The sequence below is a fragment of the Pelobates fuscus genome, chromosome 5, assembly GCF_036172605.1.
Source record: "Pelobates fuscus isolate aPelFus1 chromosome 5, aPelFus1.pri, whole genome shotgun sequence".
NCBI lineage: Eukaryota > Metazoa > Chordata > Amphibia > Anura > Pelobatidae > Pelobates > Pelobates fuscus.
In genome coordinates, this window is record NC_086321.1 from 77935032 (window position 1) to 78007120 (window position 72089).

Genomic DNA, 72089 nt, shown 5'->3' on the forward strand with positions numbered 1-72089 from the left:
TTTTAAAGAGAAAGAGAAATACTATTTATAATTGTTCACATAACCAACTACTTCCCTCATACTCACTACTATAACCTCGGTCACAAAATAATATACTGGCAAAAGCTACAAAGTTCACTTCTTTCCAGGCAAACTAATCAACTGCTTTTGTAAAAAACAAAAAAAATATATACACTTAATACAAAAACTACCTTTCTACAAATCACATTTCTGGTAAACTAATTCATTGGCCAACATGCATTTCACTAATCCTCTGTAAGATCATCCCCCTGAGATGAAGTGTGGAAGCGGAAGTATGTGTTTGAGATTATAGCGATTGACTCGCTATGCTTTAAGCCAATTTGAGTAGCCGGGAACTATGTGTGTCTGTGTATCTATCCTTGTGCCTGTATGTTTAACTGTGTATCTATCTGTCCGTGTGTCTGTATGTATAGCTATCCGTGTGTCGATATGTATATCTGTGTGTCTGCGTATCTATCTGATTGTCTGTATGTGTATATCTGTGTATATGTATGTGTAATTGAATGCGTGTCTGTATGTGTATCTGTGTGTCTGTGTATCTGAATGTGTGAGTAGCGGATGGCATTGGGCTGTCCTCAAAGGTTATGTTACAAATGCAATTTGTGTGTTTATTCTCATGTATAACTGAAATTGTATGCAGCATTCGTATGATTTTTCGGTAGTTTCCAGCCGTATTACATACGAATGAAAACTACCGAACCATTAGACCACCCCAGAGAGAAGTGTGTACCTTATTAGGCTTTCACACTTCTCTAACCGCAAGTTAATTGGTGCAATCGGTACTTTGTATCTGTATCTAGGTGGCCGCCGTTCGGCATACGAACAAGTGGCGGCGGCCATCTTACGCACGAAAACCTCAGCGGTGTTTGGTCGTCGAGTGTCTGAAACTCAAACCGGATACTCAATTACCCGAACACCGCTGAGACCTCCAGAGCGCCGTAACTCCCGAACGGAGGGGCTAGCCAGCCCCTCGTTCGGTGAATTAAAAGTACCAAACAAGGGTATTCATACGAATACCGAGTTAATAGTGGATGGCAAGGATTTGTGTGTATTTTACCTCCCGAATGGAGACCGACCGCAGGGCCAAAACACATGGAACCCTTTTCGGCTATCACCGTCATCACCTCACCTCAAAATGTCTCTTCCACCTAACTCCCGAACCCCTGGTCCGATCTGGGTGAATTTTTAATATGTTGGTCACCCAGATCAGGGCTACCAGGGGGTGCCACTTAGAGAATTGTACCTGACTGTTTTGGGGTACATCCAGAAACCGGGTAAAACTGTATAATGTATAAGTGGATTATGTGTCACACTGAGGGAAGGAGATGTATGGGAGATAACTATTGTACCATTGGCTACTGTACCAATTACTGTAAATCCCTCCCTTGCATGAGAGAACCCTTTATAAGGAATCTGTGTGATTAAAAGTTGAGTTCTGCTCCTGGTGCTGTGTGTCGTCCAGTCATTGGGATTGATGTTGGGATATTGTTGGATTGTCTTGCCTGCTGGAATTATTGCCTTAAGGATTTCTAATACTTGTTCCTGAGCCTTACTGGGATCTTAAGTGGAGATAACCTGTGTATTAGCATCTCTCCGCTACAGTGTGTCTTTATGTGTCATTGTATCTCTGTGTGTGTGAGCGTTTGTATCTATGTGAGTGTCATTCTGTGAATCTGGATGTGAGTCATTCTATGTATCTGTGTTTTTTAAATGTGTGTCAGTGTGTGTATCTCTGTGTCTGTCTGTGTATCTGTGTTTCTGTGTATCTGTAAGTTTGTTAGTGTGTCTGTGTATCTGTATGTGTGTTAGTGTGTGTCTGTGTATATACACCCCTGCATTTAAATGTCAACAATAAACACAGAAACTCCCCTACATTCAAAGGCAAACAGAACACACAAGCAAACCACTGCTTTCAAATGGCAACAGTACATAAAACACACAATACCGCACACAAGTATACCCCTACATTCACATATACTCCACACAAAAACATACTTACTTTCAGTGGCATTTGTGTGTTGTGTGGTATTTGAATGCAGTGGTATGGTTATATATAATGGTGGGGTTTGTATGTAGTGTTGACGTTAAAATGCATGAGTGTATTTGTGTGTAGTGTTGGCGAGATTTTGAGATGTCTGCACATATACATATACACGGACATTCACACATGCAGATACATATACACACATGCAAATACACAGAAACACAGTCACACACAGATACACATTGACACACATGCAGACATCGTGGCGACTCTAGGAACAATATATATGGGGAGGGCACATAAGATACCACAGTCAAAACAGGAGGGGGAGGGGGAGCAGCAGGGGCGGACTGAGAACCCTCAGGGCCCCCGGGCAAAATAAATCAAGGGCCCCCTTACATGCCCCACCCACGTTGCCGCAAGCCCCACCCTTGCCCCGCCTCCAGCCACACAATCTTTAGACACAAGGAACAAAAGTGCAATATGTTCTAAACAAGTGTCATTTAATTAACGAATGCAAAAACCAAACTGTGCAAAATAAATAACAAATGCACAAACAAAGACAATTGCATAGTTCTACAACATCTGGGTATCTACCTTTTGGGCACCCCTGCTATAAACTATACAAAATCCAGTACACTCACCCAGAAGCTTAAAAGTTTTTAAAAATATAATAGTTTTTAAAAAAAACACAGGAATGAAGCAAAAATAGAGGTACTCTAGCTACAGTATATGATCATCTGCCTCAGCTTGTCACAAAGTCAATGTGTCCCATAATGTAAGCTCATTTAAGAGACTGCAGATTCCAGGTTTCATATATATGTGCTCCGTGAATGTTATAGGTGATTTTATATTTTTTTTATTTTATATTTTTCTAACAAAGGTTACTGTAATGCATGGCTTTATAAATTTGTTTGGAATCTAGGAGTCAACTAAAAAGTTAGGAGCCAGTCTTTTTTAAACGAAGAAAGCTTCATTTTGAACATGAAAAACACAATTCTTAAGGGGACCCTATAGTCATCAGAACCACTACAACTTAATGTAGTTGTTCTGGTATCTGTAGCATGTCCTTGCAGGATTTTTAATGTAAAGACTACCTTTTCAGAGAAAAGACCGTGTTTACATTGCTGTCTTGGGACGCCTCTTGTGGCAGTCACTCACGCTTAGTTTCAGCCTCTGCATGGAGGCGCTGAATGTTCCCAATAGAGATGCATTGATGCTGATTGGCGCAGAACAGCCTTTTCTGCACATGCGCAATATCCTCCTAAAGCCTATGGGAAAGCATTGACTTAAAGATTGATGATATCCGCCATGGAGGAAGGACCAGCCATAGGGTCGGGACCAGCTGCGGCAAAACAGGCAAAGCGTAAGAAAAAAGGTGAGTAAAAACACATGGCGACCTGGGATTTGTCGAGCCCTGCTCTAATAGAAAAATACATTAAGTGTATAAATGCACTGAAGCACAGAGAAGCTCCCCACGGAGATTCTTATCCCTGAAATTCCTTGATCCCACAACAATGGACAAACAGCAGGAAGTGAAGTAGACTGATCTACAGGGACCTGGAGAGGGGTATATCTAACAGAGACCCTCTCAGTGTCCTTTAGAGAGTGTGTTAGAAAGAATCTCCTCCAGGCCCCATTAGAGACTACAATGGAGTCTAATAGGCTTGGAAGGGGGTCTTTCTAGCAGATGCTATCTCAGTGTCCTTCAGAGAGTGTGTTCGAAAGAATCCCCTCCAGGCCCCATTAGAGACTACAATGGAGTCTAATGGAGCCTTGGGGGGGTGTCTCTCCAACACTCTGGTTCCTATTCACAATATAGCAACACAACATAGCTCGCTGATACCTAGGCCAAGTTGGCTCCTCTTACCTCAATTACGGTTGCTGGTTGGCAGGGTGTGGGCTTGCTGGCTCCGGCTGGCAGGCTGTGGGCTTGCTGGCTCCGGCTGGCAGGCTGTGGGCTTGCTGGCTCCGGCTGGCAGGCTGTGGGCTTGCTGGCTCCGGCTGGCAGGCTGTGGGCTTGCTGGCAGGCTGTGGGCTTGCTGGCAGGCTGTGGGCTTGCTGGCTCCGGCTGTGGGCTTGCTGGCTCCGGCTGGCAGGCTGTGGCTTGCTGGCTCCGGCTGGCAGGCTGCACCTGGCAGGCTGTGTGCCTACTGGCTTTGGCTGGCAGGCTGTGTTGTTGCTGGCTGTAGGCCTGTGGCTTGCTGGCAGGCTGTGGGCTTGCTATAGGCAGGCTGGCTGGCAGCCTGTAGTGGCCGGCTGCTGGGCTGTGGGTGCCTGTGGCCGGCTGCTGGGCCGACCTGTCGCCGGCTGCTGGCCTGTCGGTGGCTGGGTAGTTGGCCTGGGGCCTGTGGCTGGCTGGCTAGTTGGCCTGGGGCCTGTGGCTGGCTGGCTAGTTGGCCTGGGGCCTGTGGCTGGCTGGCTAGTTGGCCTGGGGCCTGTGGCTGGCTGGCTAGGTGGCCTGGGGCCTGTGGCTGGCTGGCTAGGTGGCCTGGGGCCTGTGGCTGGCTGGCTAGGTGGCCTGGGGCCGGCTGGCCTGGGGCCTGTGGCTGGCCGGCTAGTTGGCCTGGGGTCTGGGGCTGGCTGGCCTGGGGCCTGTGGCTTGCTGGCTGGCCTGGGGCCTGTGGCTTGCTGGCTGGCCTGGGGCCTGTGGCTTGCTGGCTGGCCTGGGGCCTGTGGCTTGCTGGCTGGCCTGGGGCCTGTGGCTGGCCTGGGGCCTGTGGCTTGCTGGCTGGCCTGGGGCCTGTGGCCTGTTGGCTGGCCTGGGGCCTGTGGCCTGTTGGCTGGCCTGTGGCTGGGGCCCTGTGGCTGGGGCCCTGTGGCTGGGGCCTGGGGCCCTGTGGCTGGGGCTGGCCTGGGGCCCTGTGGCTGGGGCCCTGTGGCTGGGGCCTGGGGCCCTGTGGCTGGGGCTGGCCTGGGGCCCTGTGGCTGGGGCCTGGGGCCCTGTGGCTGGGGCCTGGGGCCCTGTGGCTGGGGCTGTCCTGGGGCCCTGTGGCTGGGGCCCTGTGGCTGGGGCCTGGGGCCCTGTGGCTGGGGCCCTGTGGCTGGCCTGGGGCCCTGTGGCTGGGGCCCTGTGGCTGTGGCTGGCCTGTGGCTCTGTGGCTGGGGCTGGCCTGGGGCCCTGTGGCTGGGGCCTGGGGCCCTGTGGCTGGCCTTGGGCCCTGTGGCTGGGGCCCTGTGGCTGGGGCCTGGGGCCCTGTGGCTGGGGCTGGCCTGGGGCCCTGTGGCTGGGGCCTTGTGCCTGGGGCTGGGGCCTGGGGCCCTGTGGCTGGGGCCTGGGGGCCTGGGGTCCTGGGGCCCTGTGGCTGGGGGTCTGTGGCTGGGGCCAGGGGGTCTGTGGCTGACCTGGCTGGTTGCTGGTTGCTGGGCCTGGGATGTGAAGAAGATGGCCGACCCCTCTTTTTTGTAGTGTGGATTCCGGTCCCGTGCAGGCGGCGCCCGTCGACGTCATCGCGTCACGTAGTGACGTCGACGTGCCTCCGCGCACAGGACCGGGACCCTTCTCCTCCTCCTCCTCCTGATACAGCGCCGGGCCCGGGCCCCGATCTCCCCGATCTCCACACACTGAATAACTTTGCAGCCGTGCACATTATGTGCACGGCTGCGGCGGGCCCCCCTGTCTGGCTGTCTGATGCCAACATGCTGTGTTCTGCATGCTGGCATCTGACTACACATTTGCATATAATTCATATTAGCCACCCAGATTTCTTGTTGTGGGCTGGCTGACACCTCTTAATTTCAATCTTTGTTTAGCAGATAACTCATACTATCCTTATGTGGGAATGCCATATTTAAGGACACCAAATAAGGGAGCTATCTGCTAAACAGCACCCTCATTTGGTATCTTTAAATATGGAAATCTCACATACGGGCACCAATTCTGGGCATGATCTACTAAACAGCTAAAGGATCAAGATTAAAAAAAGCCCCTTTCTTATTTTCAGTTGTTTAGTAGATAAATCCCTTATTTGTTATCCTTATGCGGGATTGCAATATTTAAGGACAGGAAATAAGATCACACACACAAACATTACATACATACACACATTTAATAATTTCACCCAGCCTCCCTACCTTGCTCTAGAAGGGCTGGAGTGGATCCTCAGTCCCTGGTGGTCAGTGGTTGCTGCTGGGATCTCTGTGCTCTTCCTGAACAGGTCCATCGCATGCCCTGTAATGACACCGAGGCCGCGATGACATCATATCCTGGCTGCCGGCTCACTGCAGGGCGAAGACCGTCAGATACAGTCAGATGCACACAATCACTCAGACACAATCACTCACACACAATCACAGGCAGACAGTCACACATACACACAACACAGTTAGACAGTCACACACACACACACCACACACACACAATCACAGGCAGACAGTCACACACACAATCACAGTCAGACAGTCACACACACAGTCACAGACAGTCACTCACACACACACCCACCCACAATCCCAGGCAGACAGTCACACACACACACACGCAGACAGTCACACACACACAGAGAGTGACACAGACAATCACAGGCAGACAGTCACACACACACACACACAGTGACACACACACACAGTCACAGACAGTCACACACACAATCACAGGCAGACAGTCACACATACACACAACACAATGACAGACAGTCTCACACACACACACACACACACACAATCAGAGGCAGACAGTCACACATACACACACACACACAGTCAGACAGTCACACACACACAGTCACAGACAGTCACTCACACACGCACCCACAATCAAAGGCAGACAGTCACACACACACAGGCAGACAATCACACACACAGTCACACAGACAATCACAGGCAGACAATCACAGTCACACAGTCACACAGTCACACACACAGTCAAAGACAGTCACAATCACAGTTACACACAGCACACACTATCTCACTTACAGTCCGCTTGGGCTGGAGGAGGAGTGGATTCAGTCCATGCTATGTTGTAGTTGGGGAAGCAGGGACTCCTTCCTGCTTCCCCTCTGTGTGCAGCAGTATGAGGCTGCATTTAGCTCCGCCCCCACATCCGGTTTTGCTCCGCCCCCACGGCTGATCTGGCTCCGCCCTCAAATCTCCATGAAGGTTTCCTGCTCCTATTCCCAGCCCCTGCGTGTGTGAGCTGTGTCGGCTGCCCAGCGCCCCTGCTGCTATGGCAACCTGTGGAGCCACACAGCTCACAGAACCACATGCCTGGCCAGCCCTGGTGGCACCCCCCTACTTGATGGCACGAGGGGCGGACCGCCCCCCTCCCCTCCTTAGTACGCCACTGCTTACATTCAAACAACAAACACTGCTCAGTTCTAAACACATCTCTAGAAGCATGGGCAAATGGTAGATCCTCAGCTGGAAAACCATTGTGGAAGTTGTAGGACAGATGTGGATCTACCTTTTGGCCATCCTTGCGATAGGTGGGGACCCCAACAATTCTTGGACCAGAGTCCTCTCCCTCCACCACTGACTCAAGGCTTTTACTTATTCACAATATCTCTTGGTTTATTTTGTAAGCTCATCAGTACAGCCTGCAGAATTCATTAACATCTTGGAGCTACATATATACAGAGAGTGTTTGGCAATTTAACAGCAGGAAACTGGACCAGATAGCCATTTTAACAAGAACAGCAAGTTAGTTTGTCTGGAAAAGAAAAAGTAAACTTTGTAGCTTTTGCCAGTATATTACAGTGAGGTAAAAAAACATTTAATCCCCTGCTAATTTTGAAGGTTTGCCCACTGACAAAGAAATGATCAGTCTATAATTTTAATGGTAGGTGTAATTTAACAGTGAGAGACAGAACAAACAAAAAAATCCAGAAAAATCCATGTCAAAAAAGTTATAAATTGATTTGCATGTCAATGAGTGAAATAAGTATTTGACACCTTCGACTACTTGACACCTTCGACTTCGAGTACTTGACAATTACAGAGGTCAGACGTTTCTTGTAGTTGGCCACCAGGTTTGCACACATCTCATGAGGGATTTTGTCCCACTCCTCTTTGCAGATCCTCTCTAAGTCATTAATGTTTCAAGGCTGATGTTTGGCAACTCGAACCTTCAGCTACCTCCACAGATGTTCTATGAGATTAAGGTCTGGAGACTGGCTAGGCCACTCCAGGACCTTAATGTGCTTCTTCTTGAGTCACCCCATTTTGTTGCTTTGGCTGTGTGTTTTGGATCATTGTCATGCTGGAATACCCATCCACAACCCATTTTTAATGCCCTGGCTGAGGGAAGGAGGTTCTTACCCAATATTTGATCGTACATGTCTCCGTCCATCATCCTTTTGATGCATTTGTCCTGTCCCCTTAGCAGAAAAACACTCCCAAAACATAATGTTTCCACCTCCATGTTTGACGGTGGGGATGGTGTTCTTGGGAACATGGGCAGCATTGCAGTCCTTCACGGCATAGTGTGTTACCAATTGTTTTCTTGGTGACTATGGTTCCAGCTGCCTTGAGATCATTAACAAGATCCTCCTGTGTATTTCTGGGCTGATTCCTCACTGTTCTGATGATCATTGAAACTCCACAAGGTGAGATCTTGCATGGAGCACCAGACCGAGGGATACTGACCGTTATTTTGGAAATCCAGAGTGGCAGGGCACTCACTGCAAAACATAGAGAGCTGGGAGCAGCTATACAAAGAGCTCTGATGGGCCTGCAGCACGTAACAGTAATACTCAGAGCTCTGCAGGACCTGCAAAACATAAACAGGAATACTCAGAGCTCTGCAGGACCTGCAAAACATAAACAGGAATACACACAGGTCTGCAGGATCTGCAACTTAATTTGACAGCAATCTGCAGCGCTGCAAGAATTGCGGCACCTTTGAAGCCAGTTCTGCAACCCTGGTTGCCTGAGAGCACAAATGCAGTAGCCCAGGACCTTCTGTAGTAGCCCTTTAGCAGAGTGAGTGCACAGTGAGTGAATTTATAGAAAACTAGATTATTTGCTTACTGAAAGGTAGAGGACAAATAGTTACAAAACCCTGGGCAGCGCAAGTGTTACGTTATGTGGATCCTGGGCAACGCTTGTCCTTTAATATTTTAAGCATGTGGGTCCTAATTTCTGAAGTCTGGCAGTGTTTTGGACAGGCACAATATTGCTAAATCTGGACATTAATACATTGTGTTTCTTTATAAAAAATGATTTAGGTGTTGTGGTGTAGAGGATCCTGGTGGTATAGGAACACTACAGTGTTAGTAATACAAACCTGCATTCTAAACACTATAGTGGCCCTGCCCCTAGCTCTTAATAGGTACCCATCCCCAGTGTACTATAAAAATTTATAAAATAAAGGATTTACTTAGCTTTTAACATCACTCAGGATCCCTCGTTGCTGCTCACCTCTCGCAATGTCATGGAGGAGGCATGGCCTCCTATGCAATGGCTCAGTTCAGTGCTCTTCAAAAAGGAGAATTGGGGACCTGTTGCACATGAGTGGCAAGCTTGCTTATGGGTTTTTGCGTCAAGTGACAGTAATGTTTTACAGGACAGGACCACTGCACCCAACACATTTCAGTGAGATGATGTTGTCTGGGTGACTATAGTGTCTCTTTAAATCCTTTTTAGATTGCACTGGATAACATAAGGCTATACTGCACATAATATACTTGAGTTTATTTAGTAAACAGAAACGTGTGGAGAAAAAAGCCAAAATACCTGATCTGCAAAAATAATGGTTTTGGAGAATTTGTCCAGTTTTGCTACCTTTCCCTATTATGTATTAATTTGTAAGTAAGATTAAAAAGTAAGATTTAAAAGGTGTATTAAAATGTAAAAAATTAAATCTATTATTTGCAATTACAGAGAAAATACACCAGAGGGAGTCAAAGTGTTTACTGACAATTTTGGCCCATGAAATCTACTATTCGTTTCCCCTGTAGGCCATAAAAGTTTTTATCATTTTTACAATGGCAAGCCTTTTTCGCAACATATAACATTTCAGAGCAGCTAACCACAACTGAGCCAAATTAAACTTTTACTTTATCTGTGCTTCCAAGTATAGGGTTATGATAGATAACCTTAAGATATGTAGATCACCGTACTTATTTTAATGTAATGTTATTTTGGTTCTGAATTTTTAGAGAATTGGTGTTTAGTAAATCCTGGGGGATAAGTGAAAATAAATATACATATCTCCAATGGAGTATATTCGAAGCTTGGGCTTGTCACCAGTGGGGTACCTCAGGGATCTGTACTTGGACCCATTCTCTTTAATATTTTTATTAGTGATATTGCAGAAGGTCTTGATGGTAAGGTATGTCTTTTTGCAGATGATACTAAGATATGTAACAGGGTTGATGTTCCAGGAGGGATAAGCCAAATGGCAAATGATTTAGGTAAACTAGAAAAATGGTCAGAGTTGTGGCAACTGACATTTAATGTGGATAAGTGCAAGATTATGCATCTTGGACGTAAAAACCCAAGGGCAGAGTACAGAATATTTGATAGAGTCCTAACCTCAACATCTGAGGAAAGGGATTTAGGGGTGATTATTTCTGATGACTTAAAGGTAGGCAGACAATGTAATAGAGCAGCAGGAAATGCTAGCAGAATGCTTGGTTGTATAGGGAGAGGTATTAGCAGTAGAAAAAAGGAAGTGCTCATGCCATTGTACAGAACACTGGTGAGACCTCACTTGAAGTATTGTACGCAGTACTGGAGACCGTATCTTCATAAGGATATTGATACCTTAGAAAGAGTTCAGAGAAGGGCTACTAAACTGGTTCACGCATTACAGGATAAAACTTACCAGGAAAGGTTAAAGGAACTTAACATGTATAGCTTGGAGGAAAGACGAGACAGGGGGGATATGATAGAAACATTTAAATACATAAAGGGAATCAACACAGTAAAGGAGGAGACTATATTTAAAAGAAGAAAAACTACCACAACAAGAAGACATAGTCTTGAATTAGAGGGGCAAAGGTTTAAAAATAATATCCGGAAATATTACTTTACTAAGAGGGTAGTGGATGCATGGAATAGCCTTCCAGCTGAAGTAGTAGAGGTTAACACAGTAAAGGAGTTTAAAGGAACACTATAGTCACCTAAATTACTTTAGCTAAATAAAGCAGTTTTAGTGTATAGATCATTCCCCTGCAATTTCACTGCTCAATTCACTGTCATTTAGGAGTTAAATCACTTTGTTTCTGTTTATGCAGCCCTAGCCACACTTCCCCTGGCTATGATTGACAGAGCCTGCATGAAAAAAAACTGGTGTCACTTTCAAACAGATGTAATTTACCTTAAATAATTGTATCTCAATCTCTAAATTGAACTTCAATCACATACAGGAGGCTCTTGCAGGGTCTAGCAAGCTATTAACATAGCAGGGGATAAGAACATCTTAATTAAACAGAACTTGCAATAAAGAAAGCCTAAATAGGGCTCTCTGTACAGGAAGTGTTTATGGAAGGCTGTGCAAGTCACATGCAGGGAGGTGTGACTAGGGTTCATAAACAAAGGGATTTAACTCCTAAATGGCAGAGGATTGAGCCAGGGCCGCCACCAGAAATTTTGGGGCCCCTGACAAAGCACAAGGTCTGGGCCCCCCCGCCCCATCCCCCCCCGGCCCGCCCCATCCCCCCAGGCCGCCCACGAGTCCGCCCACAGGACTCTTACCTAGTCCGCAGACAATGATGCAGGACTGAATGTGGTGTGTATAGTGGAAGTGAATTAGAATGTGTGTAATGGATGTAGTGTTTGTGTGTATTAGATACTGTTTGTGCAGTGAATGCAGAGTGTGTGTTTGTGTAGCGGATGCAGTGTGTGTAGTGGATGTAGTGTGTTTGTGTAGTGGATGTAGTTTTTGTGTGTACTAGATGCAATGTGTTTAGTGGATGTAGTGTGTGTATTAGACGCAGTGTCTGTGTATAGTGAATGTGGGATGTTTAAATGTGTGGTGGATGTAGTGCGTGTACTGTGAATACAGGATGTTTGTGTAGTGGATGCTGTGTGTATAGTTAATGCAGAGTGTGTGTCAGTGTAGTGAATGCAGAGTGTGTGTCAGTGTAGTGAATGCAGAGTGTGTGTCAGTGTAGTGAATGCAGTGTGTGTGTTAGTGCAGTGGATGCAGTGTGTGTGTTAGTGCAGTGGATGCAGTGTGTGTGTTAGTGTAGTGGATGCAGTGTGTGTGTGTTAGTGCAGTGGATGCAGTGTGTGTGTTAGTGCAGTGGATGCAGTGTGTGTTAGTGTAGTGGATGCAGTGTGTGTGTTAGTGCAGTGGATGCAGTGTGTGTGTTAGTGCAGTGGATGCAGTGTGTGTGTTAGTGCAGTGGGTGCAGTGTGTGTGTGTTAGTGCAGTGGATGCAGTGTGTGTGTTAGTGCAGTGGATGCAGTGTGTGTGTTAGTGTAGTGGATGCAGTGTGTGTGTGTTAGTGCAGTGGATGCAGTGTGTGTGTTAGTGCAGTGGATGCAGTGTGTGTGTGTTAGTGCAGTGGATGCAGTGTGTGTGTGTTAGTGTAGTGGATGCAGTGTGTGTTAGTGTGTTTAGTAGTGCATGTATGAATGTAATGAAAGTTATTCCCACCTCCCTGTTTCTTACCTGGTTCAGGGAGGGGGGAAGATCCTTTGATCCCTGGTGGTCCGATGGCATTCTGGGGCCCCCCGGCTCCCTGTATTTGCAGAGGGGGCCCAGCGGACTGCAGGAGCACTTTCCAGCATTTGCCTGTCTCTAACTCCCGCGAGACGTGGTTTGCGCGTCGCGCGGAGCGTTGCCATGGTAACCCATGGCAACGCTCTACCGACCGCACATCTCGCGGGAGTTAGAGACAGGCAAATGCTGGAAAGTGCTCCTGCAGTCCGCTGGGCCCCCTCTGCAAATACAGGGAGCCGGGGGGCCCGCGGCTGCACATATATATAGCGATGATCGCTATATATATGTGCAGAGTGTAATTGTGGGGCCCTGGACTGCCAAAGCAATCCGGGCCCCCCAGGACCGCCAGGCCCGTGACAACCGTCACGGTTGTCACCCCCTGATGGCGGCCCTGGATTGAGCAGTGAGGCTGCAGGGGCATGTTCTATACATCAAAACTGCTTCATTAAGCTAAAGTTGTTCAGGTGACTATAGTGTCCCTTTAAGCATGTGTGGGATATGCATAAGGCTATCCTAACTATAAGATAAGGCCAGAGACTATTGAAAGTATTTAGAAAATTGGCCAGACTAGATGGGACGAATGGTCCGTATCTGCCGTCACATTCTGTGTTTCTATGTTTCTGACAGTCCCTGGTTCGGCAGGATAGTCACAAATTAAAGTTCCTGTCCTGCTGTTCTGGATTTTGCTCTCATGCATCTAGAGACACCAGGGAGCTAATTGCCATAAGGCACAGCATGAGTACTTCATTAAACATGCCCAAACTGTGCAGCCTGCACTGGAGATATTCAATTCAATAAAGGGATCAGTTTTGATAGTGACAGACTCAGCATATCTCGCAAGATCCACTGTACAAGATCCCTCAGTCTGACGCTCAAATGGTTTTCGTACCATACAACGTAAACCACTGAAAAATATCTCTCTGTGGAAACAGATTGGTGTATATTTGCAAAAGAAACATGACATTGAAATTGTGTATGAACCTGCACATAGGAAGTTAGATTCTTCACCTCATACAGTTGGTAATCAGCTAGCAGACACTATGACGCAAAGTGTCAGTAACAGCTATTCTGTTAACGTGGTCACTAGATCACAGAAACATACCCTTTCTCTCAAATTCGATACAGAGTTAAATGCTTGCCTGGATAAGACCAGACCTAATTCACCTGGCTATCCAAACAAATACTGCTATCATATAGAAGGGGTTAATTGTATAATCACCATTGATGGTAATGACTTGATTTTTCCTCCTGTAAACGAAAGGGAAATATGAGAAAGACTGTTGTTCATGTTATTGGTAATTGTAAACAATGCTTATTGGTAAATAGACTCAATCATTCAGTCGTATAATTTATTGAAAAATCAATACCCAATGTACCTTTTGAATTGCTATATATTGATCATATTGGACCATTGCCACCATCTCAAGGTTATACATATGTTTTAGTATGTGTTGATGCATGTACCAGGTTTACTTGGTTATACCCTGTGTGAAGTGCGACCTCTAATACCACAATTGCTAGTCTCACCTCCTTAGTATGCATTGATAAACCTTGGACTATCAACTCAGATGGTAGTGGGGTTGTGGAATGGAAAAATGTTGAGGTAAAAAGACTATTAACCAAGTTGCTAGTTGCTCGTCCCACACAGTGGTATCCACTTATTCCTATAGTACAATTGGGTGTTAACAACATACCGAATAATACTAATGATAAAACCCCATATGAAATGTTATATGATGTCCCTTGTAACACAACGTTCACTGAACATATATCTGCACCAGGGATATTAGGACAGCTGGGTCTGTTAGAGGAAATTAGAGAATTGTTTTCCCGACCCACTACGCACCACACTCCACCACCTGCTGCTTGGGTTGCTACTGTTGGCCAGTTTGTCTTGGAGAGGGTGCATACAGTGCTCCCTCTGTGACCACGCTGGGAAAAGCCTGTGAAAATTGTGAAGATTTTAAATCCAAGAACTTTTATTACAGAGAACTAACAGGGCCAACAGAGAACAGTAAGCATTGATCATTTAAAACCAGCAAAATATTTCCAAGATGTCCACAGAGCCATGGACCCTGACACAATGGATGCTGTTGAAGGAAGCAAGAAAAACCCAGAAGAGGACAGAAAAGCCACCCATCTCACAGCCTCATGATCAGACATTTATAATTGTTTGATAGAAAAAATGTAGAAAGGTCCAGGCACTCTAGAACTCAAGACAAGGCAATTTATTAAACACACAGCCCAGTCACAACAATTCAACCTATACTGTCTTTATCAAGCTATCAAATACACGCACAAACTACTATTTATAGACATACAAATGATTAATCAATTAATCAATAGACAATCAATCAAAAATTAATATAATCAAGTGGGGCTTACCCAAACATAAGGGGTGTCAGCTGTATTAGAAGGCATATGTCAAAAAAAGTGAAAATCAAAATTGGGAAAAAGACCGGGAAAATACCCGTCGGGACTTCCATTTCAACAAAGTGTGTGGCATCGGCGTAATGCCGTCTAACGCACATAAGAGGATTTCTACGTAATGACGTCTCGATATCCAAAGAGACTGTACATGCGTATCCAGCCGCCCATCCACACATGTGCAAGCCCAAACATCCGTGTCACCACATCAGTGCGCAGGCGCTGAGCCACAGGCCCAAGCGCAGGCGCACCTACGCGACGGCACAAACGGGCTGTGGGTTTAATAAATTGCCCTTTTTCTTAAATTCTGGAGTGCCTGGACCTTTCCACATTTTTTTTCTATAAACTAATTGGTTTCCTGGTACTGAGACCAGTCTGGTTGCAACCAGATTCATATTACTGAGGGGATTGAGTGCAGTTCCACATCCCTATCTTCAGACATTTACAATTGATATGGAAGAAATGGAAAATGAATCATCATTATCAGAAAAACAGACTGTAAAAAAATTATGGAATACAGTAAGAAAGAAATGCAAAGATGGAAGTAAATGGATACTAAAGAATTGGTTATGGTGTCTCATTATTACTATTTGCAGCATTAACATGATAACATATACCTTAGTAGTCGTTTTAAAACTGCATTGGGATTTTGTTAACAACCAAGAAGCTCCTGTACTGAATTGGACTGCACATAATACAAGTTCTGTGATCATGAGGACAACCTCCAGGAACCATCTCATGAAAAGAGACACAATTCATAGTGAAGTAATTGACAATGTGACTTACTCTGGTATTCCACAAGGAACCTACTGGAGACCATAGTCAAAACCGATTATACATAAGAAACAAGTGATTGGACTATCTCAAATCCTAAAACTGGAATCTGCAGTGATGGCTAAAGATGCTGGAAGTGAGGTGGGACAGATGCTCGTGAAAGAAACTTTGGATGCACATATGAAGGTGATTCAAGAAAAGACGTTGCCATATAGTTTACCATTGGATGACTATTGCAAACAGCCATCTTATGCTGAAAATATGTGCTATGCTACTTTTGGACATTGCTATTACTGTATATACTCTAGTACAGGGGTAGGCAACCTTTTAGCAGCACTGTGCCGATATAGGATTGTGATGTCCCGTAGCGTGCCGGTCCTCTTTTTTAAAATTGAGGTCTGTATGCTGCAGTATTTTGCTTTTGTTATTTATACTGTAATTGCTTTGTATATTTGTATTTGTGCGGATATGAGCTATTATATTGTATATGTTCAGGAGTAGTTTGTGGTATCGTGTATGATACATATGAATGTGGGCTGTGTATTGGGGCTGCTTGTGGAATTGTGTGTGTGGATGGATGTCACATTGTGTGTTTGGTGGTGTGTGTATGTGTGGGGTATTGCATGTGAGAGGCTGCATGTGGGGTTGTGTGCATGTATGTGGATTGTTAGCGGGTTACGTTTGTGCGGATTGTGTGTATGTTTGTTTGTGGGCTGTTCGTATTATTTATATGAGGGGAGGGTTATTGTGCTTTTCTGTGTATATCTAGTAGTATGGGGTGGCTTCCCTAGGTTCCAGTGGAGACCAGGCTGGCCAGGTACAGGTGAAGGGCAGGAGCTGCAATATTCGCTGTGGGCTGCTCTACCACAGTGTGTATTTCTATTCACAAGTGCTGGGAGGAAGAACCTGAGTTCACTTACTCTATGTGCTGCAATGCATAAATTGAGGATTGTCCTTTTCGTATTAGCAGATATTTGAAGTTTCCTGGGACTCCTGATAGGCCAGAGCAGCCTTGAGTGTCGTGCAAAGACACCTTAAGTGCCGTGCTTGGCACTAGTGCCGTAGGTTGCCTACCCCTGCTCTAGTATAAGTCGACCCGAATATAAGTCGAGGCCCCTAATTTTACCCCCAAAAACTGGGAAAACTTATTGACTCGAGTATAAGACTAGGGTGGGAAATGCAGCAGCTACTGGTAAATTTCTAAATAAAATTAGATCCTTAGAATTGGATTCTTTAATAATGAACTTTATAATGACTCATGGTGGCATGCTATTCTAAATTTAGACGAAATACATCAATTAATAAAAAAAAGCCTTGCAGCAATTAATGAATAACGACAAGATAGGCCTACTAAAAGCAGAAGCCCTGCCAAGAGAATGGAATATAAATGGTCATCTATTTTTTTTAGAGACTTGGCACCATGGGACACTTGTACTAAACCACAATTTGCAGCATTTTAATAACTCTACATATTATGTACATACCTGCAAAGCAAGGAACTCCTGTAATATAACGCCAGAGACATTGATACAAAAAGGAATCTGTAATGCTTCTAATCCAGATATAATCTACTGTTGTGCCCCATGCTCTCTTTGGTATCATTATACCAATCAAGACTTTAAATGGCTCCCTAAAAGCATAGATCAAGGATTTTTACTATATTCTGGACTTCCAGGAATGTGGTGCAGTACAGAGACAGGGACTAGTAAACCCCATCTGACGCATGTGTTTTTTCATTAAGCCATAATGCTATTTCCTTAGCAGATGTTTGTACTGTGCCAATAGTAGCTTTAATATTAGTCATAGGAATACCCTGTATTCCTGTCCCTACTGTGTGAACGATAGGACTACTAACAATTGGTGCTATTAACGCTTGTCGTAACAAGTCTCTCATGATAAAAATTTCTAACATTAACCTCTCTCTTTCTGCTCGTGTGCAGCTGCCGGTAATTCATGGCTGTGTACAGGAACATATAGTAATCCTCTACCCACACCCCACTGTCCTGGGACTAATGGACCATGTATTGCTGGTGTATTAGGTATATTAGGGCGTTTACCGAATAGTTGTATATATGCCTCTCTTGTCATATTATTAAGGTCTGTGTACTTAAATTTGGTAAAGTATTTATTAGGTAGTTCCATAAATGTTGGCTGATCTAGATCCACATTTTCAGCATCAGTTAAGTGAATGCTGATTACAGCATATCTGGCTCCTGTACAAGTCCTGTACGGGCCTTGTACAAGTTCACATAGTACCATTTCTCCATGATGAAGATCTCTCTGTGTCTGAGCTACATATAGTTCAGTAAATTCTCGATATCTCAAGAATAATTGTCCCATGACAGAGATTTGTGTCTTCTCTTACGTATAAGAGGTTACCTAGGTATACATTTTTGTTTAAAAACAAGTAGAATTAGTGCTTCCAGCCCCACATTGGGTGCCAATTGTAACCACTAGTATCACTAGTATTACCACTATAACGTCTTAAAACATAGAATTTAGCAGGGCTAGCCATACAGATATCTTAGCTGAAATATTATATAGTCGGTATAGAGTTTCTCTATTTAAATATATAAATAATTGAGAATACAATGAAATAGGAAGTTGGAAGCAATAACTTTTGTCTTAAAGGGACACTATAGTCACCCAGGCTCAATGAAGTGGTCTGGGTGCCAGGTCCCTCAGGTTTTAACCCTGCAGATGCAAACAGCAGTTTCAGAGACAGCCACTAGAGGTGCATCTGCGACGCTGGAGGCGTCTTATGCCTCCATCACGCAGAGCGTCCATAGGAAAGCATTGAAAAATGTCCTATTGACAGCTTGAATGCGCGCGCGGCACTTGCCGCACATGCGCATTCGGCTCTGCTGACGTTGGCAGAGGGAGCTGATGTCGGCGGGGGAGGAGAGATCACCAGCGCCCAGCGCTGGAAAAAAATAAGTTGCTGAAGGGGTTTTAACCCCTTCAGCGCCACGGGAGGGGGACCCTGAGGGTGGGGGCACCCTCAGGGCACTATAGTGTCAGGAAAACCGCTTAGTTTTCCTGACACTATAGTGATCCTTTAATAAAATAGTTTATTGAATATAAATGAATACAGATATACGGAAACTTAATAATCCATTAATATATCATAAGCAGAGTATATAGAATTAGATGAATAAATGCTTGCAATACATATAAAGTATTAGTATAACATCAGGGCCGGATTAAGAGCCCAGTGGGCCTGGTGCTGACAATTATGATGGGCCTATTTACAGAATCTTATCGACCAAAAACACTAAAACAGTCATACCTCCCAAGCGTCATGTATCTGATGGAGATGGTGTTAGAGGGAAACTCATAGGATGCAGCTATAAGAAAAACACATACTCTATGCTAATCTCTCTCTAATTTATGCTTTCATCTTTCAAGTAAATCCATACCCCCTAACAGCAGTGTCCAGTGAAGCAGGAAGTCAATGGGCAGGGTAAAAGGGTGGGCCACTGGTGCGAATCACGTAACCAGACCTGCCAAGGGGAGAACATGCCCAAAAAGGGTGCATGTCTGTCCAAAGAATTTGAAGGACAGCCTGGCATGAATGCATGTCAGGCTGCCCGCCAATCCTGCAGGCTGGCCAACTAAGGGCATACTATGCAGGCAGCATTCTGAGCTTGACATAAATGCGTCTAATGATGCGCTCACTCCATGCTTTCTAAGGACTGTCCCCTAGCACTCGCTGGTCCACTTGTCTCCTTATCTTCTTACTAGCAGGCAGAAGTTCCTGGTATATAGTCTGAGACAGAGAAAAGGTGTATGTAGTGAGTGTAGAAGAAAGGAGGGGACATACCACAGTGTTAGAGAGACCAACAGCATTACCTAAACTTATTTTATTGTCAGCCAGTCCACACAGGTTTTGTTCCCATACATCCCTCTTAAGCTTCCAAACTTAAAGGGACACTATAGTCACCAGAACAACTACAGCTTATTGTATTTGTTCTGGTAAATAGAATCATTCCATTCAGGCCTTTTGCAGTAAACACTGTATTTTCAGAGAAAATAACTCCACTGGCCACTCCTTAGATGGCTGCTAGAGGTGCTTCCTGTGGCAGTACTGCCTAGTGTGCAGCACTGCCATTCAGTGTCTCCACCCTCTGCATGCAGACACTGAACTTTCCTCATAGAGATGCATTGATTCAATTTATCTTTATGAGGAGATGCTGATTGGCCAGGGCTATGTTGGACTTGTGCTGGCTCTGCCCCTGATCTGCCTAGTTAACAGTCTCAGCCAATCCTATGGGCAAGTATTGTAATTTGCTCAGACCACCACTTCTGATGATGTCAGCAGACAGTCAGTTCAGAGGCAGAGCCAGCTGCTGCAGACTTGAATACAAGTTATATTTTACTATACTTAGGGAGGCAAGAAGGGGCCAGGGTGGTGGTTTTAACATAATGGGGTCAGAAATACATGATTGTGTTCCTGACCCTGTAGTGCTCCTTTAAGCAAGAGTATGTGAAGAGTGGTTAGGGTTGCCACCTTTCTTGGGAAAAAAATACCAGCCTTAATCATTTGTATAATCACAAGGAGTGACATCAGAGAAAATTCTGTAAAATCACTAACAAACTACTCACAGTTTGATTCTGCTGTATAGATGGATTGCTCCCAATGTCTCCCTGTCTCCCAGTGTCTCAGTCTCGCAAGTCACCCAGTGTCCCTATGTATCAGTGTCAGTGTCCCCATGTCGCCCAGTCCCCTAGTCTCCCAGTGTCTCAGTGTCCCCATTTCTCCCAGTGTCCCAATGTCTCAGTGTGTCCCCATGTCACTAGGATACTGGGGACACAGTGAGACCCGGGGACACAGAGACATGGGGACACTGAGAGACCCGGGAACACACAGACATGGGGACACTGGGAGACATGGGGACACTGAGACATTTAGGGAAACTGGGAGAAATGGGGACACTGAGACACTAGGGACATAGACACTGAGCCATGGGGCCACTGAAACATTTGGGGACACTAAGACACTAGGGACACAGAGACATGGGAACACAGACACTGGGAGACAAGGGGACACTGGGAGACTAGGGGACACTGGCTGGGAGACAGACACTTGAGGACACTGAGAGACATGGGGACACTGAAACATTTGGGGACACTAAGACACTAGGGACACAGAGACATGGGAACACAGACACTGGGAGACAAGGGGACACTGGGAGACTAGGGGACACTGGCTGGGAGACAGATACTTGGGACACTGGGAGATATGGGGACAGTTGTGGACATAGACATGGGGACACAGACATGGGGACACTGGGACACATGGGGACACTAGGCACACTGAGAGACATGGGACACAGACACTGGGAGACTTGGGGACACTGAGACACTAGGGACACTGGCTGGGGGACATGGGGACACTGGGAGAAATGGGGACATAGTGTCTCCGTGTCCCAATTTCTCAGTGTATCCCAATGTCCCTATGTCTCACAGCGTCCCCATGTGTCTCAGCATCCCCATGTGTCCCCAGTGTCCCCTAGTGTCTCAGCATCCCCATGTGTCCCCAGTGTCCCCTAGTGTCTCAGTGTCCCCATGTTTTCCAGTGTCCCCAAGTGTCTGTGTTCCCAGGTCTCCCAGTGTCTGTGTCCCCATATGTCCTAGTGTCTCAGTGTCCCCTAGTGTCTCAGTGTCCCCATGTGTCCCCTAGTGTCTCAGTGTCCCCATGTGTCCCTACTATCTTTCCCCCCATCCCTCACTTAGAGCTGTTGTCTGGACTCTGTGCTGTGTTGCTGCTCCCTCATGGATCAGTGAGTAGTAGAGAGAGGCAGGGATATGCTGTAACTTCCCATACCTGCCTCTCTCACACACAGTGACCCCTACTGGCTGGTGCTGGTATTGCAGAGTAATCTCCATTTATTCTGAGAAAAATACCTGCATTTGTATTGCTGGTATTACTGCAATACCGACACGGCCAGACAGCCTCAAATACCGGCTGTGCCAGTAAAATACCAGACAGGTGGCAAACCTAAGAGCAGTGTGTAAAAAAAAAAAAACAATTTTTTTTTTTTTAAATGGGCCTATTCCATGGGCCTGGGCCTGGAGCTGCAGCTCCATCAGCCCCTATGTTAATCCGGCCCTGTATAACATACCCTTCCTGATTACAGGTAATGTCTCAGTAAATGTCACCTTCAAAGTCGGTCAGTAAGTGTCTGTTCAGCATTGGTCATCGTGTATATATATATATATAAATAGCGAGGGCTTGCACTCCTGGTGTAATCCTGTGGTACCCGGTGCTGGTCTGGCAAGGATCATGTAGACATAGCAGAAATGACCGCACTCCAAGGACTTTATAGAGATTTTCAAATAAAATGTAACTTTTATTCAATCCATTTAAAAAGTCCTATATATATATATATATATATATATATATATATATATATAGTGTAATATACTTTATTTACTACTGGTAAGGTATAGGGGTGGGGAACCTTCGGCTCTCCAGATGTTTTGGACTACACCTCCCATGATGCTTTGCCAGCATTATGTGTGTAAGAGCATTATGGGGGATGTAGTCCACAACATCTGGAGAGCCGAAGGTTGCCTAATTCATTTTAAGGTTAATGCAGTTCATAAATGAAAAAGGAAAAGTTCATCAAAAGTCAGTATGACGTAGCATAGCTTGGAAGATGTCTATGCATTCCTGTATTAAGCTAAAACAAAATGGCGTAAGTTCTAACTACGCAGCATGTTATGTACTGAAAGTAGGTGAGAGGATATTAATTAAAGAAACATGGTACAGTTTAGGAATTACAAGTTGTATATTATCATACAATTGCCCATCACAATCTCCTAAGCAGCCATTTGCAGATGTGCAGCCCTGAATGGGACTGGCCAGTGCTATGTCCAGTCCAGATTAAAACACATATGCCCAAGGCGGAGGTTACCAAATCACTAGGACTCCCCTTAGGCCCACCTCCATGTTTGTTTCTATACAGTACGAATCTATTATATGATCATATCCTAACAATTATATTATTAGTTTTGAAGAACCAACATACTCTGCAGCTCTGTACAATAGGTGGAAAAACAAACACGTAGTTGCAGCACTAAAAGACGTACGTACAGGAACAAACGCTTTTAGTGCCCTGCTCAAAAGAGCTTTCAATTCAAGAGATATATCATTGTAATGACGTCAAATGTGAGATGTCACGGATTGTTCTATTTAAAGGGATACTGTAGTGCCAGGGATACAAAGCTGAATTCCTGGCACTACTGCTCCCCCAGTCTCCCTTTAATTATTATTTTAATAAATGACATGAGATGAAATGTTTTGGTTTTTCCTAACAATGGCTGCATTGAATTTCTTAATACTTTTCCTTCTCTGTTCTGAGAACATTGTGTTATTTTGATTACATGGACTTGGAAACCACACCAAACATCAACTCCGTATTAAAACAGCAATAAAATAACTTCCTATTTATCTTTCTCATTGTAAAAGAAACAGACGCTATTATACCCCACTAATAGTAAGGTGTAACGTGTTGGAAATTAATATTATACTGTGGTTATAATAATAAACAGGTTAATTATTAGTTCTGTTAACTACATAAGATGGTGTAACTATTATTATTATTATTATGATATTTATATAGCGCCATCAAATTCCACAGCGCTTTACAATGGGTGGACGAACAGACATGTAGTTGTAACCAGACAAGTTGGACACACAGGAACAGAGGGGTTGAGGGCCCTGCTCAATGAGCTTACATGCTAGAGGGAGTGGGGTATAATGACACAAAAAGGTAAGGATAGTATTAGACTAGTGACAGTTGCAGAAGAGGAATCAGTTGGGAGCTATTAACAGTTTAATTGATACGCTTTTATGAAGAAGTGGGTCTTTAACGATTTTTTGAAGGAGTGGAGACTGGGTGAGCATCTAACGGAGGAGGGAAGCGAGTTCCACAGGAACGATGCAGCCCTCGAGAATTCTTGATGGCGAGCATCAGAGGTGGGAGTATGGACAGAAGATAGACGTAAGTCTTCTGCATATCGTAAGGGCCTAGACCAGTGATGGCGAACCTTTTTGAGCCCGAGTGCCCAAACCGCAATACATGCCAACTTTTTTTTCCTTAAAGTGCCAATTGTGTGTGTGTGTGGGGGGGGGGGGGGGGGGTGTGGGGGTTGTATGTGAGGGGTGCTGTGTGTGTATGAGGGGTGCTGTGTGTGTGTATGAGGGGTGCTGTGTAAGTGTGTGTGGGGTGCTATGTAAGTGTGTGTGGGGTGCTGTGTAAGTGTGTGTGGGGTGCTGTGTGTGTGGGGGGGGTGCTGTGTGTGTGTGGGGGGGTGCTGTGTGTGTGTGGGGGGTGCTGTGTTTGTGTGTGTGGGGGGGTGCTGTGTGTGTGTGGGGGGGGTGCTGTGTGTGTGCGTGTGGGAGGGGGTGCTGTGTGTGTTTGGGGGGGTGCTGTGTGTGTGGGGGGGTGCAGTGTGTGTGTGAGGGGGGTGCTGTGTGTGTGTGAGGGGGGGTGCTGTGTGTGTGTGTGTGAGGGGGGTGCTGTGTGTGTGTGTGAGAGGGGTGCTGTATGTGTGTGTGAGACGGTTGCTGTGCGTGGGGTAGGGGTGCTGTATGTGTGTGTGAGAGGGGTGCTGTGCTATGTGGGGGTAGGGGTACTGTGTGGGGGGTAGGGATACTGCTGGCTGGGTATGGGTACTGCTGTGGGGGGTAGGGATACTGTGTGTGGGGGGTAGGGGTGCTGTGGGGGGGGTAGGGGTACTGTGTGTGGGGGGTAGGGGTACTGCTGAGGGGCAGGGGTACTGTGTGGGGGGTAGGGGTACTGCGTGGGGGGTAGGGGTACTGCTGAGGGGTAGGGGTACTGCGTGGGGGGTAGGGGTACTGCTGAGGGGTAGGGGTACTGCGTGGGGGGTAGGGGTAGTGCTGAAGGGTAGGGGTACTGCATGGGGGGTAGGGGTACTGCTGAGGGGTAGGGGTACTGCGTGGGGGGTAGGGGTACTGCTGAGGGGTAGGGGTACTGCGTGGGGGGTAGGGATACTGCTGGGGGTGTAGGGGTGCTGTGGGGGGTAGGGGTACTGTGTGTGGGTAGGGGTGTTGTGGGGGGTAGGGGTACTGTGTGTGTGTGGGTAGGGGTACTGTGTGTGGGGGGTAGGGGTGCTGTGTGTGGGGGGGTAGGGGTACTGCTGGGAGTGGTAGGGGTACTGCTGGGGGTGGTAGGGGTACTGCTGGGGGGGTAGGGGTGCTGGGGGTAGGGGTGGTGCGAGATAGGGGTGGTGCTGTGGGGGTAAGGGTACTTCTGGGGGGGTAGGGTGCTGCTGGGTGGGTGGGGTGGTGCTGTGGGGGGTAGGGGTGGTGCTGGGGAGATGGGGTGGTGCTGTGGGGGGTAAGGGTACTTCTGGGGGGGTAGGGTGGTGCTGTGGGGGGTAGGGGTGGTGCTGGGAAGATAGGGGTGGTGCTGTGGGGGGTAAGGGTACTTCTGGGGGGGTAGGGTGGTGCTGTGGGGGATAGGGGTGGTGCTGTGGGGGGGTAAGGGTACTTCTGGGGGGTAGGGTGCTGGTGTGGGGTAGGGGTGGTGCCGGGGAGATAGGGGTGGTGCTGGGGAGATAGGGGTGGTGCTGTGGGGGGTAAGGGTACTTCTGGGGGGTAGGGGTGGTGCTGGGGAGATAGGGGTGGTGCTGGGGAGATAGGGGTGGTGCTGTGGGGGGTAAGGGTACTTCTGGGGGGGTAGGGTGCTGCTGGGGGGTGGGGTGGTGCTGTGGGAGATGGGGTGGTGCTGTGGGGGGTAAGGGTACTTCTGGGGGGGTAGGGTGGTGCTGTGGGGGGTAGGGGTGGTGCTGGGGAGATAGGGGTGGTGCTGTGGGGGGTAAGGGTACTTCTGGGGGGGGTAGGGGTGGTGCTGGGGAGATAGGGGTGGTGCTGCTGGGGGGTGGGGTGGTGCTGTGGGGGGTAGGGGTGGTGCTGGGGAGATAGGGGTGGTGCTGTGGGGGGTAAGGGTACTTCTGGGGGGTAGGGTGCTGGTGGGGGGTAGGGGTTGTGCCGGGGAGATAGGGGTGGTGCTGGGGAGATAGGGGTGGTGCTGTGGGGGGTAAGGGTACTTCTGGGGGGGTAGGGTGCTGGTGGGGGGTAGGGGTGGTGCTGGTGAGATAGGGGTGGTGCTGGGGAGATAGGGGTGGTGCTGTGGGGGGTAAGGGTACTTATGGGGGGGTAGGGTGCTGCTGGGGGGTGGGGTGGTGCTGTGGGAGATAGGGGTGGTGCTGGGGGGGTAAGGGTACTACTGGAGGGGTAGGGGTGCTGTGTGTCAGTACCCCCCCCCTCCCTCCTTCTTACCTTTAATGAAGTGGGGGGGGGGGGGACACAGCCATCCCTGGTGGTCCGGTGGTGGCAGGCAGTGCTTCCGTGTCGGGAGGCAGGGGGAGGGATCTGTGATGCTGATCCCCTGTCCTCCCGCGCGATGCTGTGTGGAGCGTTGCCATGGTAACGCTCGACAACGCTCCACACAGCATCGCGCGGGAGGACAGGGGATCAGCATCACAGATCCCTCCCCCTGCCTCCCGACACGGAAGCAGAGTAGGCGCCTGCCGTTTCGGGCAGGCAGGTGCCTACTCTGCAGTGATGGCGGACCTGTGGCCGCGTGCCCACAGAGAGGGCCCGGCGTGCCACCTGTGGCACGCGTGCCATAGGTTCGCCATCACTGGCCTAGACGGGACATACTTGTGTACAAGGGAGGATAGATAGGTGGGAGCAGCATTATGTAGACATTTGAAAGCAAGAACCAGAATTTTAAATTGAATTTTAAATTGAACTATGGGGTGAATGCCAGATTTCTAATAATTCGCTGTTTCGCTTAAGCTTAAAAGACTGAATAAGCAATCATAACAGGTATTTATTATCGTGATGAAAGTAACATTGTTTTATATTTATCACTATGAGTATATCTCCACATTTTACACTTGGCAGACCTTAAAGGAGAGCTCTCACTTCTCTGGAATTAAAGACAGTCTTCACTTCCCAAATACAAAAATAGTAATTACTGTTTAGTGGATATGCCCTCAACAAAAACCTGCATGCATTTAGTTATAGATGCAAACACAAAATTGAGAATGCAGCTGCAGATCTACAACATAAAGGACAAATGTTCTTTACTTGTTCTTTCTATTGTAGATCTGCAGCTGTATTCTCCATTCTTTGTTTGCATCTATACGGTATTTAAAAGGGATACTTGCTGGGATATCCTTGAAGTAAGCTGTCACCCCTATTCACTGAGATAATTTTTTCACTACCCTTATAATTTTAGGTGTGGGTGATTGTATTTTTTTCTGTGTACATATGCATTTAGTTATGCATTATTTAAATGTGTGTGTGTGTGTGTGTGTGTGTGTGTGTGTGTGTGGGGGGGAGGGGGGGGGGTTAAAACTATTTGCAAAACCTGTAGATATCTTGTCTGCTGCCTTTGCAAGCCCTCCCCTTCTTCGCCAGCCCAGACTTTCTGTTGCTGTCCAATCACAGACTTCCCAATACAGCTCAATGAAAAGTCTCTGCAAAGACAGCTCTGAGCAACTGTCTGCCTGCTGAGTTTAACTCCACGGAGCTATTCCCCCCCACCCAACCCCAGAAGTTAACAAAACTAGTTGTCTGACAGGGGGTGTAACAAGGTTAATTTATAATAGTGCCAATTTGTATTGAAATCTGCATTTTGTATAATTGAAAAGTCTTAAATTTGTGTTCCTGACCCTATAGTGTTACATCCACCATTTAGGTGGCTTGCCCCCCTTAACCACCTTAAAAGGAGGTCAAACTTACCTTATTTCCAGTGCTACGGGGGTCTGCCAATGGTGGCCCCTCCCTGATCCGCCTCCTTAGTAACATTATCAGAGTTGCCGATTTTTAGCCAATCCAATGCTTTCCCATAGGGTTGCATTGGCTGAAATCGCCAAGGAGGCGGGGCAGGGCTAAGCGCTGTTTTGGCCAATCAGCACCTCCTCATAGAGATGCATTAAACCCATGCATCTCTATGAGGAAAATCCAATGTTTCCATGCAGAGGGTGGAGACACTAAACGGCAGTGCTGCCTACTGTTCAGCACTGCCCCAGGAAGCACCTCCAGTGGCCATCTGAGGAGTGGCCACAGGAGGTATCCCTATGGGGGCAATGTAAACACTGCCTTTTCTCTGAAAAGGCAGTGTTTGCATGAAAATCCCTGCAGGTAATGATTATATTCACCAGAACAACTACATTAAGCCGTAGTTGGTCTGGAGACCATAGTGTCCTTTTAACTTTTTTTTATTAAAGACTTTGTAGACAGAGTTTATAACAATGATTGACAAGGAGCAAAGATGGAGGCACCCAGTTGCAGGATACCGAGTGTAGATTTCTACTTTTAATTTTTTTCTTTCACTCCTTGCAAATACATTTTAGTTACATATAGCAGTGGTTCCCAACCCAGTCCTAAAGTACCACCTAACAGTCCAGAATTTAGGGATAACCCAGTTGTGTCGATGGTGTTTTTAGAAAGGAAAAAAAACAAAAAACAGACACAACTGGGTAATTACTAAACTTTGTGGGACATATAGGCAGGGTCGGATTTAGATGAAAAGAGGCCCTATGCTATTCCACTTATGAGGCCCTTTCACCTCCCATTTTTAAGTTTGTAAATTACATGAGAGACAATAAAATACATAATTACTGTGATATATATCAATATGTTAAATTAAACATGTTGTGATTGGTACTAACCTTTATAAAAAATGTGGCACGGATAATAAATTAAATTAAAGTCGAGATGAGGAGAGGGGGGTGATTGTGAGAGGGAGGGGGTGATGAGGAGAGGGGGGGTGATTGTGAGAGGGAGGGGGTGATGAGGAGAGGGGGTTGATTGTGAGAGGGAGGGGGTGATGAGGAGAGGGGGGTGATTGTGAGAGGGGGGTGATTGTGAGAGGGAGGAGGGTGATGAGGGGGGGTGATGAGGAAAGGGGGGGTGATTGTAAGAGGGAGGGGGGTGATGAGGAGAGGGGGGTGATTGTGAGAGGGAGGGGGTGATGAGGAGGGGGGGTGATTGTGAGAGGGGGGTGATTGTAAGAGGGAGGGGGGTGATGAGGAGAGGGGGGTGATTGTGAGAGGAGGGGGTGATGAGGAGAGGGGGGTGATTGTGAGAGAGAGGGGGGTGATGAGGAGAGGGAGGGGGGTGATGAGGAGAGGGGGGGTGACAAAAACAATTACCTTAAATCCCTGGTGGTCCAGTGGGGGCTGCCTGGTGGTCCGGTGGGGTCCCTGGTGGTCCAGTGGCCCTCATTTCCGGTCTGCAGCTCCGCAAAGCTGCAGACCATGGATCTCGCGAGACCCAATAAGAGCGTTGCCATGGTAACCCGCGGCAACGCTCTGATTGGGGAGTGCATGTGAGATCCATGGTCTGCAGCTCTGCACATTGCAGAGCTGCAGACCGCCGGTCTCGGCGATCGCGGCAGGAGGGGCATTGCAGTCTGCCCTGGGCACCCCCCTAGTAAGTGGCACATGGGGCGGACCGCCCCCCCCCCGCCCCCTCCTTAGCACGCCACTGGTCATATCATATGCATAGAATTTCTCCTTATTTTCGGTTCAGTTTTTAGTGTTCACTGTTCACTGTTCACTGTTTTTAGAATAGTGTAATTTGAATTTTGCTAACAATTTGAATGTAGGCCCCTCTTGATCTTGAGGCCCTAGGCTGAAGCCTAGTTAGCCTCTAGGAAAATCCGGCCCTGCAAATAGGTATAAGTGACTGCAATATCAAAAAACGTAGGAAGTGACAGATACTCTTCAAAGTTGTAGTGTTGCTTAGGAATGTTTTGAAAAAATCTCCCAAAGTGAAATGCTACATTTTATTGCTTTAGAGGGCACAGCTAAATGGAGGTTTACTTTCCACATAGCTCTTTCTCAAGGTTCCATGGTGTTTCTTTGCCTGTCTATCACTCCTGGCACATCTGTCTGGAGTCCATCTCACTGATGTTCTGATGTTCTCTCACACATGCAGTAGTAAACACGTGGACTTCTTGAAAATTTCTCACAATCTTGTTTCCAGTCTTTTTTTTCAGCTTCTGTCGATTAATCTCATAAACATGCTCTAGTGCCATCCAAAAATTGAATGGATGAAATAACAGAATATTAAGAATATAGTATATATGTTTTAGGCAGTATATAATGCATCTGTGGTTTACACTGCTCTAGCTTGGCATTGCGTATGTTGATGTGAGACTTGTGTACAGCTGCTCAACCACAGAATACCATTTCATGAAGCCCCCAACATATAGTTCTAGTACTGATGTTGCTTCCAGTTGCAGTTTTGAACTCTGTAGTGAGTGATGGTAGACAATTTCAGGCCCCCACTATGTGAGCATCTATAGTCTACTACTTTATGACTGGGCTGGCTTTCTCCTAGACACTTCTACTTCAAAACACTTGCATTTACAGTTGCCTGGGGCAAATTTAACAGGGCAGAAATGTCACTCTTCATTGTTTGCCTGTGGAGTTTCATAGCTATGTGCTAGATTGTATGCACCTGCTAGCAGTGGGTAAGGCTGAAACACCCAAACTCAATACGGAGTAGAGTGTCCACATACCTCAGGCAATATAGTGTAGCTGTCGCTAACTGTAGCAACTCTCTTCTGTTTCTACGCTACAAATCTTGCCAGCCGTAACGACGAGTGATTCCCGCTGGCAAAGGTTCATTGTCTTCTACAGAGAATATTAGGACACTTTAAAGGGATACGCCAATCAATAAACAGTGTTTTAATAAAAGGCTGCTTTTGGCCAGAGTAAATTTACCTACAATCAAGCACTGAGGACAAGTTTTCCCAGAAACCCAGTCATCATCTGCTGACATCAGCCCCCCTTTAATAAAGGGGAAGAGATGTGAAGGAGGACAAGCTGAAGGGTGGACAAAACAGAGTGTGGAGGAAGGGGGCGGGGGCATGCTGCCATTGGATGTCTTATGAATATACTGCCGGATGTGGCAGCAAAGTCGTTAAGCTGTTTATGTGTGGATTTTAGACTCCAAGCACCATAACGTTTTCAAATCCCTCGACCTTTACCAACCAGTTTTCCTTACCAACTGGTTTCCATGCTAGACACTAGATTTTTCTAGTGGCCACAGTAAACATCAATGGGCATGATTCATTGCCCACTGTAAAAATATAGTCAATCAATGTATTCATTGTTTCACTGTCACAATTTGGTTAACAAATGTTATATGTGTAGTAGATGCATGAAATGTATATCTAATAGAGATAGCATGATTGATTACAACATGGTAAGGGTTAATTTAGCTATCTTTAACTAAGATCTATGAGATGAAATGTGTGTCTTCATTAAACACATCACCTCAGAGATTTATATGAGATAATCTGTAAAAGTACCATTAACACTACAGCCTCCTCAGGTTTAGCTATTTTGCATGTCAGCAAAGCATTGTGTGTGTTCATTTTAAACTTTTAGGTAATCTTCCCCTTTCCCTTTTTTTTTTTTTTTTTTTACAAACGTTTCTCTTTTTCCTCGATCATGCAATTATATGACTTTTATCAGTGTTTTTGTTAAATTTGTCTCTAAGGTTTCCTCTGAAATCCTCCGTAATTGGACTTGAACGTATATATGTAGTAATTTTGTAACTATATTAGGATTATGTTTCCGTATGCTGTAGCAGTTATCTTGACTACCACTACCCTAATGTTTAGTTTAGATACGTAACGTATTATGAAATGAGTCACATTGTAGATGTCACTTCTGGGATTTTGAATGTGGACAGTATGAGGTTAAATACTTTTCATTTCATTGTGGATTTTCTGATGTAATTGTCTATATATTTAACTATGATCGTAAACTTGTTTTAGTGTTTGTTTTGTGTTTGTTTTAGTGTAATTGACATATTAAAATCTCTGCTTAAAAGACACTTAGTGCTGCCTTTCATTGGTTTCCATATACGGGGTGAACACCGAGGCAAGTTCCTGCAATTGTTTTGAGATATCATGGAGAGTGACAAACTATTTGAATAATATGTAAATTGTGCATAGATGCCACACATTGATTCACTTCTTCCTTGGAGTATTTATATTTCTGGCACTGTTATTACATTCTTTTGTAGAAGATTTTGTTTTTGTTTTGAAAGCCAGGGCTTTATTAAACATGGCAGAAACTGTATCTGAGGATAAGGCCGCCAAACTGGTTTGACATAACACAACAGAGGAATTATCTCATACGGAATCTATTAAATAATTATATGGTTAATTAATTAAGTTAAAACACAAAGAAGTTGTTTTGGATTTTCATGGAATCTTCTTTCCAGATTCATGCAGAACTAAGAGAATCCCCTGAGGCTTTCCTGTGAAGAATTCTCCTACCATTGGATATCATAATTATGGGTGTCCGCAGGGGGCCCCCCCGCACTTGGATTTTTCTGCTTGTTCTGCTATTTTTCTTGTGAGATTGAAAATACACTGCAATACCGGTGCTGGCCAGAGAGAGACATGGATAGGAAGCTACATCTTATCCCAGCTTCTCTCTCCTGACTGAATCTGCATGGGAGCAGCACATGCAGCCAGCAACTCCCAGAGTGCAGAGCCTACAGATCAGGTAAGTTAGGCATTGGGGGGCAGTCTATATATCAGGGAAGTGCGGCATGGGGGGGGCAGCCTATATATCAGGGAAGTGAGGCATGGGGGGCCTCTATGGATCAGGTAAGTGAGGCATGGGGGGCTGCCTATATATCAGGGACGTGAGGCATGGGGGGGGCAGCCTATATATCAGGGAAGTGAGGCATGGGGAAGGCAGCCTATAGATCAGGGAAGTGAGGCATGGGGGGCAGCCTATATATCAGGGAAGTGAGGCATGGGGAGCAGCCTATAGATCAGGGAAGTTTGGCATGGGGCGCGGCCTATAGATCAAGAAAATGAGGCATGGGGGGGCGGAAGCCTAAAGATCAGGGAAGTGAGGCATGGGGGGGAAGCCTATAGATCAGGGAAATGAGGGATGGGGCAGCCTATAGATCAGGCAAGTTAGAGATGGGGGGATCCACCTACAGATAATGTAAGTGAGGGATGGGTAGGAGACAGCCTATAGATCAGGTAAGTGAGGGATGGGGGCAGGTAGCCTATAGATCAGGTAAGTAAGGGATGGGGGAGACAGCCTACAGGAAGTTAAAATAAGAGAAGGAGCAGAAAGGAGAAAGAACAGAAATTAGCAGGAAGGGACATCAAGGAGCAGAAAGGGGCAGCAAGGAGCTGGAAGGGACAGCAAAGAGCACAAAAGGTAAAGTAGGAGAAGGAGCACAAAGGAACAGAAATGAGCAGGAAGGGTCTGCAAGGAGCAGGAAGGGTCAGCAAGGAGAAGGAAGGGTCAGCAAGAAGACGGAAGGGTCAGCAAGCAGCTGGAAAGAGCAGCAAGGAGCAGGAAGATACAGAAGAAGCACAAAGGTGAAGTAGGAGAAGGAACAGAAATGAGCAGGAAGGGACATCAAGGAGCAGAAAGGGTCAGCAATGAGCTGGAAGGGGCAGAAGGAGCACAAACGTAAGGTAGGAGAAGGAGCAGAAATAAGCAGGAAGGGTCTGCAAGGAGCAGGAAGGGGCAGCAAGGAGCAGGAAGGGTCTGCAAGGCAAAGGAATGGTCTACAAAGAGCAGAAAGGGACAGAAGGAGCACAAAGGTAAAGGAGCAGAAAGAATCAGAAGGAGCACAAAGGTAAAGTAGGAGAAGGGGCAGAAAGGGTCTGCAAGAAGCAGAAAGGGATCAGAAAGAGAAAGGAGGAGAAGGGGGAGCAAAATAAGCAGAACGTAGCAGAAGGAGCCAAGGAGGAGAGAAGACAGTGTCAGAAGAAAAAGAAGACTGTGTCAAATGAAGGAGAAGAAAAGGAGATTGGAGCAGGAAGGACAAGTGAACCCTCCACTTTATTCTGGACACCACATCATAAGGCTTTGGTACCTGGGCCTGGCAGGGAAACTTTGGACCTTCTCATCTCCCCAGGTAAAAAAAAAATATCAGTGTTAATGTGTCTTTTATTTACTGAGTGTCAGGAAGCACAGAGTGCTGGGTAGGGGTGTCGCTGATTGGCTAGAGCGGTCAGCTGGTCCTTTAAACCAATCAGTAGCTCCCCATTCATAAAAAAGTTATTGAATTAAAAAATTATGAACCGGGAACTAGCGATCGGCTTAGAGCGTCAACTAACCACTCTAGCCAATCTGTAGCACCCATGCCTGATGTCAATCTGCACTTCCTGACACTCCGTTTCAAAAGCCGAATACCACTGAGCGGTCTGGAGCTGGATGAAGCGTTTAGGGTTAAACCATTTGAGAGCGGTTTAACCCCTTAAAGAAAAGAGAGCACCCAGGGCCCCCCCCCCCCGGAAAAATTCCTGTGGACACCCATGATCATAATCCTGAGTTTTGTAATAACTGAACGGGGATTGCTAATAAATGTTCATTAGCTTTGATGATTATTACTGTTGAAAAAGTAAGCTCTTAATTAGTATTTTTCAAAAAGTCTATTAAGTTTAAAAGCACACACAGCCAGGGGCGGACTGACCACTCGGGCAGATCGGTCATGGACCAAGGGCCCGAGGCAGTCAAGGGCCCGGCTGCATTCACCTTTCTGAAGTGGAGATCAGAGATCTCCACTGTGAGAAAGAAGGTTGCAGGGGCCCAGGATGATACAGGGGGGGCTCTGCAACATATCGCTCAGCAAATTAATTCCCCCATTCAGTGTGAGACCTGGCAGCTTACCTGCTCTCACTGCCAGGTCTCCTCTCTCTCTCTCTCCCTGCAGCTAGTGCTCAGTGCTCTGTATGAGGATGGGAGGCGGTGCAGGAAGTGACATCACACCTCCTGCTCCCCTCTCACACGGAGCACTCACAGCCTGGATGGAGAGGGAGAACAGGAGCCTGGCACAGCAGATCCTCCCAAGCTGGTGCAGGTAAGCAAGCTATGGGTTAAAAGTGCAGAAACATATGTAGGATGTAGGGGTGAGACAGGGCAGAGGCACACAGGGGTTTATAGAGGTGTGGGTAAGATGTTGGTGAGACACCTCAGGGGTCTGTTTTTTTGTCTATTTATTTTGTTGTTGTTTTTCTTAATGTTTTTGTATTTTTTGTGCTCTGTGTGTTTTTTTCATAAATGTGGAAGTTTTCCACTTATAGGGGATTTTTTTTATTATTTGACTAAGGTGTCATTACCTGATACTGATTGCTTGCCTGCTTACAGAATATTTTTTGTACAAGCCTTTATATATTCCTTATTTTGCTGTTTAAGTGTATTCCCTATGCTTATGAATATTTAAATGTGTCATGTATAAAATTTAATCAAGATTAAATAAAAAAAAAATAAAAAAATTAATGGGGTGGGTTAAAAATTTAAAAAGGGAAACTTTAGTGCCAGGTTTCCAACCCTGTAATTTCCTGATTCCAGCACCTATGTCACTCGACGCTAGTTCAGGCTCCGCCTCCACTCTTGAGACCTAAGGCACATGTGCAGCAATGGCTGCGCTCGCATTAGTACTTTCCCCATAGGAAAGCATGTATAATGCTTTTCTATAGGGTTTTACATGTTGCTGGATGTCCTCATGCATAGAGTAAGGACGTCCAGTGTCAGGCGACCAAAAGACACCTAACAACCTGGAAGTCCCTCTAGTGGCTGTCTAGTGGCTGTCTAGTAGACAGACACTACAGGTGGAGTTAACCCTCAAAGGTTATTATTGCAGTTTCCTAAATACTGCAATAATTACCTTTACAGGTTTAAAGGGACACTGTAGGCACCAAGACCACTATAGCTCATTAAAGTGGTCTGGGTGCTGTCTAAATTTGCACTTAGTGCTGCAATGTAAAACATCGCAGTTCCATAGAACTGTAATGTTTACATTGCAGCTCTAAGTCTGCCCTCAGTGGCTGTCTACCAGCCACTAGAGGGCTTCCGGAATCCAAACGGACTTTTGGTCCATTATCTGACGCTGGACATCCTCACAGACCTCCAGTGTCAGATTTTCCCCATAGAAAAGCATTGAATGTTTTCCTGAGGGGAGGTTTAATGCGCGTGCGACCATGCACATTAAACCTCCCCTCAGGAAAACATTCAATGCTTTTCTATGGGGAAAATCTGACACTGGAGGTCTGTGAGGATGTCCAGCGTCAGATAATGGACCAAAAGTCAGTTTGGATTCCGGGTTTGTTTTCCTGGCACTATAGGATCCCTTCAAGGGACCTGCCACAGTGCACCCAGACCACTTCTATAAGCTGAAGTGGTCTGGGTGCCTATAGTGTCCCTTTAATTGAGATGGAAGACAAATGTGGGTTATTTGGGAAGAACTGTTAGGTGCAGCACAGGCACAACTGAGTGGGTTGTGAGGGGGACAGAAATTGATCAGATGGGTGACAACTGTTGTTAGAGAGTAACAAAAGGGGAGGCAAGGAGTGACACACACACACACACACTCCTACTTTGATACAAGGAATACACACACACACACACACACTCCTACTTTGATACAAGGAATACACACACACACACACTCTCTCTCCTACTTTGACACAAGGAATACACACATGGTCATTCACTAAAGAATTGCCTGAAATTGAAACTGAATTTCAAATTGAATGCCTACATAATGAAATTGAGCAACAAAATTTACTTGGGGAATTTTTCTAATACAACTATTTAGGCCTATAATTTGAAATTAACTTTTCCCAGCAATTCAAATTAAAGAGAATAATCCGGACAGTGTTTTTTGAAAGTTATATTTAACATTTACTTAAACGAACACTATAGTGTCAGGAATACAAATGTGTATTTCTATAGTTTTGAAAACATAATTTCGATGGCCAGCCCCCCATCAGAGAAGTAAAAGGTGTTTTTACTCACCTTTATTCCAGTGCCACGCCAATCTCGTTGCAGCTGGTTCCATCCAAATTACATGATATCAGCCAATCCAATGCTTTCCTATAGGAAAGAATTGAGAGGCAATTGCGCATGCGCAGCAAAACACGACGCTACACTAATCAGCATCTCCTCATAGAGTTGCATTGAATCAATGAAACTCTATAGGAAGTGTTCAAGTCTACAGGCAGAGCGTGGAGACGTTGAACATCAGTGCCTCCCACTAAAGGTGTTCCTAGGCAGTAATGTAAACCCTGCCTTTTCTCTGAAAAGGCAGTGTTTACATAAAAAAAGCCTGCAAGGATTGGCTGTGGATACCAGAACAACTATATTAAGCTGTAGTCGTTCTGGTGACTATAGTGTCCTATTTAATAGTTAATATTTGGTCTTTGAAGGGCCCAGGATGTAATTTTGCCCGGGGGCCCAGAAAGCTGTCAGTCCGTCCCTGCACACAGCTATTCTTTCTGCATCTGACTCAATGCAGCATAACTTCATTTTGTTCATTTTGCTTTTACATACCACTAGGTCTAAAAATATCACAGGTGATCATTTTTAGCTTTTGATACAAATTAAGCTGAATTAAATTATGAAACTGGAGCTACTACCACCGTGGTACCAAGCTCACAGGAAACTACAACTAGCACACAAAGGTCTAACCAGCCTTCCTACCTTTTTCTGGGAAGGTTACAGCAGATTCTCTACCATGTGGCCAGTGGTTGGAGCTGTGATCAATGTGGTCTCTCTACACATTCCCAATGTGTGTTGTCTAGTGAGCACAGTATGTATGTAGAATGTTTCATATTCTATATGTTCCTATTCAAATACATATTAAGGTGTGGCGGTCTAATGGGTTAAAAAGATGGTGTTTTCTATTCTGGACCATGAGAACTCTGGAATGTGCTGTATGGGGAAATTGGGGGTAGGATCCTTATATGGGGAATTTCCTTATTTGGCCAGAGTCTAAATCAAACGTTATGACGTAATTTTGCCTATAAAGGAAGAGGACAATAGACCACGTTCTCTTCCTCCTACGACCCGATCTCCTCTCCTGGTGTGTCCCTGACTTGCTGATACAAAGACGACTACTTCAGATCTCTCACTCTCTGTAACGTCTTTAAGAAATACCATCTGTTAAGTATATTATTGTTAGCTTTTGAAGTAGAATTAATGCATATTTTTTTACAAAGAACGTCAGATTGCGTATTAGTGCTTTTCATTAATATGATGATTGCATACCAGGGAGTTGGGAAGGGGGGGGGGAAGGGGCAAAGTCCAGGGGGGGGGTTAATCAATTAAATCTATGCCTAGTTTTCTACAAATGTTGTTACAGAATCAAATAATGACCGACACAGGCCGTGAAATGGTTTTTGATACAAAAACTAAACCTTTTATTATTTTGATTAAAAACAATTTTAAATACACTAAACATTGTAAAAATGTATATAAAAATAAACAAGATATCAAACTTTTTAAATATATACATGCATAAAGAACAATTTTGAAGGAAAAAAAATCTAAACGTAAACAAATCACTATGGAAACCAATAGAACGGCACTGCAAATTGCTCCATGCACTAGCTCTTCACCCACACAATTGCATCTTATGCGCAGTCTCCATTGTGTTTCATATGCTAGATATGATGGCGTATCTATGATGGGGGATAAAAACTAAATTGGTTATTTAGCATTGTTGACTTGTTCAGAGAAATATGCACTATGGAAAGTAAAACATATTTAACATTGAGAGAGAGAGAGAAACTTAGTTGAGTTGCACACATGAAGACTATTTCCTGGTAATTATAGAAGTGCTCAGAGGTTTATTAAGGCCTTGTTTTTTAAGTTCTCTGTGAGGATGCATTATACCAGGGTCCAGCAACCTATGGCACGTGTGCCATGCATGTGGTCAATTTAGCTTTAAATGGCAAGCAAGGCTGCCAGATCCAAACAGGATGAGGATATCTTAGGATCTCACCTAGAGCTGGCCTATCAGTGGCCCCAGTGGGACTTCTTCAGATATCTGCTGGTTCAGCTGAATGTTTGGCCAAGCAGTGATTGCAGCAGTTGATGAGGTGCAGTCCTCAATTTAGTCATTGCAGCACGCGGAGGTAGTGATCACTTCCTCCCACTGCTTGTAAAGGGGATTCCGCACTGGATAAGAGCAGCCCTCAGCTGTTAATGTAGCCCCTGCACTTGACCTGTACCTGGCCAACCTGTTCTCCACTGGAACCCAAGGAAACCACCTACATAGCAAGACATACAGACACAGCCACAAAAGAAGAGTCCCCAGAAGGCAAATACTACAAACAGCACACACACAAACACACACAGCCACCATGAACAAAATACCACTGACAACACACATACTTGCACACATCACCACAAGCAGCCTCACACGCGCAGTACCCAAAGCACCCCCCCCCCCACACACACACACGCACAATACAATCTGACACCCTCACAATTCCACAAGCAGTCCTACATAGACAGCACACATTCACACACATGATACACAGCCCACATATATATGTAACACACACTACCACTAACTGCTCACACATATAACACCGCTCACATTTGCCCAAATAGAATCCTACAAAGCAACTGCAGCCCTGTCACATAACATAAGCAGAATAAGGCGACATACACACTTTAATTTAAATAAAATAGAACCAGCCAAGGGATTTTAAGACTTGTTTCTAAAAGGTTGCCTACCCTGTTCTATACAGTTTTCTGCCACGTGTCATTTTTCTTCCCATTGTTTTTGTCTTGTTACATTTACTTTTTCAAGTTTAACCACATTCTCATGTATGTCACATGTAGAAATCACAAATCAAGCAAAATTCTCGGCAACCACGTATTTCTTGCAAATTGTCTGCCCTTTTAATGCTTTAACTGAATCTGACTTATGCGATTATTTCACTTTATTAGTTTACTACCGGCATATCTTGTTTTAGTTGTAGTTGTTTCGGCTTGTGCGTACACAGCTTTTTCCTCTGACTTGCTCACATTCAACCTTATCTTTACTGACTCTTGAGAGGATTGAAAATCGATTCCAAAAAACAAGCTTTGAAAATTGTCAACCTTTTTTTTTTTTTTTTTATCTTGCTTGAATATCTGTGACAGTGTCTTAAAACCACCTGTTAGTGTCTTGTTTATACTTGTAGACAAAATTCTCTAAAATATGCATGTCATTTTTCACAATTTAATTGCAAAGCTTGCCCACTGAACATCATGGGAAATGTAATTTACAAAAACATTTTGCAGTCCGAAGGTGCGATATCACTGTCCAATTTTTTGCTCATAGATTCACAGGGATAAATGTATGTTTAAAATGCTATGCCTTAAAAATGCAGTTTATTCTAGTAAACCTTCGGTATATCCTCAATCCAGTTACCTGCCCCTACATTTCTTTGTAATAGCTAAAAAGGTTTTAAGCAAGTTGATTATGTCCACTTCATAAGTGGTGGCAAGAGTCAATCCTAATGTCAGTAGTCATTAGTGCCCGATGAGCCCTTTAAACTTTTAAAAACTTTGTTCTTTTTCGCTTTCTTTTTTTGTTTTTCTTATTTTTGCCACGGCATGTTGACTTCGTCTCGCATTGCACACTTTTCTTTTTCTTCTCGATCCATTTCAAGACTTGCTTATTTGTAGGATTAATGCATATGGTCCTGCGCTTTGTGCGCAACCTGTCCAAAAAAAAAAAACAGAACAAGGAAATATAGTAAAGGGGATTTCAAATAAATTACCTCTTAACGTTAAACAAGAAAACAATTGCTTTATGACGAGTACAAAGAACCTATTGTTCTGATTCCCAGATACAATATATATATATATATATTTAAATCACTATTTAGTAGCTACACCCCCAATAAAAAAAAACATGCCTGCATTTAATGCTTAGTATTTGGGATTTGTTTTGAGTTTTTCCTTTTTTTTAATTTAAATTTGTAATTTTTTATTTTATAAAGTGTTTATTTTTTTACATACAATACATACATGGTATTTATGCAAAAATAAAAAAGAAGAGGATGAAAATGTTTTTTATTTTTTAAATAATTGGATTTTGATAGCAAAGATGGTCTGTTATATTTTTATAGAATATAAATCTTTATATGATGACGGTGACTGATGGCATTCTACAGGAGAAATAATCTGTGGGGTTATTGAACTCTGTACAAAAAAAAAATCTTACTTACACTATAGCACGCACATCACATATTCCATTGGCAGCCTGGATTTTGTAGGTTTCTACTCTCTTTAAAACCTTTTTGGGAATGTGGTCTCGATATTCAGTGCAACACTGTATTTGGTAACTCATGAAAGCTACAAGACAAAGAAGAAAATACACGTTATCACAATTCTTATCATGAAAGAATACCATCTCTATATTTAAGAATAGCAAAGAATTCGAAATAGAAATTAGAATAGAAAATAGAATTACAAAGCAAAATGCTGAATATGAAAATAACCGTGGGCTCATTAAATGATATAGATACATTAGCTAAACTAGAACAGAATGATTTTAAGATTAAAAAGAATAATTACCACATTTGTACACTCGTTAAAAACAGTACACCCAACTTGGACTAATTTATGGATAACTCAACTCTGGTAGGTGACCTTGCCAATGGGTCACTGAAATTGGTTTCATAGCTCATGGGTAATGCTCTACCAACTCATGTATAGCTGTTTTCTCCGGGCGAAGCCCCTGTGTAGCAGAAGCTGCAATTGAATTCACTCAATTGAACGGAACCTAATTTAATTAGCATTTTTATTCCAAAATTGTGGCTTAGTGAAACAACAGCAATGATATCACCAGAAAAACATACATAATATGCATCACCACAGTGATATCTACTAAATATGGAAATAAAAGGGTTATTCCAACCACCATAACCACTTCACTGATTTGAAGTGGTCATGGTGGTAGGAGTCAGCATGAGATATTTTTAATTGTGTGATGTTGTAAAGTTGCACTCCCAGCACACATGACATTGGCATCCCAGACCTCTGTTCAGGGCTAACTAATGTCAATTCTGTGCACATCTTACCTCTGTTGTCAGTGTGCAGACATTATACTCTTCCCCTTGCAGGCAGAAAGCCCAGTGGGCGCTCCCTCAGTGCAACATTGGTTTAATAATAGTCACATTCTTTGCTGCCAGCAGCTACTGTGTTATTATTTGCCAAGCAGGAAATTATTAGATAAATAACAGCTTTTCATGTGCCTACTTTACAGCCATTAATAATAGGATAATAAACATGTCACAGCTTTGTAGGCTGATACTTTATTTCTAAAGAGATGATCAACCAGGGAACAAAGTCGGCAAACCTTCACTTTATCATTGTGCATTTTATAAACCTTCTGTACTCTTAAAGGGAAACTGGGACTACTCTGAAAATTACACAATAGACTAAAGCACTGAAAGTAATCAATGACGTTAAAAACTTAGCATTAACCTTTTCTTGGTTTGATGCTCCATTTTCTCTTAAAGGGACACTCCAGGCACCCAGACCACTTCTGCCCATTGGAGTGGTCTGGGTGCCAACTCCTACTACCCATAACCCTGCAACTGTAATTATTGCAGTTTTCATAAACTGCAATAATTACATTGCAGGGTTAACTCCTCCTCTACTAGAGGGCACTTCCTGCTTCATACCACAGGTTTTGCACGCTGTGTGAGGACCTCCAGCGTCACTCAATTTCCCCATAGGAAGACATTGAAAAGCATTTTCAATGCTTTGCTATGGAGAGCTCTAATGCATTATGTCTCCTCAGCTGGCGGGCGGGATCAGTCTCCCCCGCCGGCTGACGTGATGAAGGGGAGGAGCGGCGGCGACCTGAAACCACCGCCGAGGGACATCGGCTGGGGGTCTCAGGTAAGTCACTGAAGGGCTTTTCACCCCTTCAGCAACTGGGGATGGGTGGTGGAAGGGAGGGGGGACCTGCAGTGCCAGGAAAACGGGTTGTTTTCCTGCCACTGGAGAGTCCCTTTAAATGCATATGAAATATTTAGCAAATTATGCCACAATCCAGTTTAGTCAAGGCAAAGCCAGGGCAAACATTGCAAGTGAGCAGGAGACACAGAAACATTGTCTCATTTCCCCCTGCACTGTATGCTTTCTCTATGTTGACTGACAGGTGCAAAGGCCAGAGTTTATAACAATGATTGACAGGGAGCTAAGATGGAGACTTCCAGTTGCAGGATAAAGTGGTGTTGGATTTATTTTTCACATGTCACTTGTTTGCCCTTTTCTAGCCCTGTTAGATATAATCTGGATTATGGACATCTCCATTTTTACTATTGGCTGAGTGTTCATATACTGACCTATATGTTGTTGTGGATAAGATTTAAATGGACACTCCAGGCAGCCCTTTTTACTCAATATAATATACACACTACTATAGATAGTAACCGTAGTGAAAATGTATAAAAGTACTTAGCTCAATTATAATACAGCCTCCCAAGATCGTTACCCAGAGAAGACGACCTTTTCATAATAGATATATTACATAGTAATAGTGGAGATTTTTTGTCTATAGGAACTTCACAAAAACGTATTATAACTCCATTTAATATTGGAGACTCACAAAATTGATTAAAATGTATTATTTTTAAAATTCATCATTCTTAAATAACCTTTACGGCATCGATCACACATTAATAAATCAATGGATATTGATATATATATCATATAGTCCAGTTGTGTATGTTACACTCTATATATGTGTTTTTCCTGACAGGTCCATATATATCAAAAAATATGTATTTTTTGCTTACCTTTCACTTTAAGAAATATTGTGTGTCATTGTTTGAACTCAGCAGCTAATAGTGATTGACTATACATGTATAGTTTTTTCTAATTACACAAAAAATATGCAGCAGACAAGGTTACTAACATCATTTTTCTTTTTAGCAGATAGAATATATTGTTTTTTTCTGATTGTATATTATGCTGAATTATAACGAAGGTGGAACGCATATGAACCGCAGGTGGAACGCAAATGGAACGCGGAAGTGTGGTTCAACCCTTACTTCCGGTTCCGGTTATTCGAACGCGCCAGAATTTGATTACAGCAATACGAGGAGGATGAAAAACAGCTGATCAGCTCCTCCTCAAGCAACGGACACTGGACACCACCCACGGAACCACCAATGGACACAGGGAGTAGCCCTATTTAAAGAGGACTCGGGGATGGGGGGAATAGGATGTATTTTTCACATGCTGTAATTGCATATTGATTTTATTTTATTTTGTATACGGTCCCTGATGAAGTTCTTTGCAGAACGAAACGCGTAGGACCATACCGTTCTTTCTTTTATTTATATTTTATATTGATGGTGATTATTCACTTTTAATCAATAAAAAACATATTTTCTACCATTACCCGTTTGGAGTCCTGAGCATCATTGAAGAAGCTAGTAAAGAAGCCAAGGGATTATCAACCCCCCATTTCAACCAGGGGGGCACCCTATAAGCGATATATTCTACTTAATCCTGTGAGTGCATTTGTATTCAGCGCATAAAAAACGTGTTAACTGTGCTTCACTATTGTTGTATACTTTTATGTTCCTTTTAGATTAACTTCCAGCCGTATCCCGAAGTTCTGTGTTGTGTTTGGTTAGCCCTTTTTACTCACCTCATTCCAGCGCCGGGAGCCTCGTGAAGCCATGCCCCCTATTTCGTCAAAATTACGAAATAGGCGGGTGCGAGCAGGGAGCAATCAGACGCTTCCATTCGTCCGTTGTGCAAATGCACGGCTTCGCCAAACATGCGCACATACTTCATAGGGCGACATTCATGACTGACAGCTCAGCTCGCGGGACAGGCAGGAGAGAGAAAGCGAGAACACAGTGCCTTCTGTCTCCTGCACACGTCAGACGTATTTTAATACTTCTGACATGTACATGACCTTTTTAGGGCCCTACATGATAGGAAGTCCCTCTGGTGGCCGTCTACATGACAGGAAGTCCCTCTGGATTGCCTGCAGGGAGCTATAGATCTCACCTGAACAACTACATTAAGCTGTAGTTGTTCAGGTGACTATAGTGTCCCTTTAAGTGGCTGTTGCCAACGTTAGCGAATAATGTCTGTATCCAAAAAAATCCATCTTCACCCATGGAGGGCTCCACGCAGACTGAGCTCTGAAGGGCGGGGCAAGGCTTAGAAAGCCTTGCCCCGCCCTGCAATTAGGCTCAGAGCACTCTGATTGGTGGGTTTAAGCCATCCAATCAGAGTGCTCTGACAGGTAAATGAAGAGACTGACAGGTAAGTCTCTACATTTACCTGTCACAGCACTCTGATTGGTTGGTTTGAAATCCACCAATCAGAGTGCTCTGTGTCATTTTACACAGCGTGGGAAAGTTCTTTGGAATTTTCCCACGCTGTGTAATTTGACTCATAACTCTCTGATTGGTGAATTAAGTAACCAATCAGAGAGTTATGAGTCAAATTACACAGCGTGGGAAAATTCCAAAGAACTTTCCCACGCTGTGTAAAATGACACAGAGCACTCTGATTGGTGAATTTCAAACCAACCAATCAGAGTGCTGTGACAGGTAAATGTAGAGACTTACCTGTCAGTCTCTTCATTTACCTGCCACAGGCTGCTCACTGTTTAATAGACACGGTATAGCGAGTAGGGGCATCATTTACTAATACTAAGTAATCTTTACTTAGCATTAGTAAATTTGTCTGAAAGACCAATTTAGGCCTTTCAGCCTTTTAGTAGATAGCTCCCTAATACCGTGGGAATTAGGGAGTTATCTACTTATTCATTCCTGTCATTACATTGACTGGCCAAGTAACTTACATTTTATATGAATGCGTGTTACTTGATTGTTGTAAGTGTTGCAAATGCTTACAGCTGAATCCTGGCTATGTTTGTATACTTTTTATTTACAATTATTTACAATGTAACATTCTTCTTCTTTCACTGGGTAAGTTTATTAGTACTTAGGCAATACTGTGCTTCGGAACTTCGGAACTTAGGCACTTCGGAACTTCGGAAGTACCCGAATGTCCGAATTGTCTGAAATTTGTCCGAATACATATTTGGACCGAAACGAATTGCACGTCTACTTTTCAGTCTTGTCACTAAACTATAAGTCTATACGTCTTTAAAACGTATCTCTACCTTGTGGAAACAGACAAAATCAATTTAACAACCGCAATATCCCTGATACATCCAATAGAGAGTTATATTCTGCTCTCACACACAGGGTTGATCAGCTCTCTCTATTAACACATAATATTTATAAAATGGGACCCCATTATTACAAGTAAATGGCCTGATAAGTGGCTCCTACCCCATCTTTTAACTCAAGTGCAGCTGGGTGAAGGCTTATTATAATTTGGCCCTGAATATACCCAGTATCTTGGACCCATATAGGTAACCCTCACATGGGGCTAACCCATAAGGACTAACCCCCAAAATACATGTTTATTACTTATATGGTAAACCCCTATGGGATTAACCTGTAATCATTTAGTAAAGGCATATATAATAGCAACATTATTCTGAGGATATAAAAAATGCATATATGGAGCAAGAAATAAACGACAAACCTGCCTAAATTCATTGGAATATCTGCCAGCTGACTTGCGACGACCCATTGCCTATCCTGAAGTCCTCAGATCTGATAGATGTGCACCCCAGCGGGGAGATCGTGTGGCCGGGGCCTGCGGCCTGCTGAAGCGGGGAGCGGGGCGGGCGGCCGCCGTCCCGCTCGGCCGCTGAGTGTCTGGTGCGGATCCCGGACGGATGGTCTCACCGGCTTCGTCACCCCCCCCTATGGACCGGAGGGGGTTATCCCGGTCCCTGATGGCCTTGCACGACCACCCTCATGGCCTCAGGCAGCACAACAAGGCTCCTCCACCTCAAGTGAAGTCCCTAACAAGATGGCGGCGGGGCCTACGTCGCCCCCGCCATCCGCAACACACGGTGGAGACAGTAACACTGCGGTGGAGTGTATACTCACCCGAATAGAGAACAGCTTCCAACGCTTCTGGGCATCACTGGAACAGCGCATGACCTCGAAACCGGTCCAAGCAGAGACGGAGTGGACAGGAGAGGGGCTGGGGACGGAGCGACTGCCCCCGGGTACTCCTACATACCTGCCCAGGCTGAGGGCCCAAGGGAGAAAGCCCTTAAAGCATCGCCCACCTCGCAGGAAGACCGCCCGCCGCTGGCGGCGGATGACCAACCGGGTCTCCCACTGCACCCGATATGGGAAAGCCTCGGACTCTCGTAGCCACCGAGCCTGTGGTTTAATGATGCAGCCCTCTCTAAAGGCCTGGGGCCAGAGGAAGACCCCGATCCGTATGCAGCGCTCTGCCACCTCCCGTGGCCTGGAGGATCCTGCAGCCACTCTGCCGAGAATGGGCATCGGATGACATGGACTGGTCTCCCAGCCGTGGGATTACACAGAGCTGGCATCACTGTCATGTACATCATACCTGCGGCAGCTTACCTTTGACTCTCATGACTCTGCTCTGTGTCATGCTTATTTTTGGTGCAGGAGTTTGCTTGAATTCCTTAAGGTTACACACTACTCTTTTACAAGTTATGTAAAACTAAAAGCTAGTGAATACACTGATTTCAACCCATTACACTATACTACTGCTAAATATGCAGGTCTATAATGACCACAAATAATTTTAAAGCACTCAGTTTTTTTTTCAATCTTATAGAATTATACTGCTTAAGTATTCAGTTAAAGTCCTGAATTACAGTCAGACCTGACTAGATGGCAACCACCTCTCCTAGTAATGTGACCTTAGTCACTCAGAAGCGTTGTCTAACCTGCTGTGACATTGTGCAGCCTTGTATGTAATGGGGTGTCTAGTCCACAGCTGTTGGCCATTGGGTGCTCTCACCTGTTTGTTTGTTCTTACTCTAACAATACAGTTTGCTAAGCGAGTTAAAATAATGTGTATAACAATCTATAAATATAGATAATCATCTTGATATTATTATAGTTTAGGAATAAGCGCAGAAAATCTACTGAACTAAGCTGGAAACATATACTACTTAGATTCTTATCGAAATGTTTAAACGTGTTTTCCTTAAATGTCAAAAATGTGCAGGTAACTCTCAATACGCCATTGTTTAAAAATCTATGCTACAATATGACAATCACTCGCCTGATACTGCTAAAAACATATGTTATTAAGCCATGTTTAACACACTGAATGTCCATCATCTTGACCTTTTTACTTTACTATGCACTCTCTCAGTTAAGCTTGTTTATAAAATACAAAATGAGGCCGTTAATCTGCGGAGATATTGCAATTTACCATGATATGTACAACCTGTATGACCCTTGCATGTCTCCCTCTCTTTATTCTGTACCACCATAATAACATGCCTCAATAAAATAAAGATTGACAAAAAAAAAAATGCATATATGATGAAAACTGCAGCCAGTAGAAGGTGGACACTGTGTTTAAAAGTTGTTGTTTTGGTATTCATATACACTCCGTTTCTCAACCACCACAGTATAGCTTAAGTGTAGTTTGTGGTTAAAATGTATTGTTTAAATGTACAGTAGATCTGGGCTTGAAAGGACTGAGTTGCTCTGAATAAAATCCCATAGTCATAATTATAGGTCAGCTCCGAAAATGTATTGAATTGTCCTAGCCAATCTTTGCCGCTAAAGTCTAAAGGAGACCTTATTGCATGATACCAAACAAATTAAAGATAAAACGTATTTGCAGCTGCTATCATTATCTGAGTTCATACAAAACTCAGAATCACTGATTATGTTACATACAGAGACGTTAACACTATAATGTCATACCAAATATTAGAATTAAGGTGGTAAATTCCTACACTTTTTACACTGAGAAATCCTTTGATGTTACACTGTAACTAGGAACCCTGTGTTTCAGAATGTCTAGGATTACATCCTTGAGTTATTGTTTTTACAGCAATATTACACAATATTATATTTTCAGTTTGTAATTTAAATGGATGGTCTGGAAACACGTACAAAGAGGTCCAACATCACAAAGAGGTCCTCTGTGGATCTATCCCTGGACAAGTATGCTAACAATGGCAGATTTGCAAAAACAGCTGTAACAAATGAAGTTTATTTTTCCTTCTGATCATGTTTGGTAACAAAGTTGAAAATAGAATCTGCTAATGAAAAAATCCTTAGTAGTATATAACCGAGACACAAACTATTTCTGATTAAGTTTAAACATAAAACCAGTTTACTGGAATAATACTTAAATAGAACCCCCACCTGAAATAGTAAAAGAGGAAACACAATGACACAGACTAATTAATTAGCTAATTATCTATATGCGAAGGCTAGCAAAGTATTATGGAAGTGGTCATTTCAAAACAGCAAAGGATCTATCATTGGTCATTTCGAAACTATGTCTATACCATTACACCGTTTGAGAACAGTTTCACATTTTAACTGTGGTTCACTGTGCACCACTCCATGCCTCCACAACTTCCAGGGGTGCAGGGCTTAGCTCATTGACTGAAAGCAATCAGATGGTGATCAATAAAAATATGTACAAAGGATCAGCGCTAATATCCTAGACCACACAGAGATAAATATAAGGCAGCACACCTGAAAAATAGGGCTCCCTCCCAGGCCCTATAGAGTAGACAAAGCAAAAAAAAAGTGGAGGGGGAGGAAGCGCCACAGGTGAAAAAAAAACTGATTATAAACTATACAAGTATATATACAAGACACTACATAAGAGAGAATACATATACAGTTGCAAGAAAAAGTATGTGAACCCTTTGGAATGATATGGATTTCTGCACAAATTGGTCATAAAATGTGATCTGATCATCATCTAAGTCACAACAATAGACAATCACAGTCTGCTTAAACTAATAACACACAAAGAATAAAATGTGGCCATGTTTTTATTGAACACACCATGTAAACATTCACAGTGCAGGTGGAAAATGTATGTGAACCCCTAGACTAATGACATCTTCAAGAGCTAATTGGAGTGAGATGTCAGCCAACTGGAGTCCAATCAATGAGATGAGATTGGAGCTGTTGGTTACAGCTGCCCTATAAAAAACACACACCAGTTCTGGGTTTGCTTTTCACAAGAAGCATTGCCTGATGTGAATGATGCCTCGCTCAAAAGAGCTCTCAGAAGACCTACGATTAAGAATTGTTGACTTGCATAAAGCTGGAAAGGGTTATAAAAGTATCTCCAAAAGCCTTGCTGTTCATCAGTCCACGGTAAGACAAATTGTCTATAAATGGAGAAAGTTCAGCACTGCTGCTACTCTCCCTAGGAGTGGCCGTCCTGTAAAGATGACTGCAAGAGCACAGTGCAGACTGCTCAATGAGGTGAAGAAGAATCCTAGAGTGTCAGCTAAAGACTTACAAAAGTCACTGGCAAATGCTAACATCCCTGTTAGCGAATCTACAATACGTAAAACACTAAACATGAATGGATTTCATGGGAGGATACCACAGAAGAAGCCACTGCTGTCCAAACAAAACATTGCTGCACGTTTACAGTTTGCACAAGAGCACCTAGATGTTCCACAGCAGTACTGGCAAAATATTCTGTGGACAGATGAAACCAAAGTTGAGTTGTTTGGAAGAAACACACAACACTATGTGTGGCGAAAAAGAGGCACAGCACACCAACATCAAAACCTCATCACAACTGTGAAGTATGGTGGTGGGGGCATCATGGTTTGGGGCTGCTTTGTTGCGTCAGGGCCTGGACGGATTGCTATCATCGAAGGAAAAATGAATTCCCAAGTTTATCAAGACATTTTGCAGGAGAACTTAAGGCCATCTGCCTACCAGCTGAAGCTCAACAGAAGATGGGTGTTGCAACAGGACAATGACCCAAAGCATAGAAGTAAATCAAGAACAGAATGGCATAAACAGAAGAAAATACGCCTTCTGAAGTGGCCCAGTCAGAGTCCTGACCTCAACCCGATTGAGATGCTGTGGCATGACCTCAAGAAAGCGATTCACACCAGACATCACAAGAATATTGCTGAACTGAAAGAGTTCTGTAAAGAGGAATGGTCAAGAATTACTCCTGACCGTTGTGCACGTCTGATCTGCAACTACAGGAAACATTTGGTTGAAGTTATTGCTCTCAAAAGAGGTTCAATCAGTTATTAAATCCAAGGGTTCACATACTTTTTCCACCTGCACTGTGAATGTTTACATGGTGTGTTCAATAAAAACATGGCAACATTTCATTCTTTGTGTGTTATTAGTTTAAGCAGACTGTGATTGTCTATTGTTGTGACTTAGATGATGATCAGATCACATTTTGACCAATGACCAATTTGTGCAGAAATCCATATCATTCCAAAGGGTTCACATACTTTTTCTTGCAACTGTATAAAGAAAAAATAGTTTGAAATATAGATAATGAATAATAATCAAGAGTCCAAAAAGTAAGTCCAAAAGAGATTATGTTTGATAAATACAGCAAAAAGTTCAAATAAAACCTTGTATAAGAAGCCAATCACAATCTTGTCAGGGGAAGTATTCCTCAGTACGAGATCCGTATGAAAAAAAATAAAAGGACAGCAAATAATGGTGCAGTATATCCCAACAGGTACTAAGTACTATTTTGTAAGAGATCTATATCGTCCTACTCACGTTTTCCAGAGCTATAAGACTAGCTCTTTTGTGGATGGCATATAGTGGTACAATCCCCACTTATGGGATATGTGAAGTTTTCTAGTAGATGGATATTGTTGGTATAAGGACCATATGAAATATAAAAGAAACAATAATAGTGCTTAATGTATAAGGTGAAATAATAAAATACCAAGTGGTTACTCACATTTTATTGAGCATGCAGACTGCTCAATGGATAAAGCTTGAGTGGTATAATCCCCACCAAGGATTATTTGGAGTAAAATTCTCACTGGAACAATAAAAACTCTGGTGCCAGGTAAAAATAAAGGTAAAAATAATTAAAAGAGTAAAATGGCTGACTCACAAGTTGAAAGTGGCCAAAATACATTTATTAAAATACCGCTTTTTATTGCTGTATTTTATAGAAGGTATTTTGGCCACTTTCAACTTGTGAGTCAGCCATTTTACTCTTTTATTTATTTTTACCTGGCACCAGAGTTTTTATCCAAGCTTTATCCATTGAGCAGTCTCCCTGCTCAATAAAATGTGTGTAACCACTTGGTATTTTATTAATTCACCTTTCGCTTTTATACAATAAGCACTATTATTATTTATTTTATATTTCACATGGTCTTTATACCAACAAGATATACATCTACTAAAAAACTTCACATAACTTATAAATGGGGATTGTACCACTGAATGCCATCCACACTAGAGCTTGTCTTATAGCTCTGGAAAAGGTGAGTAGGACCATATAGACCTTTCTACAAAATAGTACTTTTTTTAAAAATCTTATCTGTATTCTCTCTTATGTAGTGTCTTGTATATATGCGTGTTAGTTTATAATCAGTTTTTTTTAGATGGTGATCAATGAGGTTGTCCCGACACTGCGGGTCATGGAGGCAGGAAGCTGAACCCAAGGTAAGAAGTCATGCCAGTCTAAAATGGTAAAAATTGAAAATGAATCCAGGCACTCCAAATGAATTCCAAGAGAAAGGCAATTTATTGGAACCAGCAGCTACAAAGCGACGTCTCAACCCCCAAGGGTCTTTATCAAGCTTGATAAGCTTGATAAAGACCCTTAGGGGTTGAAACGTCGCTTTGTAGCTGCTGGTTCCAATAAATTGCCTTTCTCTTGGAATTCATTTGGAGTGCCTGGATTCATTTTCTATTTTTACTATTATATTTGGTCCATTTGGGTACTGGGACATATCCAGTTTAGCACCCTGGATTCCTTGGCAAGGGGTAGAGTGCACTTCCATCAATTTTCTACATTTATCTTTAGTCTAAAATGGTGTGACTGCTTCCGAAATTTAGGCCACAATAGTCACTAGTCAGACTATGACGACTCGACTTGTATTTTTGACAAAATTTAGCATTTCTCTGTTTAGTAAATAACTTCAACATATTTGTTGCAAATATGTTTAGCTATGAAACCGTGAATAAAGGTGAACTGAATATGTAATTGCAAATGTTACAATGTAGTTGCTGTGATTAAAACCAATTATACAATCCACCTTTTTCCAAAGCAGCTTGATGTCCTAAATTTTGAAATTCAGTTTTTCAATTCACCACAATTCACTTTCTAGTGAAAAAAACCCCTTTGTTTCTAGGTTTGCTATAGAGTTCAAGTCGTTTATCTCTGTATTGTGTATAGAATCTGGTTTACTTAGCATTCAATGTTTATGGCAGGTTATGTTCCTGGAGTAAAGTACTCTTCATATTTGCATTTTTTATCTTCAGAGCTAATGATAAATATATTGCATTTATTTTTCACTCCTCTGAATAAGTATACAGAAGAAAAAAATAATCTCCATCACTCAGGCTGGAATCAACCTATTCTTTTTTTGCATTATATGTAAATATATATGTATCAGACCTCCCAAGCATTTTAGTGGAACAGTCCTGATTTTCAGGATTTCTCCCACTGTTCTGACTTTGTTCCCTGGTGTCCCACTTTTGTGTCGGTGTACGAGGTGCCACAATTAGTGAAGATACCTGGAAGGTGGAAGCTAGCCCCATAAGATGCATTGGCACTTTTGATGCCGGCTGGGATTCTGTAAAAAATATCTTACACAAATTTTGGCCCATGCTTAGCTCGGATAAACACCTCAAAAATGTACTTACGCCATCACCTTCTATCACGGCACGTAGAGGTAGAAATTTGAGGGATCTTTTATCACCAAGCCACTTTTCAAATGCCACCTCAATTGGTTATTTTAAGAAATATCTACCAATGGATACTTTTAAGTGTGGACATTGTAGTGAGTGTTCCTTTCATTAATAGACAATCAACGATATTCTCCAAGAGCAGTAATACGGAAACTTTTCAATCTCGTTTTTTCTTTATTTGTCGCTAAATAGGTGTGGTGTATTTGCTCACATGTTCTTGCGGACTAAAATATGTGGGCAAAACTTTCCACCCCTTTAAGTGTAGGATACGCGAACATTCTTACCATTTAGCATACCTCTCACTATTCCTTTTACGTTTTAGTTTTTGCTTCTGGAAGATCACACTAGGCTCTGTCGTAACCAGTGCTGTATATACTTCCATGAGGGCTTAAACACATAAAGGGGGAGATTGCTACCTCTTCAGTTAGTTCTCGTACTGCCAATCCATACCCGTTTGGAACTAGTGTGGTATGCTTATTATTGACTATCTATTATTAAGCATGTCACTCAGGGCTGTTCCCCCTCCTATTAGCCTACACTGTTTAATGTGTCCTAGTACTTTTTAGAGTTGCTTATAAAGTTATTTTGTTATTTATTATTATTTTCTCCTTTAGGATCTTAGTGAAGTGGATTGGAAATGTAACCTTGTGGTCACTTTGTATTCAAGTGACACCTTTGGTTCTCTACTATTTATTGTACGAGGTGCCACATTTGTTTAATCTGGAGGTAAATTACAATGGTAAAGGGTACTTGTAAATTATTAGACTTGGAAATTTGTCTCGGTCTGAACTGCAAGTCACCCGAATTTGGGCCGCTCGGGTGATCAGTTGAATTCCTGAACTCCAAGAGAAAATGTCTCCTCAATCATGAACTAAATGAGCTATGCACATGTTTGTTTTCGTTTGTGATTCTGAATTTAGCACGTGGCACCAAAAAAATTAGATGGTTGATGCCCGAAAATGATGATTGATCGCTTAGTGAACAATCATATTAGTTGACAATGTTCGTTTTATTCACAGATCAAGTGAGAAGTAACCAATATAGAGAAAAAAGGAGAAGGAATAAAAAAAAATTACATTCCTTAAATCTAGATCTATTTTTTTGTACTGCTCCTCTATTCTCCAGTCAACGTAATGCAAAATATATACCGTACATAATATTACACTATGTATATATTTTGGCACATTTTCATGGCCTTTTGGTTTATCTGATTCATATCTCAATTAATTTTTATTTTGGGAACCGGAATTCTGTCGAGTTGAACTGACATATGCACTGTGCACAAGTCTAGAAATTATATTTAAATGAAAATAGCATGCCTGGGCTATGTTGCACAAATGGCTAATGGAAATGGCAGCTATTTACTGTGAGTATATTAGGGGGAGTAAAAAAGAGATTCTGTCTATAACAAATACATTTCATTAAAGGAACACTATAGTCACCTAAATTACTCTAGCTAAATAAAGCAATTTTAGTGTATAGATCATTCCCCTGCAATTTCACTGCTCAATTCACTGTCATTTATGAGTTAAATCACTTTGTTTCTGTTTATGCAGCCCTAGCCACACCTACCCTGGCTATGATTGACAGAGCCTGCATGAAAAAAAAACTGGTTTCACTTTCAAACAGATGTAATTTACCTTAAATAATTGTATCTCAATCTCTAAATTGAACTTTAATCGCATACAGGAGGCTCTGGCAGGGTCTAGCAAGCTATTAACATTGCAGGGGATAAAAAAATCTTAATTAAACAGAACTTGCAATAAAGAAAGCCTAAATAGGGCTCTCTTTACAGGAAGTGTTTATGGAAGGCTGTGCAAGTCACATGCAGGGAGGTGTGACTAGGGTTCATAAACAAAGGGATTTAACTCCTAAATGGCAGAGGATTGAGCCGTGAGGCTGCAGGGGCATGTTCTATACACCAAAACTGCTTCATTAAGCTAAAGTTGTTCAGGTGTCTATAGTGTCCCTTTAAATGTGCTGTTAAAAACTTGAATGCAGGAATTCCCTAGCCCTTGACTATAATCTCAACAACTTTATGCTCCCTAATTCTAAACATTTTCTAAATCTAAGCCACCATGCTAACCCCAAGTCCCCCTAAACTTACATCATGAGATACACTGCTGTACCCTGTATTATTATAACATGACGTACAATGGTGCATCTGGCACTGTAATGTTCATTTCAATATGTTAATATATTAGCATCCCTTTAACCCCTTAAGGACCAAACTTCTGGAAAAAAGGGAATCATAACATGTCACACATTAAATCACTGTGACTGTGATTTGTAACTTTACTTTTTTAAGCTGAGATTTTTTAAGTGAATTAGCACAGACTTGGGTAGTTATTAACATTAAATAAATATTGATATATTTGCAAGCAATTTTGGTAGGCAATGTTTTAAAAAAATAATTTAAGAGAAATGCAAAACAGTTTAACCGGTCTCTGCTATAGACAATCCCATTAGCTGTTAAACTTCAAGTTAATCCCAAAAATTACATTTAAAGGGACACTATAGTCACCAGAACAACTACAGCTTAATGTAGTTGTTCTGGTGAGTATAATAGCTCCCTTCAGGCATTTTCATGTAAACACTAACTTTTCAGAGAAATGCATCTCTATGAGGAGGTCCTGATTTGCCAAAATGGCATTTTGCCCTGCCCTGTGCCGATTTTAGCCTAAAAATCAGCCATTTCAATGATGCCACAAAGGGGGCAGAGCCAGCGTCGGCGGACCCGTGCATCGCTGGAAATAAGGTGAGTTTTATACCTTTATAGGAGGGCTAAGGTGGGGCAAGCCACCCAAATAAATGGTGGGTTTAGCACTATAGGGTCAGGAATACATGTTTGTGTTCCTGATCCTATAGTGATCCTTTAACATTCTTTCTGCTAGGAAGACAGAATCCTTAACCGGCACATGCTCTCTGCAAAGCGACAAGTATTTTAACTGAGACTTTTAACCTCTTATCCAGAGAAAGAACAAGACCTTAGGCAGGACACTAATTCTCCCCCCCCTCTCCCCCCCTTCATTATCCACAAAGGGATGGTTAAAGGGACCCAGCAAATTTATGGTTTTTGACTTCGTGTCTAACCCCTGAGCCCTAGACGTTTGCCTAGGTTTACTTAATGGTTAATCCTGCTCTGATCTTATCTGCTAAAGATAAAGACATCTCACTGGAATCTGTAACCCCTTATCTGCCCAACAGCACCACAAATGAGCCCACAAATGCCTCAAGAATGTAATACCATAAAATACCATTGTCAGTTCTCTGTCTCAAAGCATCAGCTTTAGTAACGGGAAAATCTAAATATTGCAATAAGGTTAATACATGGTGCAGAATTTCCTCCCCTGATGCATTGAGCTGTTAGTAGAAAATGCACTGGGAAAAGTAAATCCCAAATGCAACATTTTCTATATATTGTATCTCAAAAACATATTCTATTAATATACTTTTTGCTGATATTGTCAGGTCCTACCTTCAGAAAGTTGCAGGTAACAGATGAATGCAAAATGAATCAGGAAATACATTGTTGTTGGTTGCATGTCTGCAGCAAGACAAGAAAGGGCAATGTGCTTCCCTTGCATGAAGCCAGGTGTTATATAGAGCACGTACAAACTCCACACGCCTCCTCATACATTAATACGCAACATTTCCTTGTATAAGAAAACAAGGTGTTTTTTTGTTTATTTGTTTTTGCCTATTATCAGTGGGAATGTGATCTAAATACTGAAGCTGTAAAACTTGGATTTCAACCTGGTAATTTAGCCTAAGGCTTGATAATGAGTCACTTCAAGTAGTGAGTGGAATTTCCTATGTTAAACGTACCTGGGTATTAAACAATATAAGTTGTGTAGCTCCTTACCTGTGACTTTTTGGAAGGGGGATTCCAAGCACCACAGCTAACGCTACTTAAAATATTATTGTCCAATGTGGTCCCCTGTCCCTGACATTTCTCATATGTGTAATTAAATGATTACATGAAAGCACTGAAGTATTCATGGTGCCTGGAGTTTGTATGTGCACCGTTTCGTGTTTAAAAGCTGCACATAAGGAGTTTATGTGCCTTTACTGCCGCAGTTGGTGTCTTTAGCCTTGCAGGAAGAGTTCTGGGCTGGCTATTTTCAGCTTAGAGGGGTCAGCAGACATTCTCAGCCTATGAATGTGACTGGATCAGCTTCTGCAGCTCTGCAGAAGGTGGAAGAGCATTAACCAAGAACAAAGAAGAGGGCAAACTGTTTGTCATATGTATATTGTCTCTATAATTGCTAATGTGCTGCTATGCCTTTAAGAGACACCGACGGACATAACTCATCATGTTAAACGTGTGCTTCGTCAGTGCTTGCTCTCTCTGTTAATAAGTTAGATTGCATGCTACATGTTTAACACTATTCCTCTTCATAGGACAAGCATTTCTATATGTTTTTACACTTTTATGTCCAACTACCCTAAGTGTGTCAATAAATTCCTTTATTCATTACCCCTTGTATCCTGGAGTAATTGAAGTATTAAGGAGGAAGGACCGCAGAAGGGAATAAACTTGGAGTCTGAGTGGATTAACGTTGGGCTGATATGCTGTTAGTCTGAGCCAGCTTTTTAAGTGGCTCATGACCATGTGAGTTTTCCCAATAGTAGCATTGTATTTATTGTATCGCTACGTTATTACCCTATGTACTTTTTATTTGTGTTTTTAGGTCAACAAGAAAGTTATATGCTATCATAAAAGGGTAAAGTTCTACATAGAGTGCTCTCACCATCCACCCTTTTTTGCAATTTCTAGGGCCCTATCTACAATTTCTGAATCTTCTTCTTCGTAAGGTCGAAAACCATTTTGCTACTTTTTTTATGGTATTTGACTCGGACAGTTAATGGATTTCGGCTTTGGATTACCCTCTAGTTACTGGTAAACTGGGTACCAACGTGGATTGTTTAAAGGACGCTGGCATTGGATTACCCCTCTATCTACTGATAAACCTGATGTCAACTCGGACTGTTTGAAGGACTTCAACCTAGGATTGTCCCCTCAAAAATGTGATCTCCCAGTGATGATTCGGATTGTTTTAAGGGGTTCAGCGAATTGGATTTGAGGCTTCGGACTGTTTAACTGGCAACCGGCTTTGGATTTTAAGGACATTGTTTATATCTCCTCTTTCTCCTTTGATTAACAAGAGGAATATCTTCCTATTTGAGAAAAACAAATTCTACAATACTTACCTTGTTTACTAAACGCTCAATGTTCCTTCACAGGAGAGTACCTAAAAATAATCATACTGTCATTTATAAAGGTTTTAGGTGTTAAACTGAAAACAAAATATTTGTACTCACCTGAATTGTTCGTGAATATTCCCCTATTTTCTTCAACATGAAAATAAAAGTGTGAAAACGTTTACTCTTCTAATTCCTTATTATCAGGACAGATATAAACACAACACTGTTGCTAAACAGTTTGGCCCATTATAGCGAAACAGCATACTGTAGGGTTTTGATAATTGCAGGCCTCCCAACCATCTCAATTTTGGCAAGACAGTCCCGATTTTTGGGTCATGTTATGCCATCCTGACTTAGTTCCCTAGTGTCCAGGACACTGCAGAGAGCACTGAAACAGTTGTCCCCGCAGGGCCTGCTCTCATGGGCTGGCCTTAGATGATTGTCAGGCAGCCTGGTGTGCATTCAAAGGTTTGCCCCCTGCATCGCTGATCTTGTCGTTTAAACCCCCACCCCTCTCTCTGCATCCCTCTTCATCTCCCTTCTCTGGGCGCTGGAGTGATGCTTGGAGTAACCCAGGAGTAACCCTTGGACCCTGGAATAACCCTGCCTCTCAGCTAGCCCATTTTCAGCCTGACTTAGATCCCTGGTGTCCTCCTTTTGGGGGCATCAGGGAACTGTTCTCAAAAAGCATAAAGTAGGTTCTCCAAAGTTCAGAAATGGCAGTTTATTGAAACCCAATGTAACACAATGTTTCGACCTACACGGTCTTTGTCAAGCTATCGTCAAATACACATACCACAAATCATTTATAGGTACATAAATCCATACAATAAAACAATACTTTTTATTTTAATTAGCTCATGTGGAATCAAAAGCCAGTGACAGCTGTGTTAGAGACCTCAAGCATAGCGTGAGTGCATCATAAGATGTGCTTGTGCTGAGTTCAAGGCACCAGAGCTGCCATTAAAGTGTTTGGATTACTTCAACAGCTTAAAGCCTGTGTGTGTGTGTCTAGTGGGTGCAGAGAGTGCCTGTGAGTAAAGTGTATGTAGTGTGTGTATAGTGTATGCAGTGTGTGTTTTGGATGCATTGTGTGTGTAGTGGAAGGAGTATGTGTACGTAGTGGATGCAGTGTGTGTGTGTGTAGAGGTCAAGGTGTGTGTAGTGAATATAGTGTGTGTGCAGTGGATGCAGTGTTTCTGTAGTGAATGCAGTATGTTTGTGTACTGGATATACTGTGTGTGTGTATACATTTCTGGGGTAGGGTAGGGGCTTCTGTGGGCACCTATCATTTTCTCTTTTATAATTTAAAAAAAAAATCTATATTTTTATTTTATGCTGCCTCCCTGTGGCCAAGGCGGGGAGACATTACACTTCCTGGTAGTCCGGTAACACAGTGCAGGCTCCTGCTTGGGTTTATATTGAATAGGGGGACCGGGATTCTATGCTAAAACTCTGGCAGCCAGACAGCAGCTCCTCTCCATCTCTTACAAGCCCAGAATGCATTCCCCGTGGAGCGTTGCCATGGAAAGCCTGCTGCAACTCTCAGACTGCTGAGGCTCGCTAGAGGACACTGCCAGAGGTGGATTCTGGAGTCTCCCACATCCCCTATCCATTATACTTCACAGCAGCAGCTGCAGTGCATATATATATAGCAATACTTGTTATTTTTATATATATATATATATATGCACATTGGATTCCCAGCCTCCAGGACAGGGGGCCAGGCCCCAAGTGCCCTTGGACTGGTCTTTAGTACCAAAGCTGTCAGAGACATTGATTTTGCAGTCGATGCTGGCAGATTACCAGACTTTGTCTCCCCCCAGGTCCGCAGAAACAATGCTCCCCCTGCCCTCAGTGGGCCGACATGATAATAGGATAGTCAGGAAACCTGGCGTGTATTTACACCAGGTTGACCTGCCAGTAAAGTTCCTTTTTCCAGGCGGGTCAAAACAAAAACGTGTAATACGAATAATAGTGCAGATTGTTTTAAAATGCAAAGGGTTAAATATGCTAGTCTGATTGCCAACTCAGATGTACTAGAGCTTTTTTACTATATAACGCTACTTTATTGAGCACTATGGGTTTAAGGGTAGACACACACCTGAGTATAAAATTATCTCAACGTAAATATACCTCAAAGCTTCTTTATTAAAAACACTCTGTAATAATCGGATAAAATCAAATTAAAGCTTCTCACAGACTGTGTGTCAGTCTATGGCATACCGCCATTCAGCATTTCTGGTCAATCCAACTTACGCCTTGCTTGGACTGCTCACGTATGTGACCTCACTCAATCTACGCATATCGCTTGTATCAGCTTTGTCAACGTTTGAGTTTTCCTAAATTTTCAGCCATATTTAAACATCCTATAATCTAGCCAATTGCCCTCCTTATTGTGTGGCTTTCTCACAACCCTCCACAGTCGTATATCAGTTCAGTGTCTTTTAACCCCTTCTGTTCCCCATTCCCATAAAGCCCTGTGCTATTTTCTGGCTCTGATCGACATAATTCTCAAGTCAGTACAGTTTCACTGTTCTCTTTTTCAAAGAGTTAACACAATTGGGAAAGAATATGGATGTATTTTTCAAATGGTAATACTTCTATATGGTCATTATTTAAAATGTTTCCAGACATATTACAAATTCCTATTAGAGGCACATTCTTGCTTGTTTCTCTCCTTTGTTTTTCTCTTCTCTCACCCCTATTACTTCTTCTCCAATGCTTTTCAAATAAGAGGGAGTGATGCCATCTCTATTCTCTAAAAATATATCGGTGTTCAAATCTTGCAGTTGTTGATACCTGTTATTTTTGAAACAATAATATTCCTATTTATTGGGGTTCGGTTTTGGTTTTCCCTCTTAGGAGGACACACTCTAGTCTTTTAGAGCTTCCAATTCCAAGTTGAAGATTTCTCGTCATAAGAGAGAATTTAAAGTGAATTCAAAGTAAATTTCAAATTTAAGGCCAAAGTACCAGAACCAGAAGCATAGTTTCTAAAAGCTTAGCATTTAATATGAACACTTAGTGCCTTCGAGAAATGGCTCCCTAATGTCACCTCTGTGTATATCTGGTGATAATGTGTTTCTCAAACCTCAGCACCATGTGACTTTGGAAATGTTTACCCCAGACCTATAATACTGTGTCTGAAGCATGCTGCCAGACTATCCCAGGTTCCAGGTACAGTTCCATTATTATATTGTGCTGCTTCCTCAAATCTTGTTTTATAAACTAGATTTTTCTGTGTTCATAATTGTAATAATATATTTTAGCATAATTTATTGTATGGGATCATAAATAGTGTAACAGTGTGGCAGTGTTTGTATCTGTGTGTGTGTCAATGTGTGTCTCAGTGTGTCTGTGCAACTTTATGTGTGTAAGTGTTTGTATCTGTGTGTCTGTGCATCTGCATGTCTGTCAGTGTTTGTTTCTGTGTCAATGTGTGTTTTTGTGTGTCTGTGCATCCGCATGTTTGTTTGTGTTTGTGTCTCTGTATTGGCATGTGTGTCCTTGTGTGTATCTGCAATATATATATATATATGTGTGTGTGTGTGTGTGTGTGCGTCTGGGGCAGAGGAGGGGGCAGGGAGAGAAAAAGGGTAGATGAGGAACAGAAAAACCTATAAATTTAAAATAACATCAACTATATTAATTAAAATCATTTTGCTTAATATGAGACCACAATTTATGGAAATGGACTGCCAATGGGTACAAAAGGGTACACTGTTCTAGACCACAGAGGGATTTACTAGTTGTTTACTGTTCATACAGTACGGTAATTGTGCTAGTTTGCTGCTAGAAAATGTAAACCATTAAGTTACAAGTAATCATATTCAGAATTTGGATGCAGTTATTTCTTGACCTTGACAGTGAAAAGCTGTTGGACACAAAGGGCTATGGCATTGGGCTAAACCTGTGATTCAACTAACTTTTTTCTGTTTTTTATTGTTTGACGAAACTGTTTTTGCTTTCTTGATCATTTTGATACTCCAGGCTACATCTTGAATTTTCCAACATCCTTGCTGTCTGTAATAAACGCCCATAACTGCATATCCGCGCACTGTCTGTTGGACATCTCAAACTCGTTGGACCTGATTAAATTGGAGCTCTAACGTTAAGTACCTGATGCCATGTACGCCTATCAATCTTAGCCAACATGTAATCAGGTAATATACCCATTGCTATTTGCCTTTTAAAACTCATTGTTAAAATGTTGCCTTGTGATGCATTTCTCTCTTTGTTGCAGATGTTTTGAGAAGCTTCCTAGGTTCCATTCCTTCTACAATTCAATTTCAAAGGCCCTCTGGTTTACTCCGATTCCTCATCAGTTTACTGTGATTCCAATCAAGGATTAACCACCATACCATCTCCTCTTCTCTTTTTTTTAAATTTTGTTTATTCTTTTTATTAAATTGTTTTCTTTATATGACATGTACAAATATCATACAATTGAATTACCGGTAATTAATTTAATTAGTTAATTTGAATTAGATTATGTTTATAAGTTAAACATGTATCAGACATAAGTACAAACATTTTTCAAACATCATATATCGCATTGAGTGTATCTCACAGTGGATCAGTGGGTTCTAACGGCTTCTATCCTTTACTCTATCTAAACAATATACATTTTTTTTTGTACAGGGGACTTCAGTGATATTAATTTCTTAATCAGATCTTTCATCTCTACATTGTGTTGTTCATTAATATTTGAGTGTTCATTAATTGCCAGGTCCATACTCCATTGCTTTCATCAATTTTGTAGCTAGTCTCTGCACTTTTTCTAGTGCCATCAGTGGCGTACATACAGTGGCGACCTGGCCCATCACTCCAGTGGGCCCGGCCGCCCAGCAAACCCCTGCGACCGGGTGCCGGCCACCAGGTGTTGCAGTCCCAGCCCCCGTGTGATAAAACCGGTGGGGCCACACGTGAAGGGACCCATCGGGTGGCCCATTCTGTTAGGGCGATGGCTATGGATTTCCAGGGGGCCCGGTCAGCGCTGCGGCGCTTTAACAGCGTGACCGAGCCCCCTGAGATGACATCAGGAATTGACTGCCCCGGCCACTCCTCCCAGCTATCAGACAGAGCCGCGCGGGAGGAAAAGAGTGGGAACTCTAATTCCCATCAGGCTGAGACACCACTGGATCCCAGGGAAGTCACCCTCCTGCATCTAAAAGGTAGGACAAAGGAAGGTGACTAAAATATTTTCTATATGTGTGTGTGTGTGTGTTTGTTTGTATGCATGTTTGTGTGTGTGTGTGTGTTTGTATGTATGTGTGTCTGTATATATGTGTCTATGTTTGTGTGTTTGTATGTATGTGTCTGTATGCATGTGTGCTTGTTTTTTATGTATGTATGTGTGCTTGTATGTATGTGTGTGTGTGTGTCTATATATATGTGTCTCTGGGTGTGTTTGTATGTGTATGTATGTGTGTTTGTATGTGTGTGTGTGTGTGTACAGTGGCGTACATACAGGGTCGCAGCTGCGACCGGGCCCGTCACTCCAGGGGGCCCAGCTGCCCTGTGGACTCCTGCAACCCGGTGCCATGTGTTGCGGCCCGGCCCGCATGGTGTAGCCACCAGGGGGGGGGGGAGGACACGGATCAGTTTTTGCACCGGGGCCCCATGGATCATGGCCACTGAGTGCCATGATATCCTTGTATAGAACAGGTGCCCAAAATTGCACAGCATATTCAAGGTGTGGTCTTACCAGCGATTTATAAAGAGGCAAAATTATATTTTCATCCCGAGAATGTATGCCCCTATTTATGCATGACAAAAACGTACTGGCCAGATTGACATTGCATATTGCTGCCTAATTTGTTGTCTATAACAATTCCCAAATCCTTCTTGTGTTTGGTTATCCCTAATTCACTACCATTTAGGGTGTAAGTTGCTTGTGCATTCTTGGCCACAAGCCATCTGGTCTAATAGCTCCTCTATACAAGGCATGGGGTAAGCATCCAAGACCGTCTTGTCATTGAGCCTCCTGTAGGCTACACAGAACCGGGTGGCTCCTTCTCGTTTTGGGATCAGCACTACTGGGGAGATCCACAGACTCTTAGACGGTTTGATTAACCCTAGTTGGAGCATCTCTGGATCTCCTGCCTCATATTTTCCCGAACCGCCTCTGGTATTCTGTATGGGGTTTGCTGCAGAGGTTGTTGGTCAGGGTTCTCTACTCTGTGGGTGGCTAGGGGGGGTAAACCCTGGCAGGTTAGAGAACGTCTCTTGCTTTGCAGACAGCATCTGCTGCGCTTGCCTGCGTTCTTTCTCGGTCAGCCGCTCCCCTAAGTGGACCTCCTCTACGGATCCTGCCTGCACCGCATCTTCTAGGAGGTCCAGCAGGGGAAGATTGTCAAAATATTCAGAGGCTGGAGCACATATTTCGACTTCCTTCTCTGTCCGCTCATGGTAGGGCTTCAAAATGTTAACATGTAACATGCGACTGTACCTGAGCAAGGACCGATAACTTAAGTTGTGTCACATTTCCGTTCCACCACCCGGTATGGGGCCTGCCAAGCCACCTGCAGCCTGTCATGCCGGACGGGTTTCAAAACCAGCATCTTTTGACTGACTTAAGAGCTATGGCTCCTGGCTCCACAGTCATACCAAGTTTGCTGGCGCTCCAGTGCCACCTGGAGGTTCCCACGCAGAGTTCCTCCAGTTGGTCCCGCAGCTCCAGCACATGTGGGATGGTGGGGGTCCCTTCCTGATCCCCATTTCCCTCCCAGTGCTCTTGGACAAGGTATAGGGGCCCTCTAACTCAAAAAATTTAAACAGAGAGAATCCTGTGGACTCCTGGGGCAACTCCCGATATGCGAACAGGAGATGCTGCAGGAATCTTTCCCAATCCTTGCAAGTTGCTGCAAAGGTATGGAGCATCTTCATCAATGTGCCATTGAAGCGCTCGCACAGGCCATTAGTCTGGGGGTGGTATGGGGAGCTCAGGATCGGTTTAATGCTGCATAACTTCCACAGTTGGTGAGTCATCTCGGCAGTAAACGGGGTGCCCTGATCTGAAATGATCTCCCGGGAAAAACACATCCGGGAGAACACTCGCATCAGGGCCTCGGCTACAGTCTCTGCCTGAATATTATTCAGGGCGACTGCCTTGGGGTACCGAGTAGTGTAGTCCACAATGGTCAGAATATATTTTTTCCCAGAGGGGCTAGGCTAAGCTAGGGGACCTATAATGTCAACAGGTACTCTGCCAAAGGAGTCGTTAAGAATGGGAAGGGGATTGAGCTTGGCCTTGTGCCGGTCACCCCGCTTCCCCACTTTCTGACAGACATCACAAGAACAGCAGTACTGAGGCAGGTCCTTGGAGATGTCTGGCCAGAATAAGCTTTGGGTGAGTCAGTGTTTGGTATGACTCACTCCCAAATGCCCTGCCAGGGGAATATCGTGAGCTATCTTCAGTAGCTCATGTCGATATTTCCTGGGTGCCCCCAGCTGCTTGGTTGTAGTAGGGGCTGTCCCTGAACCTACCCTCTCTACTATGCGGTATAAGAGTCCCTTCTCCCAGATAAGCTGCCTGCCCAGCCCTGCCTTACTAGTGTAGTATACTTCTGGAGGATGGGATCAGAGACTACTTTCCTAAATTCGGCAGGGGTATCCCACGGCAAGGGGACCGGGGCAAGGTGAAGGTTATGGGTGCCTACCTGAGCCTCAGTGTGAGCCATCCTGGGTGGTGCGGACTTGTCGTCGAGTCATCACCGGGTATGCCTCCTCGGGGTCATTGGTGGGCACATCAGTGGGGGTTAGCTGGCCCAAGTCGTGGCCCAGTAGCATATCTGCCGGTAGGTGATTCATGAGCCCGACCTCCACTATCTTGTTTCCAGCACCCTAGTTGAGAGGAATGTGGGCCGTGGACAGGCAGTGCATGGCTCCCCCTGCTACCCAGACGGCGACTGCTCTCCCGGTCTTTTCCGCCTCTGTGATCAGCAGGTGCTGCACTAGGGTGCACTAGAGTCAGGGTGGCTCCGGTGTCTCGCAGACCCTGCATGGTGAGCCTGTTCAACTGGACCAGCTGCCTGTGATGATCCTGTTTGTCTACTGCGGCTTGGACGGGATCTGCCTTGTGCAAAAAGGTCCAGGCTTCCTCGTCGGGGGTTTGGAGTGTATGTGGGGGCAGCCTGGTGAGTGGCTGCTCACGGTGCTGGAGGCGGCCCTGGGTGGATCCACTGGGACCAGTCCCTCTGCTGAGGGCAATCCCTACTCATGTGGCCCTACTCATGTGGCATTGACGGCACAGGATGGTTGCCCAGTTGGGTGCCCTCTGGGTTGGTACCAGGGCAGCGGGCATCCACATACTCATCTGCCCGCTGGGCTGCTTCCGTCAGGGTCTTTGGTTGCCGGTCTCTCACCCATTCTTGCACCTCTGTGGACAGGCCATTATAAAACTGCTCCAGCAGGAACAGTTGGAAGATTTCTTCCGGGGACTGTTGGGAGTGTATCTAGTTTTGGGCTGCCCGTGTTAAACGGCAAGTCCACTCTGCAAGGGAATCCTTCTCCCCTTTCTTGGATTCCCTAAACTTCTTGCGGTACACCTCTGGGGTCACGGCATACCTAGCCAACAGGACTTGCTTCACAAAGGCATAATTCCACAGCTCGTCAGCTGCAACAGCTTGATAGGCATCTGTGGCTTTTCAGTTAGCTTTCCTGGCAAAAGGGGGACCCAATCCGATGGGGCAATGCTATGCAGTAGGCAGAAGCGTTCAAAATCTTGTAAAAAGTCATCAATGCCCTCCTCTGATTCTGCAAAAGTCTTGAAGGCATTGTATGGCAATTTGGGCTTTTGTTCGGTAGTTGCCGGACTAGCTGGGGGCACCTCCGCTGCCCAACCTTGCTGTGCCAAAATATATGCCTGGACCTCGGAGAAGGTCCTGGCTAGGATCTCTTGTGAGGGGCTCTCTTCATAGTAGGCCAGGCAGATTCTCATTTCTCTTTGGAAGTCATCACTGGGAATATCACTCTCCATGAGGGCGGCAATGATCTCAGCTTTGGGACAGGTACCAGCAACTTGTCCTCTGGCTTCCAGCAGCTGGAAGCCAGAGGACAATGGGTCTATCTCATAGGCATAGGCCTAAAGCTGCAGCTCCATGAGCCCCTATGTTAGTCCGGCCCTGAATATCCCAACTGAAACAGAGAGCTGGGGGAAAATGTCCCATAGATATCAGATTACATAACATGTTTACAAAAAGATACGGGAGATTCTGCCTGAGAGGAGGGTAGTAATGGAAAATTAAAGGAACACTGTATTCCCAACACTATAAAGTGTCCCTGTTTCTAACTTACTAGGTCGCTCCCCACCGTCCGGTGATTAAAGGGATAAAAACCCTTTTTTCACTTACCTCTTTCCAGCGATGAGGTCTCCTCATCCCGCAACATCACGGCGATGGTAGGACATAATGGGCATTGAATCTTCTCCATAGTAAAGGATTAAATCAGTGATTTCCTATGGGAATTTTGAAAATGTTAGATGTCCTCACGCAAAGCATGAGTACATCCAACGTTGTTTCACAGAGTAAAACTCTGTTAAGGACCAGGAAGAACCTCTAGTGGCTGTTTGGAAGACAGCCATTAAAGGTGTAGTTACCCCTGCAATGTAATATTTGCAGTTCCATAGAATTAAGGCGACAGAGGCACTGCACCCAGACCACTTCAATGAGATGAAGTGATCTGGGTGCCTATAGTGTCCCTTTAACCCCTTAAGGACCAAACTTCTGGAATAAAATGGAATCATGACATGTCACACATGTCATGTGTCCTTAAGGGGTTAAGAATCTTTAACAAATATGTGATCATGGTTTTTTTTGTATTTTTTTTTTTTTGTATTGTTGTTGTAATAGTTGTCATTTCTACTTACCGATCACTCAAGGTCTGTCATTGGAGAGGAGAGCAAACTTACTATGACAACTGTTTCTCATATATGTATGTATTGCATTCACCACATGTGCTATTTCTGAGGTTGTGTGAAATTTGTTACAATGTGCATGTACTGCATGCCTATTGTAACTTTGTTGGTGCAAATGCGATAAAAATCTCAGGTGGAAAAAAACAAAACAAAAACCATTTGCAGCCCTAGGAGTTTGTAATAGTTTTGCTACGTGTTTTTACCTTTGGAACTTAATAAAATGAGTTTTTATGCAGTATAAACAAAGATGATCCAGCTCAGTAATATCTAAAACCTAACTTTTACTGTTACAAATCTCTAAAACGTATGTGGAACACTAAAATCAAACAAGCTGTTAAGTCATGTCACTAATTACTGGTATGTGTTTGCAGGCCAAACACATAGTAATGGAAGAGAAGACCTAGCTACTTATCTACCTTAAGTTTTTAATTATTTAGAGCCACAAGAAATACACTAATTCTGGACTGAAGGCATTTTTATCTGATTTCCAGCAGTTGTCCAGCACATTACTAGCTGTCTTTTCAACATACAAACTAATGTGTTCAAGAATTATATACCTGGTGATGTCATAAAAAATAAACTTCATGGTGCAAAATAGCTAAATTCTATAGATTTATAATATTTCAGCTCCGTCCCATAAACCTCCTTATCTACTAAAAGCTTTAATACCAATCACTTTATTCAATATAAATAAATAAATAAATATGGGGTCAATTTTCTAAAAGTGAAACAAAAATGTAATAAAATAAATAAAAATAAACACAAATTTGAGTTCAGAGATAAAATCTTCAGAATGTCCAACATTCAAAGTTCAACCTAATTCTGTTGCCGTCTATAGTTTATCATCATTCTGCTGATTTTCTTTTTAGGTCAAGGCCTTAATGTGTTTTGTTCGTCTCTAGGTTCCTTCAAAGTTTTTTTTGTCAATCTTTCTTTTATTGAGGCATATGGTTATGGTGGTACAGAATAAAGAGAGGGAGACTTGCAGGGGTTACACATGCTTATATCATCACAACAAATTACAAAATCTCCTAGAGTTATCCGCCTCATTTTATATTTTTTATAACATGAAGAAACACAGCGTTTCAGTTGAAGGTAAGTGTCACAAAGTAAGACAGCAGGGTTGACTGCTAGCCTACAATGATGCATACGTTGAATTACAGGCTTTAGACATACACTTCTAGAAACGATATATATATTAACTTTGATAGCAGGCAATTAGTGAGTAACAGTATGATTGACAGTTAGGCATAATTTTGCGTACAGGACATGTATGGTGTACTGTATTATTCGAAAATCAATTGCGTCTTTAGGTAGGTTGAGTTACGTGGCTAGTATGTAAGTGTGATAGTACATCGTTGGTTAGAATGTAGTGAACCCACTTTTCTGAGTGTAGGCTGAAGGTAGTCACGTAGCTGCCGGTCGTTTGGTGTGGACCTGTCTGTCGTACGATTCTTGGCTATCGTCCTTTATGTTTGGTGAGGGACTTGCCCTTTCCTAGTTGGGTTGTCTTAGGCCACAAGGGAGTGGAGTAGGAGGTCGGTGTGAGGTCAGTAGGACCCTTTCCCTCTGGGTGTACAGTAATGATCTAGCCATTTAGTGGTTTACTTTTTAGTGCGGGTGTCCCGCCTAGGTTCGGTCTCTTATGTTGATGTCCCCTATCCCGGGGGGGGGGGTAGTTCCCCGTGTAGTGAGAGCCTGCGCTAGGGCCCAGGGGTGCCCCTATGCGGGGTCCCTGTGCCTAGCAGCCCTATGTCTAGTGTGTGTAGATTTAGAGCCCTTGGTGTATTCTCAATAACAATTAAACTAGAGCATTCAAATTATAAAACATTTCAACAAAATTATAGAAATTATAGAAAACACAGTGGTCATAACGGTAGAGCACGTGGAACATGAGAAGGTAAAGGCCCAGCTCGATAGACAGTTCATGTCGGGGCTCCCATCCTCTCCGCGCCCCTGGGGGCGAAAGGTACTGTCCTACTCGGGTCCCAGGTATGAGTCGCGGTAGAAGTTGCCTGTTGCCTAGATTGTGTGGGAATCCCTAGGTTCTGCAGGAATAGTTCGGCATTTTGTAACGAGGTGAGGTTGGTTGTGGTGCCGTCTTTAGTTACCATTAGGGATCTTGGTAATGTCCATCTATAGGCGATGTTGGCTGCGCGCAGTTGGCTAGTGACGTGGCTTAAGGACTTGCGCCATAATAAGGTGTTCTTTGTCACATCTTGATAAAAGGTGAGGTTGGAGGATTCGAAGGAGAGTGGGGTTTTACCCCGGACTGCAGTAAGAAGCCTGATTTTATCCGTTGTAGAGCGGCATCGTATGATGACATCTTGTGAGGTTTCAGAGGGTGCTGTTCTAGGCTTTCGGATACGAAAGAAGCCATCCAGTACCATGTTTTTCGCTTGGGAGTGCGGTAGGATCGTGGCTATGAGGCGCCTATGGTAGTGGGGTAGCTCAGTAGAGTCTATGGCGTCGGGGATCCCCCTGAGTTTGATGTTAACACGTCTGTTGTGATCCTCTGACACGTCCACTCTTGTATTGAGGGCGGTCTGGGAGGTTTGGAGTTGTTGGTTTTGTTCTGCAAGCCCCTGTACCTCTTGTCGCAGGTCTTGTATGTTTTCCTCCGAGGCCTGCGTGCGCGCCGTCACTGCCTGTATTTCGGTCTGGAGGAGGTTAAAGTCCGCGGCATGTAGTTGCCTCATTTCCTGCAGCAGGTCGGCAATGTCTTGTCTGGTGGCCGGGCCCTGTATGTCTCTGCCCGCTGGTGTTACCGCGGCCAGTTGCGTCCCAGAGGGCTCCGGTTGTTCTGCGGGGGGTTCCTCCGTGTCTGGGGGGTTCCGCTCGCGGTCCGGTGTGGTCGCCATCTTGTGCAGCGTCGGGCGTTGTAGCAAGGCCCCGATGTCTTGGGTATCTCTGCCGGTGGCCGAGGTAGGTTTCTGGGACCTCCTCCCCATGTTGTGGGTGTCTGGTGTAGTGGGACCGTACTGCAGATTGGTGTCGTAGGAGATTCCTGCCACTCTTGCAATTAGACCTTGTGCGGCCTTCGCGGCTTGCGCCTCGAGGTAGGCCCCGGACCTCCTCCGGGTTTTCCTGCCCGTGTGTGGGAACAGGAAAGGCATCGGTATGTGGCTCTACCTTAATGTGTGCTTGTTGGAGTGATTGTGCCCATCGATGGCACTTTGGGATTGGCGATTAGTGTGGATTTCTTGTCGATTGTCAGGAGCTCTGTAAAAGTGCGGCCATTCAGGTCTAGCGTTAGGCCCCGCCCCTCTAGGTTCCTTCAAAGTTGTTAACCTATATATGGACCGATTAGATAGCACTCTACTGAACTGCTATCTGGTTAGTGTGAGCATAACTTCTAGAGCAGGGGTGCCCAAAAGGTAGATCCACAGATATTGGAGAGCTGCAACTCCCATGATGCTTTGCGTGCCTTTAGAATGCTTTTAGAATGACAAGGCATCATGGAAGTTGTAGTTTTAAAACATCTTGGGATCTACCTTTTGGGCACCCCTG

At 43.8% G+C, this 72089-nt stretch overlaps 1 protein-coding gene across 1 annotated transcript; it reads right to left on the reverse strand.

The window, feature by feature from the left end:
* Nucleotides 1-38524: 38524 nt before the first annotated feature.
* Nucleotides 38525-57029, reverse strand: CCL28 (C-C motif chemokine ligand 28). Its single transcript, XM_063454026.1, has 3 exons — nt 56931-57029; nt 40871-40997; nt 38525-40360 (listed from the first exon to the last, which is right to left on the reverse strand). The coding sequence occupies exons 1-3, from the start codon at nt 56995-56997 to the stop codon at nt 40189-40191; spliced, it is 366 nt and encodes a 121-aa protein (XP_063310096.1). The 5' UTR covers nt 56998-57029; the 3' UTR covers nt 38525-40188.
* Between the last annotated feature and the right edge of the window lie 15060 nt (nt 57030-72089).

Excerpts from the sequence above, each read along its gene's own strand:
- CCL28 (XM_063454026.1), bottom strand. The coding sequence starts at position 56,997 with ATGCAACCAACAACAATGTATTTCCTGATTCATTTTGCATTCATCTGT. Across the intron at positions 40,998-56,930 it reads TTACCTGCAACTTTCTGAAG|CTTTCATGAGTTACCAAATA; the intron begins GTAGGACCTGAC and ends TTTGTCTTGTAG. Across the intron at positions 40,361-40,870 it reads TGTGATGTGCGTGCTATAGT|GTTGCGCACAAAGCGCAGGA; the intron begins GTAAGTAAGATT and ends TTTTTTGGACAG.